This window comes from Lycium barbarum, chromosome 4, assembly GCF_019175385.1.
Source record: "Lycium barbarum isolate Lr01 chromosome 4, ASM1917538v2, whole genome shotgun sequence".
Taxonomy (NCBI): domain Eukaryota; kingdom Viridiplantae; phylum Streptophyta; class Magnoliopsida; order Solanales; family Solanaceae; genus Lycium; species Lycium barbarum.
In genome coordinates this window covers 8,025,840-8,088,779 of record NC_083340.1, presented here as the reverse complement: position 1 = coordinate 8,088,779, position 62,940 = coordinate 8,025,840, and the positions used below count along the sequence as shown (strand labels likewise).

The 62,940-nt window shown below is 33.7% G+C and overlaps 5 protein-coding genes and 1 long non-coding RNA gene across 6 annotated transcripts in view; 2 read left to right on the top strand and 4 right to left on the bottom strand.

Moving 5' to 3' along the window:
• Window positions 1–17,530: 17,530 nt before the first annotated feature.
• LOC132635077 (uncharacterized) lies at window positions 17,531–25,335 on the bottom strand. The gene is made up of 2 exons (XR_009580414.1): window positions 24,926–25,335; window positions 17,531–24,838 (listed from the first exon to the last, which is right to left on the bottom strand). It is a non-coding gene; the product is annotated as an uncharacterized LOC132635077 (long non-coding RNA).
• A 1,127-nt stretch (window positions 25,336–26,462) lies between these two features.
• On the top strand, window positions 26,463–30,916 carry LOC132635076 (monocopper oxidase-like protein SKU5). Its single transcript, XM_060351295.1, has 9 exons — window positions 26,463–26,952; window positions 27,131–27,240; window positions 27,339–27,609; window positions 27,693–27,831; window positions 28,424–28,790; window positions 29,036–29,401; window positions 29,501–29,579; window positions 30,216–30,415; window positions 30,500–30,916. Exons 1-9 carry the CDS (start codon window positions 26,809–26,811, stop codon window positions 30,600–30,602), a joined length of 1,779 nt encoding a protein of 592 aa, XP_060207278.1. The 5' UTR covers window positions 26,463–26,808; the 3' UTR covers window positions 30,603–30,916.
• An 8,420-nt stretch (window positions 30,917–39,336) lies between these two features.
• Window positions 39,337–42,621, bottom strand: LOC132635075 (protein YABBY 4-like). Its single transcript, XM_060351294.1, has 7 exons — window positions 42,187–42,621; window positions 41,370–41,525; window positions 41,155–41,272; window positions 40,280–40,328; window positions 40,021–40,096; window positions 39,720–39,794; window positions 39,337–39,620 (listed from the first exon to the last, which is right to left on the bottom strand). Exons 1-7 carry the CDS (start codon window positions 42,280–42,282, stop codon window positions 39,564–39,566), a joined length of 627 nt encoding a protein of 208 aa, XP_060207277.1. The 5' UTR covers window positions 42,283–42,621; the 3' UTR covers window positions 39,337–39,563.
• A 7,599-nt stretch (window positions 42,622–50,220) lies between these two features.
• LOC132635074 (thylakoid lumenal protein TL20.3, chloroplastic) lies at window positions 50,221–56,724 on the top strand. The gene is made up of 6 exons (XM_060351293.1): window positions 50,221–50,619; window positions 50,702–50,731; window positions 51,159–51,265; window positions 54,790–54,824; window positions 54,957–55,085; window positions 56,142–56,724. Exons 1-6 carry the CDS (start codon window positions 50,324–50,326, stop codon window positions 56,331–56,333), a joined length of 789 nt encoding a protein of 262 aa, XP_060207276.1. The 5' UTR covers window positions 50,221–50,323; the 3' UTR covers window positions 56,334–56,724.
• On the bottom strand, window positions 51,260–53,490 carry LOC132635073 (uncharacterized). Its single transcript, XM_060351292.1, has 2 exons — window positions 53,064–53,490; window positions 51,260–52,909 (listed from the first exon to the last, which is right to left on the bottom strand). The coding sequence occupies exon 2, from the start codon at window positions 52,867–52,869 to the stop codon at window positions 51,724–51,726; it is 1,146 nt and encodes a 381-aa protein (XP_060207275.1). The 5' UTR covers window positions 52,870–52,909; window positions 53,064–53,490; the 3' UTR covers window positions 51,260–51,723.
• Window positions 56,725–61,635: 4,911 nt separating the features above from the next.
• LOC132635072 (NAC domain-containing protein 7-like) overlaps window positions 61,636–62,940 on the bottom strand; it is a 4,569-nt gene continuing 3,264 nt past the window's right edge. The window contains exon 4 of the mRNA XM_060351290.1: window positions 61,636–62,405. Coding sequence (XP_060207273.1) covers window positions 61,824–62,405 — 582 coding nt within the window. The 3' untranslated portion in view covers window positions 61,636–61,823. The remainder of the gene's footprint in view (window positions 62,406–62,940) is intronic.

Sequence of the window (62,940 nt, the reverse complement as noted above, 5' to 3'; positions counted from 1 at the left end):
TAGGGTAGTTTGGTATATATTCTGTTAGCATAACCATTTTAGAGCTTATCAATGAAATAATTTTGCTTTCTTTAGTATAATTATAGCTTAGCTTAGTTCTTAGCTAGATTTCTTCTCAATTTCATTCTTGCATCAGTTAGGATTAAGGGAGGCTTCTGTTCAGCTGGAAAATTTTTTATGGACTAATAAAAGCTAATTGAAGTGTGCAAATTATGCCAATATGTGACAAATATTAATTTCACAACAACATAACTTCAATACCAATCATATTGTAAGTAATTTTTTTAAAAAAATAAAAATAAAATAAGCACGGAGTGCAATAGGTACTTTAAAACAATTTTTTTTTGCCGCATAAATGTCCAACCATTTATCTTTCAACCCACCAGGGATGAAGTTTTTGCACGGATTGTCCTTCAAACCCACCGGTCTTTTAACTTTTACTCCTCATATCTGTGATCTTTACTTTTTACGTCAGCTGTTCAAATAAATATCCAAATTTGCTTCGCTCTGTATAAGTTTTGTAACATATTTAGCTTCGGAAACTAAACTTGGCCTCACTCGACACAAGTTCTGTAGAAATTAAGTTATGCTACATAAGTTGTGTAGGAATTTTTAGATTATTGAGTGCTAAAAGCTTTAATGTGTTCGGCATAACTTGGGAGATGTTATGATACATATGCCGAGCTAGTAAAAATTTTGCCGAGCGAAAATTAAACTTATGTCGTTTTTTAAATTATGTTGAGCATTGAAAGTTTATCATGTCCAACATAACTTATGGGATGTTATAATATATATGCCGAGCTAAATATAAACTTTTTCGAGCGAAATCTAAACTTATGTCACGCCAAAAATGTTGAAGGGCAAAACTTAAAGACCAGAAATTTGATGTACAAAATTAAAAAAGGGATATTTGTGCGAATGACCCACCAGAGATCCGTATATAGTACGAGTGGTTGGATTATAGTCCATTTTCAACTAAGGCCCAAAAACTTATCAATCAGGGCAATTTGCAGGATTGCCATTCGCTGAGGTGGTCTTTAATTTTTACCCCTCAAAATGGTGGTCTTTAAATTTTACTCTTCAGGCAGAATTTTTGCCCGTGCAAATTCTGCCTTAAGGCAAAAATTCTCCCTTCATGTAGAATTTGCATGAGCAGAAATTCTGCCTGTGTAAGGCAGAATTTTGCTGGGCAAATTTGCAAAATTCTGCCGTGCGATTTTTATTTTTTTTAAACTGAGCTGGGGTTCGAACCTACAACCTTGGAGTGTTAGACGAGGGGTAAAATTTAAAGACCACCAATTTGAAGGGAAAAAATTAAAGACCACCCCAAATAAAGGAGCCCAGAACTTTTTTAACCTAAAAAAAAAAAAATTGGAACCAAACTAACTCTTAAAAAAAAAAAAATCAAACTAGGCTTCACGCACAGAATTTGTGCGTGAAAGGACGAAACTGTAACTTTTTGAGTTTGGTCCTTTCACGCACAAACTTTTTTTTTTCTTATTTTTAAGCTATCAAAATTACGTTTTTTTCATACTTTGGGCAAAGGTTATTCATGTTTCAAAACCCCGAAATATCAATATTTTATATAGAACTTAATATACTTTTTTGCGTACAATAACGTCGGCTCATTACATCAAGTATACCTAAACGTTTGGACCGTCGTTTTAGGGGTTGTAGAGTGCCCCGAAGTAAGTTTTGTTTGCTTGGAAACTTGTCATCTTTGTTCTTTGGAAATCAAACTCAAAATTAAGCTTTTTTCAATACTTTGACCGAAGATTAGTCACGTTTCAAAACACCGGAATATAAATATTTTATATAGAACTTCATATTTTTTTTAGCGTAAAATAATATCGGCTCATTACATCAAGTATACATATATGTGTGGATCGTCGTTTTAAGGGTTGTAAAGTGTCTCGAAGTAAGTTTGGAAACTTGTTATCTTTAAGTCTTTTTTCGTACTTTGACCGAAGTTAGTCACGTTTCAAAACGTCGGAATATAAATATTTTGTATAGAACTTAATATTTTTTTAGCGTACAATAATATCGGCTCATTACATCAAGTATACATACGCCTCTCACTCACGTAAATAAAAAATAAGGACGGAAGCATAGGTAGAAAACTAGTTGTAAATTGTCGAAACTTTAAATGTCATAACTTTGCGCTCGGATGTCCGATTTACGCGATTTTTTTTTTGATCTGGCGTATTTTTTCAAGATCTACGCGGATAAGCTGCCGCAAGGCGGTTTGACCGAGCTGATTTTCCAAAAATCGCCTGTTATCTCATTCAATTTGAATTTTGCCCCAAATTTGTGCAAAAATTTCATTCTTCTTTAGTAAAAATCTAATGATAAAAAATCTATTTCGAGATGCTAATCCCATGGTAATGATGTTTTGAATGTCAATTTCGAGGTTCAAAATTCAATTTATGAAAACGAGGTAGATAGCATTAGTGAATATTATAAAAAATAAAAAGTGTCTACTTTGTTGCTTTCACCAATTTGGCTTGGTGGTTTAACCTCTCTTTTTTACTTACTTCTTTTTTATGTCAACCACATGGGATCAAACCTTGGTGGGAGCATTGAATGGGATATATTATACCTTGATTGAACCTCTTGTATTTGATGAATTATTTTTTAATATAATATTTTTATTTCAAAACACTTAAATCAAAACCCTATAAAATATGACACTTACATCTAAAGATGACAAGTTTCCAAGCAAACAAAACTTACCTCGGAGCACTCTACAACCCCTAAAACGACGATCCAAACGTTTAGGTATACTTGATGTAATGAGCCGACGTTATTGTACGCAAAAAAATATATTGATTTCTATATAAAATATTGATATTTCGAGGTTTAAAACATGAATAATCTTTGCCCAAAGTATGAAAAAAATGTGATTTTGATAACTTAAAAAAAGGAAAGAAAAAAAAAAGTACTCTCCCTCTTTCACGCACAGATTCTGCGCGTGAAGCCTAGTTTGATTTTTTTTATTATTTTAAGGGTTAGTTTAGTTTCAAAAGTTATTTTTTGGGTTAAAAAAGTATCAATCAGCCCATTTGTTACAACGAGGTGTGACAAGGCGATTTGTACAAGTCGACAATTCAGCTACTACCTACTGCTCCTAAAACAATCATATGAAATTTTATATACTAATAATACACTTTAGCAGGTAATTACTCATCTTCTTCTTTAACTAGTGGTGTCATTTGCAGTAGCCAGCTTCTAATATGATCAGATGACCATATCGAAATGCAATTTCTATCTCTTCCACAATCCAAAAGCCATAAACCATTCAAACATAGAAATGTATTTTTTTCAAAACAGATTAAAAAAAAAAAAAATGGTGCTACATACAATAGGACACGATATAAAGTAAGTATTGCCCCCTCCCCAAAAAAGAAAGACCCTGTTGCGTCTTGCGTGACTATAAAATATTAACTAAATCAAAATCTCAAGGTTAAAAGTAGGACCACTCGAATATGCATCATCGTCTAAATTTTATCCGTTGGCTTCATGTATGGTCATATTCTACACTGCTGGTTGCATTAGAAAACAGTGTTTTAAATCCTAATATTATCTTTTATTTTTTATACTGTATTCCTTATTGCTTTTTCTATTTTTGAGGTTGGGTGGGGTGAGCAGAAATGTGTAAAACATAAACCAATGTTTTCCTATATGTTTTTGTCAGACTAGGGGCATCTCGAGGATGAAACTGTTTGAACCATGCTTCCACAAAACCATTGACTTTGACTGTTATCTGCTGCCCTTAACCACACATGAGCTCATCACTCCGCACAAATCGCTATTGGTAAATGTCAAGGTAATGTGCGCTATTACTGTAATTTTATCGACTATAGTTATTGATACACGCATATTTTTCCATAAGTGATGTTGATATTTACTTTTACTACTATTAAGAAGAGGGAGTGGGAATCACTTTTTCATCGTCCGTTGTGGGCCCATAAAAAAAGTAATTCTCACTCCTCTTCTTAATAGTAGTAAAACAATTAATATTAAAAAAACAAAAAAATTGGCCCCATATTAAACAGGCTCATAAAAAAAGTGCACCTCGTATTAAAAAATTAAACAATATTCATGTAATTTTCAAAGTATCTCATTAAGTCAATAATGATAGATTCATTGTCACGTGTGTATTCGTAGCAAACACTAATATAATAAAGTTTTAAATACGGAGCACAAACTACAATATTATATTAATCGTGTTTTGAACATAGTATCCCATATTGACAAAATCAAGCAATATATAAAAAAAAAAAAAAAAAAAGTGAATCTCATATTAAAAAAATAAACAATGTCAAAAAAGCAAAGTGCAGACTTTGTATTAGTAACAAACACTAATATAATAAAGTTTTAGATACGGAGCACAAATTACAATGTTATATCAATCGTGTTTTGACCATATATATATATATATTATATGCATAAAAATAGTGCAAACTAATAATGTAAAAAAAGTGAATCCCATATTAAAAAAATAAACAATGTAAAAAAAAAAGTGCAGACTTTGTATTCGTAGCAAACACTAATATAATAAAGTTTTAGATACGGAGCACAAATTACAATGTTATATCAATCGTGTTTTGAACATAGTCTATATATATATATATATATATATATATATATATATATATATATATATATATATATTATATGCATAAAAATAGTGCAAACTAATAATGTCCAAAAAGGTGGGCTCCATACTAAACAACACTAAGCAATATAAAAAATAAAAATAAAAAAAGAAGAAATTATATAAAGCATGGGTTTAGACCCATGCTTCGTCGTCCGTTGTCCCTTAAAAAAAAGGGTGAGCCCCATACTAAATAACACCGAGCAATAAAAAAAAGGAAGAAAAAAAGTGAAACTCACCATCTCCAAACTCATGAGAAAAAAAAGTGGACCCTATATTATCAAAATCAAGCAATATAAAAAAAAAAGTGAACCCCATATTAAAAAAAATATAATGTTAAAAAAAATGCTGGCTTTGTATTCATAGCAAACACTAATATAATAAAGTTTTAGATACGAAGCACAAACTACAATGTTATATTAATCGTGTTTTGAACATAATATATGTATATATATTATATGCATAAAAATAGTACAAACTAATTATGTCCAAAAAAAAAAGTGTACCCCATAAAGGGTGAACCTCATACTAAACAACATCAAGCAATATAAAATAATAAAATAAATGAAACCGACCGTCAAAAAAAAAGTGGACCCCATGTTAACAAAATCAAGCAATATAAAAAAAAATAAAAAAAAAGTGAACCCTATATTAAAAAAAAAATAATGTCAAAAAAAGTGCAAACTTTGTATTAGTAGTAAACGCTAATATACTAAAGTTTTAAATACGGAGTACAAACTACAATGTTATATTAATCGTGTTTTGAACATAGTATATATATGCATAAAAATAGTGCAAATTAATAATGTCAAAAAAAAAAGTGCACTCCATATTAAAAAATCAAACAATATTCATGTAATTTCCAAAGTATCTCATTAAGTCAATAATGATGGATTAATTGCCACGTGCGTATCAATCCATTAGTGGGAGCAATTGAAATTGCTTTTCTTCAAAAAGTTAAGTAGTCAAACGATACAGTTTTTTTTTTTATATTAGTCTGAGATCTAATCTAGGTATTAAACTGTTGTATTTGCTATTCCGCCATGTCATTTATTTGTTATGTTCACTAAAATAAATATACTTAAAATATTTATATTTTAAAATAAGATAGAATTTAATTACTTTTTTATTTTTATTCTTACTCTAATAAATGTGAAAAGAGATTAATGTCGTAAAAAAAATATATCAAATGGAGATCAAATAATGAATAAGGTAAATTAGTCAAATTGTAATTCCAATCGACGTTTTCTTAAAAAACCATGCAAAAGACAACATGACAAGTAAAATGAGCTAAACCGAGAATATTTACCAAAAATTAAAAAATAGTATTTCTTCGTTTAAATAGAAAATCAATTTCTACTTTGTTTCGTTTTAAACATGTAAAATTAATTTAATTATTTGAATTAGAATTATCCAAATCAAAATTTGATAAAAAATAATAAGTATTTTACACCTCTAAATTAATCGAATTAAAATTGAAAGTATCGACTGATGCTTAAATATTGCTATTGTTTTATCTCAAAGAGAGGAAAATAGTTTCCTTTTAAACAAGTCTTCTCTTTTAAAAAATATTAATAAATTTGCCGATTTTGTATTCGTAGCAAACATTAATATAATAAAATTTTAGATACGGAGCACAAACTACAATGTAATTCAAAAATAACTACATACACATAGATGCACTATAATCTAAACTGTTGGGCCCGTGCACAGCACGGCCATAGGCCGTCTAGTTTGAGTAGAATAAATGACCAAATCATATTATAATACTAAGGGATGAAGTGAGAGAAATCATATTCTTCTCCTTGTAATCGATGCTATGAATTCAAGCCGTGACTGTGAGAATGGATAAGTTCATGGTAAGAGATGTCTCTCTTCAATGGACCCTAAATGCTGTGAAATTGAATTAGTCTAACAGTTATGGTTAAATTATTTGATTTGGTGTAAGGTACATATATTTATTTACCCCGAAGATTAACAATACAGGATTACAAGCCATTACATTATGAAAAATTAATCTGAAGTTAAAATGAGGAAGAATGGTTAATTTGGACACTACACGTAAGAGACCGAAATTTTAAATTCATAGCAAATTTAGCTCTAGCTTCTGAAAATTAAATACTTGGAATTAGTTAAATTGTAGAAGAATGGTTAATTTTGGGAACTGCATATAACAGAATGAAAATTATTCTAATATTTAGCAAATTTAGCTGCTCTAGCTTCTGAAAACTTTTAAAAAAAACTCCTGGTATTGGTAATTCCTTTTTAGGTGTACCTAAAACAGAACTTACAGGCACAATTACCGTAACTGGCCATTATGGATCTGTTTAGAAACTTATTTATTTATTAATTGATCAGTTCCACTTTTTATTTTTCTGCTTTCTTTAATTAAAATGTCCCTCAACCTTAATTCACCAGAAGTTTTTGCGTCCACGTAAAATCAATTTCCTAATAGATAATTACTTATGAAAAAGATACTAACAACTTTGGAATCCTAGTTTTCAGCAAAAGTCATGTTGGCAAATTTGGCATCAGATCAATTAATCATTTCTTATACTTATATAATAACCAGTTCCATTCATGATTAGTGGCATAGTCACATACAATGAATGGTCTTCAATTGAGCATACTTCGTTAAGAATTTATATATGTATATAGAAAAACATATTATGTGTATAGGCTAAACATAACTTTTTTTTCACATATATGTCAAAATTTTAAAATTCTAAACGAAAATACTAACTCTGCTACTGTATCATAATGATACGTTCAAGTTTGAATTACCTCTTCCTCATGTTTTTTTTCAGTCGTATGAGCAATTGTGTATCTTTAATTTTTAAATCATAATTTCAGGAAAAAAGAAAAAGGAACTTTTCCAAATAAGAAAGAAATCATTAGGTGGGAGGAATGGACAATGATTTTTTTTAAGCAAAAGATCACATGGGGATGAATAAGAGCTGATGATTATATTCTTGAAACATTGGATAGTCTAAGACGACATTAAAGTTTATGCTCCCTCCGTCTCAATTCAAATGTGTTACTATATTTTTATCAGTCCCAAAAAAAAAAACTATATTTAGTAAGTTTTTCAACTCCAACATCCGTCAAATTTAAGGTCATGAGATTTAAAAGACTACATACATCACCACAAGATTTAAAAATCTCTCTTTATCTTTTAAAATTTCGTATCTAATCGAAATAAGACACTTAAATTAAAACGGAGAGAGTATTATATACTATATTTTTTCCTGGAATACCGTTGAGAAAGAAGAAAATAGAAACAGCCGCAAATAGGACCCAGTTAATGGGTGAGTCCACCGAAATAAGGCCCCACACGGTGCCTGGATACCTTGCTGGCAATCATGTGGAGCTTTCATGTTGATTTTATATTTTAATTTTATTTTATTCTGACAGAAAGTTTCTTCTTCGACGCCCTTTCTATTTTAAAATTATTTTATATTTATATTTATATTTGAAATGTACTAGTTGGTTTAAATTAAATTCGCGGACAGAGTACAGAAATAACCATATTATTAGGAACCTTATTTGAAAAATAGTCGAGGTTTACAAAATTCTTAAAGTTTTGTTGCTTTAAGATTAAACTTCAGATAGGAAACATTTTAAATATTTCTTATTTTGATTCTTTTGTTTATGAGTATAAGACACTAATGAAAGGTTTTCAATTAGTGTTTGTTTCTGTAGTTAGAAAATCAGTGAATCAAGTTATTCACACTTTAGCTAGGACGACTTTTTCTATATTTTGTTCGATAGAATGAGGGTCTGTCTCCCATCTTTTATTTCTCTGATATACTCACTTTGATTGAGTAATAATTGAAAATACTCCTTTTTAAAAAAAGGATTATACTTCAAACATACGGTCAGTAATTTAAATCGCATGAAAGTCAGATTTCTACTAAATTCGTATTACGTAACATTCATTAAAAGAATAAGCGTTCCTTACTAAAAGTTTCTTCATTCTCAAAATGCAAACTCAAAACATTTAATTTAAGGTGAAAGAATCTCATCTATCTTACCATAACCCTTTATGGTTATACAATGCTCCATAAATAGTGCTTCTCTACAACTTTTTAGTTATATTGTTATATAACCCTCCATATTGGTGTATATAATTAATTTTTTCGATTGAATACAAAGTTGAAAATGATAAATTTTATTTATACTGAATTATACAATTTGATATCTAAAACATCACATAAAAGTTTTAAAATAAAATAATTAACGAAAATTTGAAAGTAATAAAAGTTGTGTAGAATATTTAACGAGGCTAAGCATCACGAATCGAAAAGGATATCATACTAATTAAAGCAGAAAGAGTATACTTTACGATTGTTCTTAAGATTTTGTTTTTAGTGAAATTTAGTAATGTTTTGTTGTTCAGGAGAAGGGGCAAAGCATTAATTAATATAATTAAAGACGCAATCTATGTAGAGAAGAATAAGGAAAAGGGTTACTAGCTCATAATAAAGTAGGGATTAGTGGACATACTATAATTAATTGTTCACATTTTTAGTCTAATATATTTTCAAAAACCAAAACTTTCTCTTTATTAGGGATAATTTTTTTTGACAATTTACTTAAGCAAGTCATCATTATTTACCGACTTTCGGAACGAAGACGGATTTGATCATTTATTTATTTCGAAAAGAAAACGTTATATTTCAGAATATTAATGAAAAATGCAAGTAGTCACTAGTAATTCTTTTACTTGATATTGAAGGGATACGGGGGCAGAGCACTATGGCAGTTACAGGTTCGATATAATTCTGTAATTTTGACTCAAATCATATATAGTCCATAGTTCCATTTAATATGTACAAATGATTTATTCAGAATTTAATAAATAAAAATATTGTGATCCAGAACTTAAAAACTAAAAATCATGGCTTCGCCCAAGCATGATGTAAAACATACGTGTGTACGTATTTATATTATTGCTACTAGACTAAGCGAAATGAACAAATGGAGTATAATTATTTGAGATATGATAATTTTTAAAGTTAAAGCTAGAGCTGTTACAACCGGCATATAAGTAGATGCAACCAATTAAGAGCTGTTATATTAGATCCACTTTTAGTGAGAAGAGAATGAACAACAAAACAACTGTGTTAAGAAAAAGATTGACCATAAATGTAGCAACTAATACTCTCTGGAAGGATCTATTATTTACTAGGAATAAAAATAATACAAGACATGAAGAGAATAATGGAAGTTGGTGGAGGACAAAATTTGGTTCTCAATTAAAGAAGTACGCGTGGGGGTAATTACTCTATGCCTCACTCTGAACTGTCCATTGGCTGTCATCCTCACCCCACTTACCCCACCTCATCCAAAAATACCATAACCGAGTATATGTTTTTCGCAAAATTACTCAATAGTGTGATGACCCGCCACGTCATCATACTATCTAGGTGCGAGAAAACGATCAAAATCATCCATAATGTTTGTGTTTGGATCAAAATCATACATATTTTTTCACATGGAGCACTAATGATACATTATGTTTGCATAAGTGGTGCACTTTTAGTCAAACACCCAAATAAATTTAACGGAAAAGAACAAAAATGCCCCTGAACTTTTAGAAAAGGTATAAAAATACCTTTTATTCATCTATTTTGCTAAAATTACCCCTCAATTCAACTTTTTGGCTCATTTATTCCCCTTGACTAACGGACAACACTATTTTTTAAAAAAATAAAAATTGCACATGACATTTTATTATTGAAAAATTGATTTATTCTTTTAAAAAGAAATCTGAAAAATCGTTATTTGTAGAATAAGGAAAAATAATTTTTCAACATCCGTTTCTTTAAAAAATAAATGTAGTAAGCCTTTTATATATATATATATATATATATAATAGAATTGGATTTTCATTAAAACATGTGAAATTTTTTTAAGTTTAGAAAACTTTTTTTAACGGGTGGAAACTCCATTTTTTTTTTTAGAAAATTCAATTTTTAAATCTAAAAAACTGATTGTTTTTTTAAGTAAAATGTGCAAAACTAATACTCCATAATTTTCTTCTAGATTTTAAAAAAATATAGTTTTATGGTTTTTTTTTAAACACAGACTTTCCATAAAAAAAATTAATTTTTTCAGATTTTTATAAAAATCCAATTTTTCACATTTTGAAAAGAAAAAAAATTAGTGTTGTCCGTTAGTCAAGGTTTTACTCGTTAAAAAAAAGTTTTCCAAATTTTAAAAAAATTCCAAGGTTTCAAATTTCTTTTTAAAAGAATAAATCAATTTTTCAGTAATAAAATGTCATGTGCAATTTATTTATTTTTTAAAAAAAATTAGTGTTGTCCGTTAGTCAAGGGGAATAAATGAGTCAAAAAAGTTGAATTGAGGGATAGTTTTAGCAAAATAGATGAATAAAGGGTATTTTTATACCTTTTCTAAAAGTTCAGGGGCATTTTTGTTCTTTTCCGTTAAATTTATTTGGGAGTTTGACTAAAAGTGCACCACTTATGCAAACATAATGTACTATTAGTGCTCCATGTAAAAGAATATGTATGATTTTGATCCAAATCCAAACATTATGGATGATTTTGGTCCTTTTCTCATCTAGGTGCCATTTGGAGCTATTTTTGCCATGTGGATGCTTACATGGAAAAAAGAAATGTAGTATGTGTTGGATGATTCTAGAACTATGGAGATTCTTGTGGAGATGCTCGAGATATTCGTGAACTTCCTAGAAGATTTCTTAGGAAAACCTTAGAACATTCTAGCCTAGTGGATAATTCTAGAGTAGGGACTTCTTTGTAAATAAGTAGGGACTTATACATTAATAATTATTTGCATACTAGTCCCTAGGTGAGTAGTATAAATAGAGGGGCATCCATTTGCAAAAACCATCAAGCAAAAATCCAACAAGTCTTCTATAATAAAAAGTTTCATTCTAGTAAATTTCTCGTCTTTCTCAATTACTATTCCCTTAGCGATCTTGAGTGTAGTAATCTCGGCTGACTTGACAAAGCAAGATGGTGAGCAAGTTGTGCAAGAACGTGAGCGAGTTGTCGAGTGCCGCACGTGCGCTTAGTTGAAGACTAAGGACGTGACAACGTGGTATTAGAGGGAAGGTTACGACTAAAGGAATGGCAAACGACGGAGAAATCAACGCTACTAAAACCCAAGCCAACGTCATCCAGGATGCTGCTGGCAAGAAGGGCCATAACAAAAAGAGGAATGACGCTAACAAGAGCCAGGAGGTGCCGCCAGAGGTTGTGCCAAATGAAGGGCTTACATCCCAAGAACCATCTACCACTAAAGAGAGCGAGGATGACGTGGAGGTCCTGTCCGAAGACGTCTCGCTCGGTAAAGAGTGGGTTATGAAGGTTAACGTGGGGATGGACGCTATCCACATATTTGGCCAACGTTTAGGCAAGGTGGAGGGCACTTTTAGCGTTCTTGAGGGGCATACTCTTGAAGAGATTGAAAGCATCCGAAATGACTTGGAAGGGCACATGCAGGCTGAGATTGAGGTAAAGCAAACCATCACTGCCTTAGAGTGCAGACTCATGGAGGCGTTAAGTACTATCGGTGCCATGAAGGCAAAGATAGTGACACTCAAAGAGCAGGTTGATGTTGGTGTGACCGAGGTAGCCAACAATGTTGTCGTGACGAGGGAGGCTAAGATCGCTCCCAAGCCACCAGTGTTCAAAGGGGTTCGTGATGCACAAAAGGTGGAAAACTTTCTTTGGCACTTGGAGGATTATTTCAGGCATGGAAAAGTGAGGGACGATGAGGCCAAGATCAACCTCGCTGTGTTGTACCTAATAGAGACTACCATGTTATGGTGAAGAAGAAAGGTCGCCGATGCTGACAGAGGTCTATGCACAATCAACACGTGGGATCAGTTCAAGCATGAGTTCAAGCGACAGTTCTTCCCAAATAATGTCTTGTATAAGGCAAGACGCAAACTTAGAGAGTTGAAGCAGACAGGGAGCATTCGCGACTATGTCAAGGAGTTCACCACCCTTATGTTTCAAATTCCCAACCTCACTAGCGATGACTTGTTATTTCACTTCATGGACGGGTTATAGAACTAGGCTAAGCAAAAGTTGCAACACCGACAAGTCAGTGATATAGACCAAGTCATAGTGGAGGCCGAGTCTTTGATGGATTTCAAGCATGAAAAACGCGACAAAGGCAAAGGTCATGAGTCAAGGGGTGGCAATGCCAAAGGTGGGGGAGACCGTGGTAAGAACAAGGAGTCTCAATAATACTACTCCAGGACTCAAAATGCCAACAAGTTCGATGGCAAAAAGCCAAATGGTCGTCAGGGCTATGCTGAGAAGAAGGCGCAGATCGAGAAAAAAAGATGCTACATATGTGAAGGACCACATGGCTTCAGAAATTGCCCCGACTTGAAGATCCTTAATGCAATGGTTCGTGAACGAAAGGAGCAGACGCAAGGAGAGAGTTCAGGCACCGCACAGTTAGGTATGATAAGCATATGTGGCGTTGTCAAGGAGTAACCCATCCAACCCGACGAGAATAAAAATCAATACGCGGATCTCACTATAAACAACAAGCTCGCTCGGGCATTGGTGGACACTGGAGCGACTCACAATTTTGTGCCCGAGGCTGCAGCGAAGATACTAGAGTTGAAGCTCGCTCCAATTAACACCCTCGTTAAGACGGTGAATGCTAAGCCAGAAAATGCTCGTGGTGTAGCTAATGGCGTTGGTGTCAAATTGGGCGATTGGAAAGGTACGACAAATTTTACAGCCACTACTATGGATATCTTTGACATTGTTCTGGGAAAAGAGTCTTTAGGCATTGCCACACGATGATCGACCCCTACCTCAAACGTCTCTTGGTCTTGGAGCAAGAAGGAGCTTGCATGGTGCCTACAGTGACTATGCCGCATGCAAAGAGACAAACACAACTTTCAGCTATGCAGCTAATTAAAGGTCTTAAGAAAGGAGAGCTGACATTCATGGCAACCATTGCAAGTTTGGAAGAATACAAGGGTCCCCAGTACATACTGCCTCATTGCATGGAGAAGTTGCTCGAGGAGAACAAAGATGTCATGCCCGATGAGCTACCTAAGCACTTGGCTCCTATACGTGAGGTGGATCATAAGATTGAGTTGGAGCTAGGGGCTAAGCCACCCGTATTTTCTCCTTATCGCATGGCATCGCCTGAGTTGGAGCAGCTTAGGAAACAACTAAAGGAGTTACTAGATGCTGGCCACATTCGCCCATCGAAGGCACCCTTTGGTGCACCAGTGTTGTTTCAAAAGAAGAAGGATGGATCATTGCGCCTGTGTATAGACTATCGGGCACTTAATGAGGTCATAGTAAATAACAAGTACCATCCCGCTCATTGCCGACTTATTTGATAGACTTGGATAAGCCAAGTACTTTACCAAGGTGGATCTTCGCAAATGTTACTACCAGGTTCGGATTGCAGAAGGGGACGAACCAAAGACATCCTGTGTGATAAGGTACGGAGCCTTCGAGTGGTTGGTGATGCCCTTCGGGTTAACCAACGCCCCCGTTACATTTTGCACTCTCATGAATAAGATCTTTCATCCCTACCTAGATCAGTTCGTGGTAGTCTACTTGGATGATATAGTCATCTACAGCAACACCTTGGGGGAGCACGTGAAATACTTACGAAAGGTTTTCCAAGTCTTGCGAGAGAAGGATCTATACATCAAGAGGGAAAAGTGCGAGTTTGCACAATCAAAGGTGCACTTCTTGGGCCATGTCATTAGCAATGGCGAGCTACGCATGGATGAGGCTAAGGTACGGGCTATCCAAGAGTGGGAGGCACCTACAAAGGTAACCGAGTTGAGATCCTTCATTGGCCTTGTTAACTACTACCGGCATTTTATCAATGGCTATTCAGGTAAGGCAGCACCCTTGACCGAGTTGTTAAAGAAGAACAAATCATGGGGATGGACGGAGAACTGCCAAAAGGCGTTTGAAGACCTTAAGGCAGCCGTGACAGAGGAGCCAGTTCTAGCGATGCCCGACTTTAGCATAATGTTCAAGGTGCATACAGATGCTTCTAAATTTGCCATTGGGGGTGTCTTGATGCAAGATAGGAATCCCATAGCGTTCGACAGTCGCAAGTTGAACGATACGGAGTGGCGTTACACGGTGCAAGAGAAGAAGATGACTGCCATAGTGCATTTTCTTCGCACATGGAGACATTATTTGCTGGGGTCAAAGTTCGTGGTCAAGACTGACAATGTGGCCACTAGCTACTTTCAGACACAGAAGAAGCTCACACCAAAACAGGCTAGGTGGCAAGATTTCTTGGCTGAGTTCGACTATGTGTTGGAGTATAAGCCGGGCAAGGGTAACGTTGTAGCCGATGCCTTAAGTAGAAAGGCCGAGCTTGCTGCCATTACTTCAGCAAGTTGGGATATCCGAGAGGCTATAAAGGAAGGCATGCAACATGATCCCACAGCTAAGCAGCTTATGGAGTTAGCCACCCAGGGGAAGACGAGGCGCTTTTGGGTGGAAGACGGTATATTGCTCACCGCAGGCCGGAGAGTCTACGTGCCGAAATTTGGAGCTATTAGGCAGCGTATTATGAAGGAGAGCCACGACACCTTGTGGGCCGGTCACCCAGGTCAACGCCGTACTAGAGCCTTGGTTGAGTCGGTCTACTATTGGTCGTGCATGCGTGAGGATATAGAGTGTTATGTGCAGACTTGTCTTGTATGCAACAAGACAAGGTTGAGCAAAGGCAGTCCGGAGGAATTTTGGCGCCACTACCAATAGCGGAGCGTCCATGGGAGAGCGTGACTATGGACTTTATCACTTGTCTACCGAAGTCCGACGGTTACGGCACTATCATGGTGGTCGTGAATAATTTTCAAAGTATGCCACTTTCATGCCCGCTTCACCAGGATGTACAGCTAAGGAAGCCGCCAAACTATTCTTCAAGAACGTGGTGAAATATTGGGGCTTACCAAGGCATATCATGAGTGATTGAGACCCTCGCTTCACTGGGAACTTTTGGAGGGAGCTGTTCGACATACTTGGCACGGAGCTGCACTTTTCCACTAGTTTCCACCCGCAAACGGATGGACAAACAGAATGGGTCAATGCCTTATTGGAGTGCTATTTAAGGCATTATGTGAGTGCACATCAGAAGGATTGGGCAAGGCTCTTAGACCTAGCCCAGTTCTCCTATAACCTGCAACAGAGTGAGTCTACGGGTCGAACGCCATTTGAGCTAGCCACAGGCCAACAACCACAAACTTCACATTCACTACTGGCAGCATTCGAGGGGAAGAGTTTGGGGGCTTACCATATGGCTAAGGGGTTCGAGGAGCAGCTTGACACTGCTAAGTCCTTTTTGGACAAGGCAGCAAAGAAGATGAAGAAGTTTGCCGACCGCAAGCGTCGTCCCATAGATTATAAGGTGGGGCACATGGTTTTAATGAAGTTTAATCCAAGGCAGTTTAAGACACTATGGGCCGTGCACCAGAACTTGATATGGAAGTATGAGGGGCCGTTTAGGATCATTGCCAAGGTGGGCAAGATCTCATATAAGCTAGAGTTACCGCCTCATCTTAAGATTCATCCCGTTTTCCATGCTAGCGTGCTCAAGCCATACCATGAAGACAAGGATGATCCCAGCCGAGGGCAGTCGAGTCGACCGCTGATTACCATTACCGTCTCTCATAATAAAGAAATTGAGGCTATCATTGATTATTAGGCCAGGCAAAAACAAGGACAGAAAGCCACCGCCATGTTCCTCGTCCACTGGAAGGGACAATCACCGGAGGAGGCCACATGGGAGCGTTATGAAGACTTATGGCAATTTAAAGACAAGATTCGAGAGTTTATGTTGCAACAATGCGCCACGGTCGTCGCAACATCAGGTGGGGGAGAGTGTGATGACCTGCCACATCATCATACCACCTAGGTGCCATTTGGAGCTATTTTTGCCATGTGGATGCTTACATGGAAAAAAAAGTCTAGCATGTGTTGGATGATTCTAGAGCTATGGAGATTCTTGTGGAGATGCTCTAGATATTTATGGACTTCCTAGAAGATTTCTTAGGAAGACCTTAGAACATTCTAGCCTAGTGGATAATTCTAGAGTAGGTACTTCTTTGTAAATAAGTAAGGACTTATCATTAATTATTATTTGCATACTAGTTCCTAGGTGAGTAGTATAAATAGAGGGGCATCCATTTGTAAAAACCATCAAGCAAAAATCCAATAAGTCTTCTATAATAGAAAGCTTCATTCTAGTAAATTTCTCTTGTCTTTCTCAATTACTATTCCCTTAGCGATCTTGAGTGTAGTAATCTAGGCTGACTTGACAAAGCAAGATCGTGAGCAAGTTGTGCAAGAACGTGAGCGAGTTGTCAAGTGCCGCACGTGCACTTAGTTGAAGACTAAGGATGTGACAATAGGGTGCAAAATATTGCAATAAAACATGTTGGGACACGTATATAAACAACACGTAAATTACAACAAAAAGCTTACAAGTTCTTTATGTAGCGAAGATTGAAACTGATTAATCTGTGATTGAAATTATTGGTTCACAATGACCTCCATGGTATATCGTATGAATCTCTTAATCATGATCAAGACCTTAATATGATGTGGTTGAGAAGAAATAGTGAAAATTATTGAGGATTTTGTCTCTCTTATATCTCTAAATTGTATCCTATACATATACTTATGTAATATATGGTAAATTAGGGTTAACAATAATTAGTGTATTTATCCTACTAGCTTATAAAACACCCTTTATGGGAGGATTCTCATTTCCAATAGAACATTCCTGACATTAAAGTATTAACTATTTTGAAAATATTAAACAAACTGTTGGATGTCTCTGAACATACATTTAGCGATCAAGAGATCATTTCTTTGAAATCGAACGACCTTGTGATTATTATTGATTAGTTTATTGGAATACAAATACAGAAGAATTCATGTTCTTTTACAGAAAAGAAAAATGGTGATCGAAATAAAGAAAGAAAGAAGAAGAAGACAGTTCAGACAAAATGATTGAGGCTTCGATGAAGCCTAGGTACACAAAGTATTTGTCCTTTGTCTACGTGGACAAATCACAGCCCCTGATAAAAATGATGGGATGGAATCTCAGCCGTCTGATCAAGGGCAGCTGGAGATAAAGGAAGGAGCTAAGAAGCTTCCTTCATGTGCCTGTAATGCATGTGAGGGAATCAAAATTAGTTACATAATGTACAAATCATAGAATGACAAGTGTATAGGCAGATTTTCTTTTATTATTTATTTATTGCACAAATTACATATACATATAGAAGGTGATGAAATCAATACAAGTATCAGAAAATTTCCCAAAAATGTCTTTGTTTTCTTTCATGGTATCAGAGTAGTAGCTCGATCCAATTTTCTGGTCATCAAATCAACCTTTTACATTATCAAATTCCTAATTTTAACATCAGTCACAATATAGAATGAGTACAAACAATACAAGCACTGAAAGCATTGTAGCTACTACAGTGAATGCTACTAAATTTGATCACTCTCATCCTTACTATCTCAATTCTTCAAATTCACCTGGAATGAATCTCATCAATACCATTTTTTATGGAAGAGGATTTCCAGGGTGGATAAGATATGTTTTAATTGCTTTGTCAACCAAGAAAAAACATGGTTTCATCAATGGAGGTTGTAAACCACCAGATCTGAATCATGTAGACTATGAATAATGGGCCAGTTGCAATGACATGGTCACTGCATGACTGATAAACTCTTTAACAAATGACATTGCAGATAGTGTGATGTACTCTAAAATAGCCAAAGGACTATGGGATAGTTCAGAAAGCAGATTTGGAAAAAACTAATGGTGCACAGTTGTATCATCTTCAAAAGGAACTTTCAGGATTAATCCAAGCAAACAGTGATGTAGCAGGTTACTTCACTAAATTAAAAAGACTGTGGGATGAATTAGACTCAATCAACCCAATTATATGTTGCACTTGTGTGTGTACTTGTGAGGGTAAAACTATGTCAATAAAATCATTAGAGGATCAAAGACTTATACAGTTTCTTATGGGCCTAAATGATGTGTATTCAAAGGCAAGGGGAAACATATTGATGATGAACCCCTTGCCTAGCATGGACACTGCTTATTCTCTATTACTACAAGATGAAAATCATAGAGAAGTGTATGTGAGTGCCAACTACACAAATGATTTTGGATCTGGATCCTTCATGGTAACATCACAAGGAAAATCATATCAAAGAAATGGGCATCAAGGAATGAGAGGACATGGTCAAACACAGCAAAAATTTATTGTCAACACACAAAGACCAGTTAGAGATTTCAAAGGAACAAACCAAGAATATCAAAGTATAATCCAAATGTGAGCTATACATATTGTGGAAAAATAGGACATGTCCAAGACGATTGTCACAGACTTCATGGGTATCCAGCTGATTTTGAGTTTACAAAGTCTAAGGAGTATCATGGAAAGACAAATGGGGTTATGGCTAAAGAAGAAATAGAAACTCCACTCATTACACAAGGGGATGCATCAAGCAGTAGTTGCAGTCAAGGCATGAGTAAGGATCAGTATGCTGAACTAGTTCAAAAGGTTCTTATGGAAGTAAAGATGGGACAAGCAGGAGCTCCAAATGGTGGATTTAATGTAGGAGCAATAGCTGGTGCAATCCTAAAGTACTCAAGAACTTGTCTTTCAGTTTTTAACGCCTTCACCTAGATCATTGATTCAGGTGGATCAGAACATATGCGCTTTGATTCTAAGTCTTTTATTTATTTAAACCCCCTTCTTATGCCTATAAGTATCACTTTACCTAATTCTTTCAGGATTATTGTGACTCATGCATGAAGTATTTCCATTCTGCATAAAATAACTCTTAAAAATGTCCTTTATATTCCAGATTTCAAGTATAACTTATTATCTGTTCACAAGTTGCGCTATTTATATAAGTGTGATATGTTATTCACTTCTAGTGGTTGTATCTTACATGGTCCTTTAATGAGGAACACTCAAGCTTTTGGTCAAGCGAGGGAAGTCTCTACCTATTTCAGCCTGCTAGTCTTAGGTCTAAGCATGTTTCAAATGAAAATGTAGTTTCATTTCCATGTCAAATTTAGTTCCATTTCCAATTTCAGCAAATGTGGTTCCTAGTATAGCATTATGGCATGTAAGTTCGGGACATGTTCCTTACTCAGTAATGATTTTTTTTATTTCATTTATTTCCCTTCTAAATTTCAACATGTTTGTGATGTGTGCCCTAAGGCAAGACAGACTAGACTGCCTTTTCCTCTAAGTCAGATTCATACTAAAAAGCCTTTTGATCTAATTCATATAGACACTGGGGTCCATATAAATGTTGCACTTACAATAGATACAAATACTTTCTCACCATAGTGGATGACTATAGTAGAGACACTGAACATTTTTACTAACTGCTATGAGCAATGCTTTCATATGCTAAACGATTCTCTAGTCATGCTTAAGAAACAGTTCAATGTAAAAGTGAAGATGATCAGGTCTTACAGTGCTATGGAATTAGGCAAAGAAACACAAGAGAGCTTGTTCCTCAAGTCTCAAGGTATAATACATCAAACTTCTTGTGTAGGTACACCCCAACAGAATGAGATAGTGAGAGGAAACATAGACATCTCTTACAAATTACAAGAGGACTGATGTTTCAATCTCATTTACCCAACTCACACTGGGGAGACTTTTTGACAGCAACACACTTAATCAATAGATTTCCGTCAAGGGTTCTTAAATGGAAGACTCCCTATGAGGTTCTATTTGGTAACAAGCACAAATATGACAATTTAAGGAGTTTTGGTTGTTTATGCTATGCATCTGCTTTGTCTAACAACAAGACTAAATTTGATCCTAGGGCAGTTGCTTGTGTGTTTTTAAGATATCCCCAAGGACAGAAGGGGTACAAGTTAATGGAATTGGTTTTCAAGAAAGTTTTTGTCTCAAGAGATGTTCAATTCTTTGAACATCAGTTCCCTTTTGCATTCTATTCGAACTCTAATTCAACAGTCTTTCCTACAATTCATTATAGTTCCACATATTCAGACCCTTTCTTACTCACTCAATCTCATTCTACACTTGTTTCAGATCCCTCTCAATTTATTTCTACTTCTTTTCCTTCATCTTCTACTGTCAATTCTCCCGTTATACATCCACTTTCTCCTTTCTCTACACCAAATAATCTTCATTCTATCCCTAGACTGGATGAATCTCCAGCAATAACTACCACATATTCTTCTATTCCTCATGATATTTCCTTTGTCAACCCTTCTTCTGAACCTCCTACTCAAACAAGAACTTCTGGTAGAATAAATCATAGACCAGGTTATCTAGATGACTACATATGCAACAATATTCACTTAACAGACCTTACTAATGCTTGTTTCATCCATCCTACACAACCTACATCCTTTTCCTTCAGTTCACTATTACTAAATAACCAACAAGTGTTACTTTATATTTCTACCATTCCTGAACCTAAATCTTTTGCTCAAGCTTCCACTTATGAAGGATGGAAACAAGCTACGCAAGAAGAACTTGATGCACTTGCACTAAACCATACTTGGGACATTGTGGAATTGCCACCAGGAAAGAAAGCATTACCTTGTAAATGGGTTTACAACGTAAAGCATAAGACAAATGGGACAATTGAAAGACTAAAATTAGTAGTCGGGGAAGGGAGGGGGGGGGGGGGGGGGGGGCATTCAAGAGGAAGGAGTGGACTATACTAGGACCTTTTCACCAGTGGTCAAGATGACCACCATCAGATGTCTCCTCACTGTTGCTATTAAAAAGGGATGGCAAATGCACCAATTAGATGTGGGTAATGCTTTTCTACATGGTGATCTACAAGAAGAAGTTTATATGGAGTTTCCTGTAGGTAGGCATTGTTCTAATCCTAAGCAGGTCTGCTTATTGAGGAAATCTCTATATGGATTAAAACATGCATGCAGACAATGGTAGAATAAGCATCCAGACAATGGTATGCCAAACTAGGTGGGGTACACTAGTTCTTTGAATGATTATTCATTGTTTTTCAAGGGTACTCAGGATTCAGTTTCTATAATAGCAGTGTATGTAGATGACATTTTGATCACAGGAAATGATCATCCTGAAATCTCTCAGATCACTACTTTTCTCAACAATGAATTCAGAGTCAAACATTTAGGGGATATTAATTATTTCCTAAGTGTTATACCCAATTTTAAACCGGGTTAAATTAGAGCATAACATATTGGAGATTCCTATTTCGCTTTATTTAAGGGAGTCGCCACCTAATTGATTTTAAGGTGAATTAGGGCACCTAATTATTAACTAAGGTAAAGCTAACTAAACCTCTGTTAATAGTCTGCTTAATCAGTGTGATTCTAGGTAAGGGTTCTATATTATCCTAAAGGGAAGGGGTTAGGCATCCTTCAGAATCCGTTAACTACGGTTATCCGGCAAAACTTAGGTTAATTAATTAATGCTAAATAAGGTGCTTTGAATTTTAAGAAAAAAAAAGGGCTAAGAAAGGTTGTTAAGGTTTTAAGGAAAATATAAGAATGTTGCTTAAAATAAGATTTAGAGAAAATATAATAATTTGCATAAGAGAAGACTTTAAATAATTTTAACATAAAAACTGAAACCTAGGGAATTAACTATTGGCTTCTCCTTTAAATTTAACTACCCGTTATTATTAACATCATCCCCACTAATCCGTTAGGATTCATCTAATGTTAAGAAAACGAAACAAGGAAAAGCGTTAGTCATTCAATACCAAAGCAAAATGCACAACAGAGCATAAAATAGAGGAGGAAAGGAATTAAATGGATCGGCCCATTTCAGGCCAATTGCTGTGCACTGTTGCTGCTGTTATGGGTCTCGGCCCCGAATCATTTTACACAGCTGATGGGGCTGACTCGATAGAATGTTTCATTGGGCTTTGGCCCAACATCGAATGCGGAAGAAGACGAGTTCCTCGGACTCGCACGCGGTGGTCATGCATAAAAACGAAAGGAAAAAGATTAGTATGTAATCGATAAATATGGCGAACGATAGACACAGAACATGCTACAGAGATCTACTTCCTAACAGATTAATACTTCAAAAAAATAACAGATTAATAGTTCAAGCTGCTCTGAACTACACTACTATACTTGAATCATAGACATAATGGGATAAAGACTAGCAGCTAAATATACATGAAACTAACACTTCAAACTACCTTAAAACATTAACACGAAACATGGAGGCAAACCATTTAAGCAGCTAACATGAGATCATACTGTTGAATACTAACCAACTATATTAAGCGAGAAATCGAAACAAACGAGCAAGAATTAAAACGCACATAAGAAAATAATAAAACTAAAAGGAGATGAAGATTACCAACTAAACAATACAATACGTCTGCACCCGAAACAATGTTAAAAAGCTAATGCGCCTAAACATGCTTGCAACCATTAACGAACATAACTAAACAAGAATGACAACCAACACACATAAGCAGATATTGAACTAGTAATTAAAAGCCACCACCATACCATCCTAGAACACAGCTAAGCGGGGAAACAACTATAAATTCAAGATAACTAAAAAGAGAAGATTCACTGACCTTCTTCGGGTGCAGCGAAGTGGGTGCGGAGGGTTTCCAATCTACTCGAACACTATCAAATCCAAGCTTGCGATGTTCGGATTTTTTACTCGATTCAGAAACTGCCACCACTACTGAGCATTAAAACTTTTTGGGATTTTGTGCGGCTAAAACAAAAAGCTTCTAAATTCTATGTAGTTTTCAGGCGGCTAAAAGAAGAGAGAATTTCTATTATAGAGAACCAAGATTTATAGGTTTTTCGTTTGTGAAGAAGAGAGAGAGGAGCGGGGGGACAAAGAGAAGTGGGGGACAGAGGGCAGTGGGAGAGACAGGCGTGGGGAACAGGGAGAAGTGGGGGGGGGGGGGGGGAAGAGGACGATGAAAGAGGGAGAGAAGAGAGCTAGGAGCAAGGGGGGTGTGCGGCTGAGAGGAGAAAAAGATGAAACCCTTAGGGGTTTTATTTTTGTTAAAATGAGAATTGGGCCGGGTCGTGGGTTAATGGACTGGGTCAATTTTCTTTTGGGCTGAATTGGCTGAAAATGTGGGCTCGGCGGATGAAAATAATGGGTTAACTGATTTGGGCTGGATATTTTAAAATATTGGGCTGGATGAAAATAGTTTGGCTTCTAGATTTAAATAAGAGACCCATTTCAATTAATCATATACTGAGTGTGCTAAAATATCCCCTAATATAAAGTATGTATTTGTTAGTACTCAGATGAAAATAACATGATATGACATCGCAATAGTTGTGCAATAATATTTTGAAATTCAACAGTAAGTAAACGCTATTATTAAATTATGCGAAGATAAATGCGATGCGTGTGCATAAGCTGGTAAAAGTGCTGAAATGATAAAAAATGTGAATTATAATAATACTGGTAATAAAATAATAATAATAATAATAATAATAATAACAATAACAATAAAATAATAATGGTAGTAGTAACGGTAATAAAAGATAATAACAGTAGTGACTACAACAGGATAATGAAATGCCGGTATTAATAAAAGCTAATAATTATAGTAAAAAATGCAAATAATTATTTTTTAAAGTTGCCAAAATATTGGAAGTGAAAAATAGGTATTTCGGAAGAAAGGTGGGACAAAATTAGATGTCAACACTAAGTATGGAGATTCTAAGGGAAAAACAAAGTTTCATTATCAAGTAGAGAAAATTTACTTTAGACCTTCTATAAGATTTTGATTGCTCAGGTGCTAAAGTCTCCTCTCCTATTAATCCATATTCTCAACTAAATGGCAGTGATGGACCTCTTATATCTAATCTTACCATTTATAGACATTTGATAGGAAAGCTTAACTACTTGACACGTACTAGACTTGACTTATGTTTTGCAGTCTTTACACTTAGTCAGTATGTGTAACAACCTCGTGAAGCACATTTTTCAGTATCTTTAAGAGTTTTGAGATACCTGAAAAATGATCCAGGACAGGGCATCCTTTTATTTTCCGACCTCTCTTTTGATTTGTTGGCTTTTTGCCATACTGATTGGGCATCTTGTAACGATTCTCGTCGTTCAATGAGTGGATATTTTATGACACTCGGTGGTGCTCCTATTTCCTGGAAATCAAAGAAATAAGCTTTAGTTTCTTTATCATCTGCCGGACCGGAATATAGATCCATGAGAAGAGTGACAATAGAGATTACCTGGTTGGTACGAGTTCTTCAGGATCTTTTAGTTCCTCATAATTTTCCCATTACTGTACACTCCGACAGCCAGGTGGCGATTCACATCGCTAAAAATCCAGTTTTCCACGAAAGGACGAAGCACGTGGAGTTGGATTGTCATTTTGTACATCAACAGTTCATTTCTGGCTGGATTACTCTTTTTTTCGTCCCTTCGGAGCATCAAATTGCGGATATTTTCTCCAAACCCTTATCTGGGGTTTCTCATCGATCATTGCTTAACAATTTGGGGGTAATTTCACCACCCTCCAATTTGAGGGGGATATTGGAATACAAATACAGAAGAATTCATGTTCTTCTACAGAAAAGAAAAATAGTGATCGAAGTAAAGAAATAAAGAAAGAAGAAGAAGATGGTTCAGACAAAATGATTGAGGCTTCGATGAAGCCTATGTACACAAAGTATTTGTCCCATGTCTATGTGGACAAATCACAGCCTCTGATAAAAAATATGGGATTGTATCTTAGCCGTACGATCAAGGCCAGCTGGAGATAAAGAAAGGAACTGAGAAGCTTCCTTCACGTGCCTGTCATGTGAGGGAATCAAAATTAGTTACGTAGTGTACAAATCATAGAATGATAAGTGTATAGGCGTATTTTCTTTTATTATTTAGTTATTGCACAAATTACATGTATATATGGAAGGTGATGAAATCAATACAAGTATCAGAAAATTTCACAAAATTATCTTTGTTTTCTTTCACAGTTAGACCCTTTTATTTTATTTTATGAATTTGTGAAAAATATATAAGTTGTTATTATTATTATTATTATTATTGTTGTTGTTGTTGTTGTACAAAAGTGATGATATTATTACGGAAAAGCCATCATGCATGCTTGAACAATTTGTGCTCCATCCATGTTGTAAATTGTGGGTACTTGTACTATTAATCCATATTGTACATTGAGGGCTATAATTTCATGCTCTTCTAAAGACAACTTTTCACAGTGCTTTAATATTTTCATTTACAAATCTATAGAAAAAAGTAAAAATCATAAGGTATCGGTCACAGTATTTGTGTTATTGCTTTGGTACGTATGCTTTAATTGTTGAGGTATTCCTAACAATTAATAATGGCGCATTCCACGTATGAATCAAACAAGGTAAATAAAATTTCTTCACTTCTTCAAATTTAATTTACGAATTATGTAATATGAGGAAAAAGTTCAAATGTATTCTTGTACTTTGTGAAAGTTTGACTCATCCATATCTTTGACATCAGTACCATTTTGGCTTGAAATTGCCTCAGTAATATCATACCCATATTTTCACTTTAGTAATTTCATTCCCTAGTGAAATAAATATTTCTTATTTTGATATTTTTCTCCTACATATCTTATCTGTCATTGGCTCATTTCTTGTCAATCTCTCTCACACACATTACACGCAAAGACACGCATTCCTTTTCTTGATTACACACTTTCCATCAATCCATGCATTGCTCTTATTCATGTGCACCCTTATAATTATGCTCATTTTTAATACTACTTATTTTTAGCCATTTGGAACCGACAAAAAAACTTTCAGCTAAGCCCTTCTAAATTCCAAGCTAGCACCACCATTACTTTTTATTTTTCCACTCTCTGTAGTCTGTACCCATAAAAAAGTAAATTGAACCGTTGCTACTTTCCTATTACTATTAATATAACAAACAAAACTTACCACTACTACCACTTGCACTTTCTCTCAGCTGCTTTCCTAGCTCTCTTTTCAGCTCATTTTTTTTCTTTGTTCTCCATCCTTATAATTATGTAACTGCACAAAAAAAGGGTACATTTTCTTGAATCTTTATTGTAAAAACACCTTGAGAAAAGTATTGATCTTTACTTATTTTGTTGAACACAATGGCTTCCTCAACTTGGTCTTTCCAAATTACCTTTATTTGCATTTTCTTGTTTATGGGGTTAAGTTTTGCTGGAGATCCATTTAAGTTTTTTAACTTTGAAGTCTCATACATTGAAGCTTCACCACTTGGTGTGCCCCAACAGGTAAGTTTGTTTTTTTTGTCCAGATCTCTTGTTTTTTTGTTGCTTCCAAGGTAACATGTCAAGTGTTAAATGTTTTGTATAGTGTTTGGTTTCAGATCTATGGGATATGTGATGTCAAAGTTTTCAACTTTGTGTTTAGTGTTAGTGTTAGTTACATTTAGCTGCTTAATATTTTCAGGTTATTGCTATTAATGGAAAATTTCCTGGACCAACAATGAATGTGACAACTAATGACAATGTTGTTGTTAATGTGAGGAACAAATTAGAGGAAGACCTCCTCTTTCATTGGTAAGAGTACACTCTTTTGAATATTAATGGTTTTTTTTTTTTTTTTTTTTTTGTTTAAATTTTTTTGTGTATTTAAGTTAATTTTTGTGGTAATATAGGTCTGGGGTTCAGCAAAAGAGGAGTTCTTGGCAAGATGGATTACTAGGAACAAACTGTCCAATCCCTTCAAAGTGGAACTGGACTTACCAATTTCAAGTGAAGGACCAAATTGGAAGTTTTTTTTACTTCCCTTCACTAAATTTTCAGAGAGCATCAGGTGGTTTTGGTGGATTAACAATTAACAACAGGGGTGAAATTCCAATCCCTTTTGATTTTCCATATGATGATATGACTATTATGATTGGTGATTGGTACACCAGAAATCACACGGTTAGTGTCTACGCGATGAGTTTGTTGTTTAATAAAGCTTTTGTTGAAGTTAAATGTGTGCCTTTGCTTGTTGTTGGATGTAGTCTTTGAGGAACACTCTTCTTGCTGGGAAAGATCTGGGGAAGCCAGATGGTGTTTTAATTAATGGGAAAGGTCCTTATAGATACAATGATACTATTGTGCCTGATGGCATTGACTATGAAACAATCACTGTCCATCCAGGTAAGCTACATGGAGTAATTCATGTTATTTGTTACACAACAAAAATCTTGAAAATTCTTAGTATTGCTATTTAGACAACTACATGACTTTTATCTGCTTAAAAAAAATTCTTTGGTACTTTCGCGATAAAACTATCTCTAGAAACTTTAGAGTTTGATTACACGTTCTTTGCAAATATTTATGCTTTTGTGTTTCTTTAGTATAGAGAAGGGAAAAGGTTCTCTGAAATAATGCATCCATATGTAGAACTTAATTGGTTATCTGTGACTCTAAGTAGGCATTTGGCCATAGATTCCAAATATTTTTCACTTTATGTGAAATTTATGAAGTTGGTATTGTGTTTGGTTATATTTTTTGCAAAGGAAGAGAGCACTTTATTTGGACTTTATAAAGTTGGAGTAGGAAAACAGGTTTACCAAATTTGGCCAAATGATTTTGAAATAAAGTGAATTATTCCGGAAAAGTGAATAATTCTCATGGCCAAATGGCTCCTTAAGTTCTCATTTAGTGCAACTTTGTCTTGTTAATTATCTAAAATGTGATACGCTTCTCTTCTTGGTTATTTTACAATGCTAATATTATGATTCTGCAGGCAAAACCTATAGAATTCGTGTAAGCAATGTTGGAATATCAACGAGCTTGAACTTCAGAATTCAGAATCATAACTTACTTTTGGCAGAAGCAGAGGGATCATATACTGTGCAGCAAAACTATACTAGCTTAGACATTCATGTTGGGCAATCATACTCCTTTTTGATAACCATGGATCAGAATGCAAGTTCTGATTACTATATTGTCGCCAGTGCCAGATTTGTCAACCAATCACAATGGCAAAGAGTCACTGGTGTAGGCATTTTGAAATATACAAACTCCAAAGGAAAGGCACACGGCCCTCTTCCTGAACCACCACAAGATGAATTCGACAAAACTTTCTCCATGAACCAGGCTAGATCTATCAGGTTTGTTTTGGGCTTTTTTCATTTTTGGCCAGTCGGCCGAAATTAATTATGGGCGCTATCGAGAATACAAAATCTATGCACTGATTATGTATATTATATGTATTTATTGTGTATACAATATGTATATTATATATATACATAATCTATACATCTGCTGGTTATTATTCCTTTGAGCGGTCCAAAATTAATTATTCCTAAATATTTTCTGCCACTTACTGTTTGGTGTTACCTTGTACTCTATATAGATGGAATGTATCTGCCAGCGGAGCTCGCCCAAATCCTCAAGGTTCTTTCAGATATGGCTCGATTAATGTCACAGAGATATACGTGATCCAAAATTTGCCGCCAAGGATGGTAGACGGAAAAAGGAGAACAACACTTAATGGAATTTCATTTGTTAATCCCAAAACACCAATCAGACTTGCTGACAAGTACAAATTGAAGGGTGTATATAAGCTAGATTTCCCTACAGCACCACTATCCGGACCTCCTAAAATGGAAACCTCTGTTATTAATGGAACCTACAGGGGATTTATGGAAATAATATTACAAAACAATGATACCAAAGTTCACACATACCATATGAGTGGATATGCCTTTTTTGTGGTCGGGTATGATCTTGCCTCCTCTGTTGTTCATTGTACTCAAACCTGAAACTGAAAATACTCATTTCTCTAAACCTGACTTTTTCCACTAATGCAAACTTGCAGGATGGATTATGGTGTGTGGTCAAATAATAGTAGGGGCACTTATAACAAATGGGATGGAATAGCTCGCACCACAACACAGGTAATCATTGATATATCTTGAGAATCTCTCTGAATTCGTGGCTAGTACAGGCTTACAATCCTTAGCCATCACTCTGCTGTAGCATGTTGAACTATGGATGTATATGTGCCTTGGCCAAACTCACTATATTTTTGTTGCTGTCTCAATGGAACTGCTTACAACTCAATGAGTTCAATTCTTTTCTTATCTGTATATGCCAGTGATAAGATTATTTTGTACTACAATATGACTGCTAATCTTAAACATCGAATCAAAACTCAGTTTACTTGATGTTGTCACGATAATTGTGCTGTAGAGTATTGAATGTGCCAAGCTTCTGCGACATGTTATATGCCAGTCAAAGAATCTTTTTACCAACTTTCTTCACAATGATTGAGAAACATTTTCTATTGCCTATATCACCCATGTCTCTGTCCTTCCATTAGAAAACTTCTTCCGTCAACTGGCACAACTATTATTGCTCCACGTTAGGAGTAGGCAATGCCATTTAAATGGCATAACCTTAAGGGAGCGAATCTGTTATCGTTGTCTGTTACTTGTGATATTTTGTGCTTCGATGTAGTTCCAAATTTCATTTTATGTCTTAAAAGTCTCTATCTTGTGACAATTCTCTCACCTTTCCTATGGTGCTCGCAGGTTTTCCCAGGGGCATGGACAGCAATCTTGGTTTCCCTTGACAATGTTGGAATTTGGAACCTGAGGACAGAAAACCTTGATTCATGGTTTCTAGGCCAAGAAACATACATAAGGGTCGTTAACTCCGAGGCCTCTAACAAAACAGAGTTGCCAATGCCAGACAATGCACTCTTCTGTGGCAAACTTAGCAAACTGCAAAAGTAAGTAAACAACAACTAATCTTCACCTAAATTGCTTAAGCATATTAACTTAGAATTGTCTAATATGGCTTCATTAATCTTCAGGCCTCAAGATACATCATCTGCAAAATCCATTAGAGGCAACGGGTCGAAATTCTCTTTCATGATGATGCTGCTGGTATCTGCAATATTTGCTGTGTTCCAGTAGGAAACTTTTTCCAGTGGATGCTTTGTTTTGTGGTTAAAAAGAATACGGGAGCCTGGCTTTGCCTTTGTGAGGTCTGTGATTTGTAGTAAGATTGTAGTTGTCTAGTTGTAGTTATGTTGATATCAAGAAGAGGCCATTATTATTAATTGTTTTGACTTGTAATTTGTCATTATTAATTTCCGGTTGTGTTAAAATGCTCCCCCGGATGGTTGTTTAATTTATTGGTATTCCACACACATTCTTTTTAATTGCCTATAATATATGTAATGGCTACTATTCATTAATTTTATTAGCACATTCCCCTTTGTCGCTCACCTTAAGTATATCACATTTGTTATTGTTAACTAGCTCTTTTGTTTTTCTCTCCTAAGTACTCCCTTTATTCACTTTTACTTGTTCACTTTTGCTTGTCCACTTTGCACTTTTCATGCTATTTAAGAAATAATAAATGTAGTATGTAATTTACTAATTTTCCTATATTAATTTATGCATGTTTTTATTGGATTTAAAAAATGATTTGAAGTGAGTAATTAATACTATGGGTAAAATAGGAATTTTTTTTTATCTTATCTTAATATGTGAAAAATGACAAGTAAAAATGAAAACTTATTTTAGAAATAGTGGGCAAGTAAAAGTGAACGGAAGGAGTAATCATCTGATGTCCGAATGTACCTGCTTGAGTGGTCCAGATTTGTGTCGCATATGGTCATTCATTAAAGAGAAAAACATTGCCTACTAAGATTTCTATTCCCAGGGCTCGAACTTGAGCAATTAATCTTGAGCTTACAGTTAGACAATAACTGTATTGATGATCTACTAGCATCACTCTACTCATAATTTTAAGAAAATTCAAATTCAATACCTTTTTTATTCTGTGTGATATATCCCTTTCACCTCATGATTTTCTTTAGCTCTTCACTATACATAATTTTTTTTAACATTCGACACTTTTTATCCATACTATGCAGGGTCGGATTTAACACATATATTTTGCTTTAAAGATTAGTCTTTACCATCTATACACTCAAAATGAAGTTTGAACATCATCCAAATTACATTCACAAGAAAAGAAACAGGAACCAGCCAATACTTCACAAAATTTGTCTCGACTCTTTTGCTTCTCTGGAAATCAAATCAGGAAGCATAAGTGGTCCAATATTCAGAATATTTGATTGGCAAAGTACCAGCCGGGACTTGTTTGCACTCCAAGAATCAAAATCCAATTTGCCTTTGATTCTTTACAGATGATTAAGCAATAGAAAATGTATCCTGTTGATGTAATTTTTACTTACAATTACTCTGCTTTGGGAAAAAGAGTTAATTATTATATTGTATTGTGTTGTTAGTTTAAATACAATATTGTTTTGGTTGTTATTTAAATTTTATTATATCCTATCGTTAGATCCATCATTATGTAATGCCGAAAAGTTTCATTTTATGTAACGACCGATTTAGTGTTATTACGTCGTGATCTTATCTATTTATTCTCATTTTGTCTTTACTTATTATCTAATAATCATATCTTTTTTCCTTTATTCTACCTTTTTATGATAGCTCTACATTGTATTCAACCTTTCATGTAGGTTTATGACTCAAACTGTTGATGTCTAACATTATTTAATGACTGAAAACGATACGATCTTTTCAAATGTTGTATTCATCTAAATAATACAATACAACAAAATATGATATTATACGTACATTATGAAACAATAAGTAACAACCATCCAACCAAAGTGTGAATGCACATTTAGCCTAGAATCCTTGTTTCCTCAAACCACAGCCTTCATATATTCAAGTTTTTCCCAAAAAGAAATAGAAATATAAAAGAAAAAAAATTGTTCTTTGTCTAATCGGAGTCAAACTTGGGGCCAAAACCGTCACATGAATTCACGTGAGGTCCCTAGATTGTCATAACTCATAAATGCAACACACAAAAAGGACTAGTCGAAATAAAAGACTACTAATGTATTTACTGGTTACTCCCTTCGGTTCATTAAGGATTTTGTACTCCCAATGAGAATGATACTCCATCTATCCAATTTTACTTGTCCATGTGGCTTGACACACCTTTAAGAAACAATAAATAAAAAGATAATTTATCATATCACTCCTAATTATCATAAGTCATCTCACTCATTAAAAAATGAATTGAAAATAATTAGTACTTAATAATAAGAGTAAAATATGTATAAAATGGTAAATTTTGTCTTTTTCTTTTCAAATTGGACAAGTAAAAGTGGACGGAGATAGTATGTAATAGTTTTATTTAACATATTCATCTAAATTATCTTCTTCGTTTCCGAAGGTTTAATCATTTCACATAATTATTAATTAATACTCATTCTAATTGGAGCAATAAGGGTAAACTTGAAAGGAAAAAAAAAACAAATAAATATCATCTTATTTTTTCAAAATTCAAAACGTCAAATATTTAAAACAAATATAATTTGTCAAAGGGAATAAAATAACATACTAGAGGGCCATCCTTATTCAAGCAGTTGTACATTACTTTATCGTGGTATTTCTGTCATATCAGCTCCTTCCTTTCATTTTCTAGGATCTGTAAGGCAACTACCAACAGCATCATGTGTGTAGCATGACCAGACACTTCAATGATACAAAGAAAAGATCAAATGTAAACACCAGACAGAATAACAAATAATGACTCTCGAACATCATATCATATTAGTTGTTGAAATGTAACACATTGACAATCATATAAGCTGTCCACATTTCTTTTCTTCTTCACGTCTTTTGAATGCCATTATGAAGCTAACTACCAAAGGAAGATGTAAAAGGGGCACACGTAATTCGATTATGGTCACTTAAGTAGCTAGTTCTAATTTTATTTTACTTTTTTACTTTTGGCAGATGAAAATCTTATCCTAAAAACAACCTTTTAACTTTTTTTGGGTAGAAAGGGGTTCAAATGACGTTATAATTGTGAGGCCCCAAGTAATCATTACCAATTTTTACTGTATAGATGATATCGATTCCGTATTCTGTTTCTAGGAGTAAACAGGCTTTGGGCCCAAGGATTTGGTCCTATCCAAAAATGACTTGGGCTAGTCGGTTTCTGGGCCGATATTTTATTTATAGTCACCAATCGATATATGGTTAAAAAATAGACACCTTTCACATCACATTAATATAAGTGTGAAAGGACTTTTTTGGCCCTTTGCTATTGATATATTTTTTCTTTTTCTACATGGACGAACTGCACGAATCACTTTCTCAATTTTTAAGCAGTATAGAGATACAGTGTTTCTAATCTTAAAAATAAAATGAAGTGATAAATTAAAGTAAATAATACAAAAGTATCATTCATAAATTTAAACAAGGGAAAAGGGTCAAATATACCCCTCTATTTTATTTTATTAGTCAATTTTATCCTCCGTTAATGAAAAAGAATAAATATACCCCTGCCGTTAACAAAGTTTACACTTGTACCCCTATTTGGATGGAAAACTAAAATCAAATTAAATTATCCGATTTTAAAAAAATTACTCAATTCCTAAGACCTATTTATGAATAGTAACTACCTTTTATTTTATTTATTGTTCATAACTAAAATATTTTTTTAAATTACACATCATAACTAGTGTCCTGTATTTCACAAGTTTCTCTTTTAAATTAGTTTTCTCTCACCTCTCAAATCTATTTCTCCCTTACCCTTCTTTTTCTCTCTCTCCGTTCCCTCTCCTGCCCCCAGATCTGTGGGATCTACTTCCCTTGGACAAGCCATCTTGCTAAAAGATTGTACGTGCAGAAATAATGGTCACCAGTTTCTTAAGCCAACTGGACATGACCACTTTTATATATGAGAGCGTTCATAAGAAGAGGGAAATCTGAAGAGACAAATTCTTTAACTATACTCATAATGGCTAAACTGGCAAATTGCTTCAACCAAACCAGTTAGATTTGATAAGCTTCTTAAATTCAAACTTCTATTTTTCCCTGCAATTCTTGGCTTTAGTCAAAATTTGAGGTGTTAATTCAAAGTTTCTGGATCTATAATTGGATTTTAATGCCCACAGGTCTGGTGATTGTTTGATGTCAAAGAAATGTGTGTTTAAATGTTTCTTAAAGATCTTCTTCAATCTAAAAAGGTTGAAATTCGCTGAAACAATTCTAAGTGGAACAATTCCAAATTCATCAGTATCCATAGCCCCACAAGTTATCAAATTTCTGAAAATACTTGAAGCCCCATTTGAATAGCTTCTACTCTTGTTCAATTTCGGGTTTTTTGACGTTTTGGTTTGTTCCTTACTTTTCCGACACTGCCACTTCTTCTCCGCGGCGGCAGCGGTGGTTCACCAATGGTTCAACGCATACTCCACCTCCGATGAGAGTTGTGGAGCTTCATGCTCACCAAGTGTTTGATAAAACGTTTCAGTATATTTCAGTGTACTGTTTCAGTATATTTCGTTGTATTTCTAATTTATAAAACAGTTTCTGATATATTTCATTGTATTCCATTGCATATACGCATACTATAATTTTATATTTCTTAAACAATCAACCATATTTCATTGTATTCCAGTGTATGTTTTTCTGTATTTGGAAGTATTTCTAAAAGTTTGTAATTGAGTAATTTGGAGAGAGAAACGTGGGTTGTTATGGAACTTCAACAGTTATGCGTGATACATGGTTGATTTAATTTGACTTACCATTTAAAATGAAAGAAGAGAATCTGTTCCATAAATACAGCCTATTTTGACTCTGCCAGATTTTGTATTTCAGTGTATTTCAAAAATGCGAACTCTGCTGGATTTTGTATTTCCCTGTATTTCAAAAACGCGAAATACAACAAAAACTAGCTACAATTTGTAAATATAGAAAAAGTAGCTATAAATTGCTAGAAGCTATTAAAAGGTAGCTGTTTATGTAAGTTTACAATTTTTTTACTCCCTCCTTCCCAAAAAGATTATCTTTCTTTTCTTTTTACTCTATCCCAAAAAGATTGACACCTTTCTATATTTAGAAATAATTTAACTTTATTCGATGATTTACAGCCACACAAATGTCTAAGGTTTGTTTTGGACCACACATTTCAAAAGTCTTCCTTTGTTACTTAAACTTTATGCCAAGTCAAACTAAGAAATTTTTTTTAAAACGGAGGGAGTAGTATTTTTGTAACAGATCTCCTGTGGCTGCGCAAGAAGTGTTCATGCCAATTCTACTACTGCGAAATGCACCTAGGTCATATTTTCATAGTTTCTTCCAGAAATGAGGAATACAATGTATATTATTTTGTGTTTATTAGTATATCTGGATCTATTTTTACAACGAAAATTTATGGGTTAGAAAAAGTATTTTGTTTTTAAATGCCATTATATGATTTTCCCCCACCAAAATGCAATGTTAAGTTTGGCAGCAAAATACAGGGATTTTTGTTTGCCTTTGTGTTTTTATGTCTGTCAAATACTCTAGTAAAAGTCCATAGAATTTCACTTATAGACGTTTGAACTCTAGGACACTTGTAAAAGCCCTTAGAATTTCGCTTGCATAAGTTTGATTTGAAATATACTTAAAAATTGATGAGCTTTTTTTATATACTAATTTTTTGACACGTGCGTTGCACGTGTAATCCGATTAAACATTACAAGCTGTTTAAAAATTACATGAATATTATTATAACATACATGTGCGTGAAGTGTTGCCCAGAATTTGAAGGAAGAATGGAAGTTAAACTGATAAATGTTGCAAACAATAAAACAATATTGAGCTCAAAATGATTGATTAGTACATGTTTGAACTTGCGAAGGTAAATAATACTATTAAGTTCTGTTGGTAATTTTCCTTAATTACATTAATTTCTATCATGTTATGAGGTGCAAAAATGTGATATGAGAATATCTCACGTAGTCTTTGTATTTTTATTTTTTATAATCAATGTTCTTATAGAAAGTTTCATTTTGATACTTTGGTTGCTCTATAATGACCGAAACTATTGTTGTCGGTATTAATATTTTGTTGAAACTGAAATACGACTTTCCATATGAGAAAATATGTAGCAAAAGACGTTAGAACTCGCAAACAGAATTAATAATATATATAAAAGTTAAACCTTATACACGACATACCTCAAGTAATATATAGAAAAATATTGCTGAATGTATTACTAAAAGCTAATCAAAGTAAAGTTTAGCTACACTTTGTTATAATTCTAATAACATTCTCTATATGATTATTTGATTTATTGAATAGTTTAGAGTAATAAAGAATAGTCGAAAGGAATCCACAGAGAAAAGCCAAAATGCCTAAAATCAAAATTGTCACCACTATTAGAAATTAACCGTGAATAAAGTATATACTCATCTTTACAAAAATCGTTAGGTATAATGTCGCACAAATATGAACGGAAAAATACACTTTCGTTGTCTATTTGAAATTAAGTTGTTGCTCTCATATCATACAAATCATAGAAAAAGAAAAAATGGAACAAAAAGGGTGAAAATGAGCAACATCGGTGAATTAATGTTTGCAACACTACGTTCGATACTTTCATTCAAAGTAATGATCTTTAAGCAATAATCTATGTAAATTAACTCGTATTCAGACAATTGGCAATATGAATATTGGTGGCATACTGCATAAAATTACTAAAGTATTATCAAACTCACCCGATACTAATAAAGGTTTGGTCAATTAAGTACCACTTGCAAGAATGAAAACACAACAAAAAGAAACAAAACAATCTCCAACAACAATACAAAATGACTAAAACATTACATACAAATATGGGTTGTGTACCTAATTTCGTTGGACGATCATAACTTGACTTCAAAATGGAAAAGAAAAATCAATATTGTGAGCTGACAATAAGCTTTTCTCGAGGAATGGGTCGTCCATTCTACTTCAAACTTCTAATTATAAAGAAGAAATAAGCGAAATAAATTATGGAAAGTAACATGATTGGACTGTCACAGATTAATAGCCTGTTTGGCCAAGCTTATTTTCCCCCCAAAAGTACTTATTTTTTCAATAAGTGCTTATTTTAAAAAAAGTGAGGTGTTTGGCCAAGCTTTTGGGAGAAAATAAGTACTTTTGGGGAGTAGTAGAAGCAGTTTTTCAGAAGCTAAAAAAATAACTTTTGCCCCAAAAGTACTTTTGAGAAAAATACACATAGAAGCACCTTTTAAAAGCTTGGCCAAACACTAATTGCTGCTCAAAAGTACTTTTTAAATTAATTGGCCAAACACAAACTGCTTTTAGCCAAAAGTATTTTTTAAAATAAGCTATCTTTAGAAGTTTGGCCAAACAGGCTATAACTCTCCCACTGCAAGAGATTTTTTCTTCTTAACTTCAAAATGACGCCATCTCTGCTTCTTCTAAATTGTCTTCTTGTCGATATGTTCTAAGCCATTATAACCATGAATATTCCTGAGAGAAGATTTACAAAAACAAAATATGTTAGTGAAGCGGAAAATGCTAATTTTGATACTACTTTATCAGCTCTTTTATAGAGTGCAATAAAATATTTGAAAAGTCTATACATAAATGACATTAACGGTGGAATCTCAAGGGACCAAAAATAGATAAAGGGGCTGAGCTGTAAAAAAATTGCAACACAATGAGCCTGCATTAAGAACTGAAAGAGCAAACAATCCTAAAATTTAATGGTGCTTAAGAGTCATATTTTTGCCTTTTCACATACCTAACGGATTAATTTGGCATATTGAATAATGATACATGAATTTGTTTTTGGTATCTAATTGATCTTCAAAATTCAAAGACTCACTGATGAGTTATTTCTAATATATCCTTCTGTTTTTAAATTGATGAATTAATTAACCCATTAGATTATATTAAATACGATGATATGATTCATGTAATTATGATATTTTATTATATGATTTATGTCTTATTACATTTTAATTTATAGTAAGGGCAAAGTGGTAATTTAACTTTGAAAATAGGAGCTTCTCACTTTTAATATAATATGATATCCTGGAGTTCTAAACTTCTCCAACTGAAACTCCAGTACATAGTCTTGGAGTGCAAATTCCTACAAGTGAAACTTCAGGATAGTGTCCTTGAGTTAGAACTTTAATTTACAAGTGAAACTTCATCGTGGAATTCGAACTTCTACAAATAAAACTCCATGAATTTGTCCTCAAATTCATGCTAGGATTTCAAAAATCTATAGGAAATCCATGGTTTTACTAATAAGAACTTAAAAATCGATCCAGTAAGGTTCTGTTTGATCAATTTAATCCTTAATTAGATTTATCATATGAAAGAAGGATAAAGAGTAATATAATATCCTAAGTCCAAGGTTTTTTATTAGCTCTGAAACAAAAAACAAAAAGACAAAATATTTGAAATTGAATTTGTTAAAATGCATAAGTCTACGTACTGCATCTAAAGCTTTCCGCTGCTGGACCATCTCTCTATAATTCCAAGGAATTCAAACAGAATTCATGTGCATAAGGAGATCTCTAATTAGAAGCTATCCTATTTACTAAACTTATCTTGTAAATAATCACAGGTTTTTTTAATATAAATATCACACTGTATTATATGATAAATGAATTCAAGGGTTTCCAATATCTTTCTTCATGCAATCGCGTGTCAAGAATTGATCATATCCGGAACTGTCACATATTCTGATCCTAACTTAGATTAACGTCACTAGTATATTCCTCTTTTTTGTTTCATTTGTGATTATCTTTATAGGCATAGTACTACGTATATATGGAGCATTAATTTCTAGGCCTTGAAAATGTAGTGCTAAAGCAAAAAGTGATTATTAAGATGGAAGCAAAAGGCACTGTTCAAGCAAAAGTTTGAAGCCATAAGTACACTTCAACACAAGGATAAAGAAAGAAAGTCTAAAAAAAAAAAAAATACACATTCCACACGCTACGAGAGTCACATTAATTGGTTATACTTGGCTACTATAGCTTCTGCATCGATCTCAAAACCTGTTCCTTTCTTTGATTCTCTGATCCATCAGTAAGGGGAGACACTAACGTTGGCTGAAGTACTAAACAAACCATCTTCTCCATCCTAAATATCAACAAAATTAAAACAAAAGTAAGCAAACAAAGAAGAAGTAAAAATGTGCATTTCATGGAATATACAATGAAGATGCATGTTATAAAGTACCTGTTGGCGCACATGAGCCCTCTTAACAGTCTGATCAGGCATGAGGCCAAATTGAATGTGTGGAAAGTGGGCCCACTGCGTCATCAACAACAAAAAATCGTGTACAAAACTTAGCTATAAATAAAATCACCATGATGGAAACCCTAGTTCTTAATTGTCAAGATTTATTGTTGAACACGGAATTTGTTTCGACCCTAAATGCCTTGAATCAAAGTGATAAGATCCATTTGTAATTTTATGTATAATTAAACAAAAATAAAAAGAAGAGGAGGAACCCTAGTCTAGATAAAAGGGTGAATACATTTTTTGCAGCGGCGCTAAATGCTTCTCTGTGGCTAATGTCAGGATTCCCTGCTTTTATGCGTTGGATCTCTTCCCTGCACAAAATTGAGATGACCCAATTTCCAGTTTCATATGACAATATAGATAAGTACTAGTATATGAATACTTTTTTTTTAATATCTATAATTGCCTTTAATTAAAAAGATAGATAAGTACTACTATATGTATACTTTTTTTATACTATATCTAAAATTGCATTTAATTAAAAAGATTCTTACTTGATGAATCTGTTGTAAGCAGAGGGCACCCGTTGTCTCTTCTCAGGAGCTGTACATAAAGAGAGCCGTCAACCGTATGCATAAATCATCTTATGATAATTACATGTATTTTTCTTCTACATAATTCTTCATCATTTCAGTGCAGAAAGAGAAGCAAAGTGACTAAGTTTTTTTTGTTACAGAATTAAAAGGATTTAAGTTATATATAAACCAACGGTATAAACTATGTTTACACTACATAAGTGAATTATAATTAATTTGTGACAGTAGGTTAGTTACCATTTCTATGCAATTACAAACTAGTGCTTGTGAAGAAATTTAATTGTAATTGCTTAAAAAGTGACATGATTATGTGTTTATTATGTACAAGGATGAGCTCTTTATCCTTAGAACTTCCATCATAGGTAAGGATAAACCCCCTCTTGTAACTCTACCCTTTTGATGATATATCCAGGAAAGGGGATGGCCTAACCCCCCACCAATCTGGTGGTTATTGGCCAAAAAATACATAGAAATTAGAACATAAACTCAAGTTAAAATACTTGTCATGTTTTAGTTCCATCTATCTTCACAAAGGCAAGTCGGGGAATTAAGCAAAACTCAGAACAAAAGCATTAACATCAAGGCTTGAGGGACCATCCATCTTGAGTGGTCTCAATTAGCTTATGAGGGAAGGACTGTCCAAGTTTATATAAGGAGACCACCCATCTTATTAACTATCAATGAGGTATTTTTTTTAATTCTTCAACAAAAGCATCTCAAAAGAATCAGTATTTCCTTGAGTTTTAGGGTAAACTTTTCATATTTTATCATATAAGTGCATATAGCTTAAGCTCTTAATGTAAGATAAGAAATATGTCTTTTTTTCTCCTCACGTCTGTTAATAACGGGTGGCCTAGGAAGATCATCAAATCCAGGCCGAGCAGGCAGGACAAAATCAGCGGAGTTACTCTGGTTCATCAAGAAATTTGGGGTTGCGTTGGTTATTTCTTCCTGCAACGCAAGTCATTTATCAAATTTTGACAACAAATTAAAAAAGATTAGACCTTTAATAATAATGCTTCGTCAAGAGTAATATATATACACATACCAGAAGATTGTGGGAAGGAGAGAAATAAGTGTGACCAAATTGATGAAGCTGATGATGATGATTAGTGGAAGGCAAAAGCAATCCTGGCAAGAGATTAGTGCAGTGGCCACATCGAACCGTCACAGTCTTGAACAAACTTGTGCACGGAACACTTACCTAAGGAAATCAATCATCCAAAAAAAAAAAAAAAACAAGAACCAAATTATCAAAAACCTCACCATGGTAGAACCACAGAATCATTTATTTGCTTTGAGATCTTCCCTCTTTTCGTTGAATCCCAAAAAATATTGTTAGAAATTGTAACAAATTAATTTGGTTATTTGAAGACTAGATAATCAGTGGCGGAATCAGGATTTTCACCGAGGGGTTCAAAATATAAAAAAAATTAAACATACGAAGAAGTCTAAGGAGATTCAACATCTACTATAAATACATAAAAAATAATTTTAATCTTATAAAAATAGTGTTTTTTTCCGCCGAGGGGGTTTGGATGAACACCCTCGGCATAGTGTGGCTCCGCCACTGTAGATAATGGGGTAAATGCCAAACACTCTAGGAAATTAAAGGACTAAGGGCTCGTGTGGTTATTCGTATTAGAAAGAACCCGAATAAAATTTTCCATCCCATATACAGGATGAGATTATCTATTCTGATAATAATCCTGGAATAACCTCGTTTTGAACCAAACTCGCTAAAAGAAAGACTTAAATGGCCAAAAAGTTGGAAACCACAAGAAACCCTATAAAGAAAACCTAATTTGTGATTCTTGATTCACAAAGTAGGGAGAAAAGAGAACAATGTTATGTTGAGAATATACCGCGAGGACAGTGTCACAGACGTTGCAATGGGCATAGCAGAGCTGCTCGGAAGTAGGAGGGAGGTGGTCCAATGACAAGCTATTTGAAGATGACATATTACTCTCTATTTCCTATTTTTCTAAACTGATAATTGGCTGCTGCTTTTGTGATTGATTTGATTTGATTTGATTGATGGCTTGACAGTTTCTTGGATCTATTTTTTTTTTCTTGATGATGTGAGTTATAAAATTTGAGGAAAGAAGAGAGAGGCCAAAACCCTTTTTTCTCCCTCACTAAGCTTGCACTTGCAGTACTCTACTTAATTTCTTGGTCCTGTTTATAGCCTGGTGATGGATGCTCTCAATACATGTTATGCATAGAGTGGACAATGCACATGCATGGATGATGATGTATATGTGTGTTATCTATATATTTATGGAAGTAGTAATTGATCTACTTTTTGCAATATGAATAAGAAAGAAAAGATATAACATGTGTGGTTGGCATTCCCAATGTATATATATGAAAAGCAGAAGGCGGCAGATGTGGGGGAGAGGAGCTAGAAAAGGACGTTTGCATGGTGCCTTATAAAGCTCCCAATTCACTCATTCACTTGTTATTTTCATAGTTCGTGGTTTTAGATTTGTATGGTTTCACTTTTTCATTGCAATTAAATTTTTTTATACGTTTAAAGATAATTGAATAAATAAAAGTTTGCTATGTCTAATAACAACTTACACTATTCGCTAAGATGATCACACTTTTCAACATTGCATTAGATCATTCAAAGGTTCTAAACATTCAACCATAAAAAGCTTAAATTCTATGCAAATTTCTTTTACACAATCAAGTTACCTAATATAAAGCTACAAGTAATTGTTCATATTATTTATAATTAGACTTAGTAACCTGAAAGCAGTGACAACGCTACCCTTGTCCACCAATTGATATCCTTTTGTTGAAAATCACACTGTGTAGATAGATAAATCTTTTATATTTATGAATTCTATATTAAATCCTTTGGCTTCTACTTTTTTTTTTTTTATGTTTTGACTCTCCTTAATAAATTTTTTAATTTCACCATTATCTTGAAATTATGTTAAGCAACCTGTTAAGACATGTTAAAATGCATTGATATCATAAATATTCTTTACCATCAGTAATTCAGTATACATAAATTGAATGTTTATACAAGTAAAAGTTTTCCTAAGATTTAAATAGAACACAAAACCCTAGAAAAAGCCTTTTGAAGAACTTTCTTGGGACCTCCGGACAATAAGCCACATCCACATTAATTCCAAATTCCAAATAACAATATATCCAAGATAGAACCCTACCACCCTATTTCGTCTCCGTCTACGTCTCCGCCTCCCTAGGGTTCCTTCCACACACTTTAAAAATATTAATTGAATGATGATGGTTTTTTTTTTTAATTTTTTTAAATTTTATATATGCATGATAATATTGCCATGATTATGTGATAATATGTAACAGTACAGGACTAGCTAAAAGCTTACTTTTGATGATTTGACCACTCATTCTGTTGTCTTTTGCATTTGCAGAAAAATGAATTCAAGTCAGTGAAAAAAAACATCTCAGTTGTGTCAACACAGATCCAACAATACTTTTACCGTCCTATTTTGTCCTTTCCTAGATTTTTTTTCTTTCTTTTGGGCTTACTTTGTTAGATCCATTCACTTCTTTTGCACGAATTCCCACACAGAATTCTTACAAAAAAAATTTTAAAAAAATTATTTTCTGACTTATTAGAACCCTAACGTTGCTTTGAAAAGATAGTTGCTATTTCCTGTTCATTGATTGTGTAGCTGTTTTTCCATTTAAGGACCATCCATTTCCATCACCGTTATTTTAAGTTTTTCAACAAGTTCCTTTCAATTCATGATGTGCTTCTTCAATCATTGTGATTGTGGCATTGTGCTAGTTTGCGTCACTATATATTTTTGGGGTCTAAATGGGTTTAAGTGAAAAATAAAAGAAGTAGAAATACGAATTTCTTACGAAATCAAATTATATTAGGTGATTTATTTTGTCTATCTAAATTTTGATGGACAAAATTATTTGGTAATTTTTTTTGTCGGTCTCTTTTGAAATAACTGCTCAATAAATGATCTTCTTTTTATTTTTCTTGGTCTCTTGCTTATGGACCTATTAAGCCACAAACTAAAGAACTCTTTTGAAAAATTGAAAATCTTATAAGTACAGTTTAAAATTGTAGATATTAGACGACAATATAATATTTTGTCAATCCCAAGAGCTATATAGTTGAATAATTTTAAAAATATGGACAAAATCTAATTAATAATCCAAGAAGGGACATTCGTATAAATCAGTCGTACTAGCGGGGAATAGCCAGCAAGTACAAATCAACTGGTTAATTAGGATATAGTATGTTTTAACCATTTGATGATTAATAATGGATTTCTATTGCTGGGACTTTTATCTTTTGATGAATGAGTACTTAAAATCATCTAAGTGATAAAAAACGAAGAGTGTGAACGCAAATTAGCTAATATTCTCTCCAGAGTGGTTGAAGTTTTTACATGTGTCTTATCTCTGATTTACTACAGAGTAGTAGTAGGATTTAAGCAGTAGTAATAAATCTTTTACATCATCAATGTAATTTGGCCGTTAAAATGTTACTTGCTCTTTGTGTCAATTTATATAATTCATAAAGAGAACTATAAAATGAAATTTTTCTCATGTCAATATAATGAAAAAATACATGTTATTGATTAAAATTCACATAGTTTGAACTTCAAAAGCGAAAAAACGTACATAAATTTGGAGTGGATTAATTAAAGTTATGGGATTAACTTTTAAGTGAACTGATTATATATCTTCATTGTCAATATATATATATATAACTTAGAATTTAATTACTAGTGTGAATGAGCATTTTCTTCACTAACTTAAAAAAGTGTGTACTACAATTTCGGAGCAAATATAGCAGCCATTTATCCACATAGATACAGCAACGTTATGAAATCTACATATATATTTTTCCTTTGAGTGAAATATAATCTTTGATTGAAGTGGAAAATCATAGGAGTGGTTATATGTGCTAGAATGCAAAATGAGTTGGTCATTCAATTGATCAAATAACCCAAAAGAAAACATTTTACTGATATCACACGTCTAAGTTCCTCCACTCAACACCTCTTACTCTATATATATCCCTAGCTCCCAAGTGCTGTCAAATCATCCCTCACACACTGTAATCTAACAAAAGCACCTACTGCTAGCTACATACACATTATTTTTAATATTATATAAGTGCAGTTTAATTATTTATAATACTCTTACTCTATTTTTCAGGTTATCATATAAGAATTTATATGAAGAAACTCATTATTGTAAGCTGATTTAATCTAGGGACCCTTTTATCTAATGGTATAAAATATTATACGTTGATATCATAATTTTTGAGACATTTTGGATAAATAATTTAAGGGCATGAAAATAAGAGAGGTAAAAGCGGATAATTATTTTATTTTTCAGGGGCAACAACGTTCTTTCCCCTTATAAATTTTTGTAGACTATATGGTCCAGGACTATGAATGCGCTGAGCGTCGGACACTTTTGGGCCACTTGAAGTGATCGACTCGGTGGCCTTTTCCCTCAACGAACTAGAAGAAATTGCAGGATCGTTTGCGCTTTTGTCCCTATTTTCTTCTGGTCTTTAATTTTTGGCTCTTAAGACAAACAATTTTTTAGCGGTGCATAAGTTTATATTTTTGTACAATAATATCTCATAAGTTATGCTGGATACCTTAAAGAACTTATGGCCCGCTAGACGTAAGTTCGATTTCGAACGGTAAAAATTAAATGAGGAGTTTGATGGAGTTTAGTTGACTGAATGCATAAACCTAGAAAGTCGCGGTCACTGGTACTTTTTTATTGGAATTTGACTGTATAGGTAGGTATTGGCGGGGCTTGCGTAATGTAGTTGTAGTTAAGACTGAAGTAGCACTTTTTATTTGTGAAGATCTACTGAAGTACCAAAGCCAAACGGGGTTCCCAGGCGGCGCCCTGAATCAATCAAAAAGCTGATTGATTTCATTTTAGGTAACTAAGACGATTAGCTTAGCTAGCGATCCGGGAGAATATAGCCATTTAAGAACTTCGTTGCCACTAATAAATTAGACCATCCCCCAAAAAGAACTCGGAGCCTAAAAGAGAAGACAGTTCATCCAACCCATTAACTTATGTTTAGCGGGCATAAGTTCTTTAAGAGTGCAGGATATAACTTGTGGGATATTATGATCCTAAAATATAAACTTATGCTCCGCGAAAAAATTATTTATTATGAGGGGGTAAAAACTAAAGACCAATACAAGATAGGGACATAAGTGCCAATGACCCCAACTAGTAGTACGATTTTTCATGTATGTATTATTAAGTTCTGAAGAAAACGTGAGGCTTCTCTTCCCATTTGTTTCCGATTTCCACATCCAGTAGTATATATCTCTCTCTTTATTGTTGGGTGGATTATTGAGGTGATAGATTGTGTTTAACAAATTTGAATAGTGAAAAAAGAGCAAACCCCCCAAGGATATCCATTGAGTTGTATTTGTGTGGACAAATACAAAGAGACATGCATGGGAGAGCCCCACAAAAGGTATGGGGGGTTTTGAAAGATGGCACTCGTTGAGGTATGCTTTAAAATCATAAGCTATAAATTGACCTCCAAATTGGATATTTAAACCATGAATGAGACAAAGGACACAAATTAAAGGTTAGGCTGGTCAGACTACTAAGGTATGGTGGTGGTGTACTAGCTAGGTTTTTTTTTTTTTTTTTTTTTTAACATAGATAGGGTCCATTACTCTTTTCATTGATTCGTCCTCTTTAAACAGTAAAACACTTCTCTTTATGTTTCAGAATCTTTATGTATAAGTTACTGTGGGCTATTAGTCAAGGATGACTGCTTTTTTCTTCCTAAAGACTATTGCAAGAATACTTTAGATGGACAGTATATTCTATAGGAGGTACTTGTATTTCATCACGCGTATCTTTGGACGATAAAACAGGCTGCCCGTGAAATTTTTCCTACAATTATGGTCACTAAGGCAACCTTTGGAAGCTACTTTCAAACTGATTGATGTTGAATCTGGGCTGTGTTGCAAGAAATATTAATGGAAGAAATTCATGAATGATTCAAAATTTGAAGAAGATAGAGAAATTTAACAAATACATATATGCGCTTATGTATTAGTCGATGTAGTTCGCGTTTTTCTGTTCTAACATCAAACCAAATCAAATAATATCGGATTTTTAAAATTTATGATCAAACCTAAATTAAAAAAAAATCCAGTTTGGCTTAATTTATTGATTTGATTCAGTAAAATGATTTCGTTGAACGCCCCTAGTTGGATCCAGGAAGTAACAAAAATGGCTTTTTAGGTCTAGGAAGCAAGTTCAACAGATCCCTTAATGAAGACTATTTGCCTGCATAAATATGCAGCAGCAGAATATAATATATATGGGCCTGCTTGTATTAGGATTGGCATCTAGAACCTATTATGTTGTCCAACATCGGCCTGATCTAATTGAAAAATGTGAAGAGCAGGCCCAATCTTTTTTGGGTATTACCTCAGAGCTTGTATAATCTTTTGGGTCATTTGCACCTCTGTACCTATTTTCTGCCCGTCTTTAATTTTTGTCCCTCAAGTCAAACAATTTTTTTGCGGGGTATAAAATTTATATTTTCGCACCATAATATCATACAAGTTATGTCTTTTTCCTTAAAATTAAACTTATTCCCCGATGGACATAATTTTAATTTTGAAGGACAAAAATTAAAGACCAGCCCATTTGAAGGACTAACAAACCGTGCAATTTGTTCTAATCTTTTCCTGCAAGGCTGCAGCCATGTTTTTATGTTTGTTCAAAAAATAAAATAAAATAGTTTAATTTTACATGTACGTCCTCCTCATAATTTTGGTATTTAAATTAAATTTAGAATCACACTAGCCAGCTTGCGCGCGACATTTCACCTATTTGTTAAAACTTTGTGAAGTAGTAAAGGTTCTTTTGATAATTTAGGATGCAGTGTTTTAAAAGACGTGGGCGTAAAGCGAGACGTTTTACATATTTCACGGCGAGGCGTAAGCCTCGAGGCACAGGGCATAAGCCCCATGCATATTTAATTTTTAGTATTTTATAAATTAATAAAATAAACATATACATTAAAATTATAAAAAAAACTATAAAATTAGTAGAAAAATATATGTATCTATTATTAACATGCTAACATGTGCACGAACCATTAAAAAAAATCTTTAAAAAGTGAATAACATAAAGATGCATTACACCAATAACATGACTATGATGAAACATAATTAGAGTCGTAAAAATGATACTATCTTAATAATTCAAAGATAAAAATGACAATAATATAAAGCTATTGTTTTAAAACCTAAAACTAGATAACAAACTAATACTCATAATAATACAAATAGCTAGAATAGATTCTTCAAAATATTATCTAAACTGGAGCGATACCAAAAGAAGTTCTAAAACTAAAAACTATCTTAAAAAAATATATTGAAGAAAATAAAATATAAAGAAGGAAAATGCAAGCATGAAAGCATAGTAAGAATGGGAGAACAAAACTCTTTGCTTTGAAGTTTGCACTATGCATACATCGGTCTAAAGTGTATCTATTATATTTCGTAAACAACAAGAAAAAAAGATTATGAAATTAGGATAAACAATTAGAAAAAACTTTTGATTTTTTAGAATTTTTAGCCTGAGAATTTATTATGAGTTAACTTTTGAATATTTATCTTCTAAAAACGATTTATTAAAGCAGTTTTGCCTCAAATCCCTTTAGATCTTATGACTTGAAAAATATCAGAATAATAAATCAATTTTCTTCCCGAGGAAAAATCTATTAGACAATCTTAAAGTATTTAATGCCAAAAAAATGGGTGTAACAAGAATCACCACTTTCCACTGGATTCAAAGCAACTAACTATTTGTCACTAGGGGTGTACATAGACTGGGTTGATTTAATTTTTTTAAACATCAAATCAAACTAATTGCGTCAGATTTTTAAATTTATACACTAAACCAAACCAATAAAATTCGGGTTTTTCAACCTCAGGTTTTCTCGGGTTATTCAGTTTTCTTGGGTTTTTCGGGTTTTTTTTTTCCGGAATAGTCTTGATACAAAACATATAACTTTTACTTCAAATATTTCTTTAATCCTAATAAGATACAACTATATAATTAAGGTGTTTCATAAGAAAATAACACAAAATGTGAGAAGAGTGATGACATTGTATTAAAATATTCAACAAAAGATAATAAAATGGGTTAAAATAAATATTGCTAATTAATAAAGAAAATGACTATAATCTAAAAATACTAAGTCATGCTAAAATAAGTACGGATAATAATTATTAATTACATGACAAGAAAAAAAAACTTAAATTATGTATTTTCACTCTCTAAACCAATTATGCAAAACTAAAGAATAGATATCCAACATTATTGTCATTCCTAGTGGTAAATTGGATTTCTTTTGTTAGTATTAGTGTTGAGTTGATTTTGGTTTGGACTTTATATGAGTTACTAACATACATAGGATATAAAACTTATTGACATTCAAAATTCTAAGTTCAAGCTTGAATAATATGATAATAGATTAAAACCTACGAAAAATTTAAGAAATATTTATAAATTACATTACAAATAAATATTTTTATGTATAAAATATTTTTAAAATTGAATACATGTAATGTTGAATTGGTTTGATTCGGTTTGATTATTTTTAGCTAAAACCAAACAAAACCAATTATGATCGGATTTTTTTTTTCAACATCAAACCAAGTCAAATCAAACAACTAGTCAAATTTTTTTTCGATTTGACTCGATTTATCGATTTGGTGCGGTTTGTCGATTTACTTTGTAAACACCTGTTTGTCACAAAATGCAAATGTAAAAACAAAATAGGAGAGAGTACACGTGTACACTTTACAAAGCCTATCCAGTTTGTCCAAAGAGTTGTGGTTGAAAGCTGTGGGAAAAAAAGAAAAAAAAATCCATCCAGTGACTTCACTCACTTTCCCACTGTTAATCTCTTTGTTCTTGACAGAAACTAATCACAGAATACAAAAAAAAAATAAAAAAATGGCACTCAATTCCATCTCATTACTACACATAAAATCCATTAATATCTCCTCCAGTTCTCCTTATGGAGTTGTAATTCCTCAAAAATCCTCCAAGATTGTTTGTCAAGTGGAAAGTTCAAATTCAAATACAGAAGTAAAGAAGTGGAAAGCCATAGTTTCAACTGCACTAGCAGCTGCAGTGATCACATTTGGCTCAAACATGACTGCTATAGCAGACTTGAATAAGTTTGAGGCAGAAACTAGGGGTGAATTTGGTATTGGTTCTGCTGCTCAATTTGGTTCTGCAGACCTCAAGTTAGTTTTCCTCAAGATTTTTTCTTTCTTGCAAGCTTTAATTTTATGGGTCTGAAATAGTTTTGTTTTCTTCAATTTGCAGGAAAACAGTTCATACAAATGAAAACTTCAGGTAACCTTTCCTCTGCCCTAGGATGTGTAGATAAGATGTTTCACTTATATACATTATATAATATAAGTAATAATGGCTTAAATAATAAAGCAAGGTTGAATTATCCTGATAAAGTAAATGATGAGAGAGTTTAAAATTTCAATTCTAATGACTTTTGTATCCTCAAATTGTCATGGTGAAAGCTATATACAATAACTTTATTTATTAAAATTGTGCCAAATATCTTTGAATGTCTCATAAAGAGAAGACTGACCTATAAGTTGGAAGGGAGGGAGCATTATTTTTTTTCCCCATTTTCTTGTAGTAGGTAGGCTTGAAATCTTGAAGCCAGAAAACGTAATTGTAATGTCATTCAACAAGAACTGTAGAACAAGAAGTTTTCTCAGTGCAGACTAGTATTCATGTTCCATTGGACTTGCTGATACAGAAGAGCCAATTTCACATCTGCTGATATGAGGGAATCAGATTTCAGTGGTTCAACATTCAATGGTGCATATCTAGAGAAAGCAGTCGCGTATAAAGCAAACTTCTCAGGTACTTTTTCCATAGCAAAAACATCGCAAATTCACAATATACAAAGATAGAACTAGATATTATTTAAATAATCATGTCTTATTTGTTGGTGGACAAAGGTTTTATACTTTGTCAAAGTATGTCATGTATGATACTGATGATCTCCCTTTAGCTGTTTTACCACTTCTGTTCCATCAGAAAGCTGTGCCAAGATTAAACATTATTTGCTGTAGCTTTTGCTGTAGAATTACTCTGCTTAGGTCAGCGTGGACGTTTAGTAGGAGCCATCAATGCCAGAACAACAGTTATTGGCGCTGATCCTTCATTCTGTTTTCTCTTTAGAACTTCGCCTTTGCCTTTGCCTTTGCCTTTGTCTTGATTAGTTTTAGTGTCTGATTGGTAACACTGGCTTGGCATGTTGGGACATCTTGGTGTAGCCATTGAATCGTCGACAATACTTTTGTTTATGCATTTTAATCCTACTTCCTTTCCTCCAATCCGCTTATTAGAGTTAGTAACTTCTGTAGAATTAGCTCCACAATTTGCACTTCTTGTTCATCAAAATTTATGGTGTCTTCCTTAGGAGGAGTGAGTAATGTCCTTGAATTGCGAGATAAGCTTTTTTCAGTAGGAGCTGAACTTTCATGAGAATCACATGTTGTTTCGTTTTTCCCAGCCAATTTGTGAGCTGCTCTCTGATTCAGGTTTTTCTCTGATGCCTCATTATGTGCTTTCAAGATCTTTAATGCATCTGGAAAATCACGAACCGCGGACACTTTACGCCTTTTTGGAAACCGAAAAGGGTACACCACCGAAGTACATAGCTCGTTCAGCAACTGAACATTTTCAGCGTCTTCTGATGCAGTCTCTACAAGTGAAACATTTTCATTATCATGCTCTCCACATTCAAACTTGCTAATGGTTTCTTCATCCTTGCGAGCTTCACCATGCAACGCCAAATCTACATCAGATTGTAATACTGCCTCGAGATCGACAGTCTCCACAGCCTCTTGTTTCTCAAATTCATCTTCACGTGACAATGCATCTACCACGGGATCCACTAAATCTCCTCGAGACATAGAATCAACCTTCAGAAGTTCGTCAGATACATCATTTGTTTCCTTAACACAATCCTCTTTAGATTTTTGATCAACAGGGACATCATAACTCTTAAGATCCTTTGGAAAATCACGAAGTGAGGAAACCTTACGCCTCTTGGGCTTAATCATATCACGTTCTCTCATTTTTAACTCATATAACACGTCAAGACAATCTCCACTATCCACCTGAGCTTTCCGTTTAAGCGTATCCACAACGTTCATCATGTCTATATGCTCAGTGTTTCCCAACTCATCAATAGTTTCTATCTGTGCAATTTGTTCACCATCCTTTTGTTCAAAGGCAACAACTGCCTCAACCTTCATAGCTCGATCACCACGCGATATATCATTCTTTTCACCATATACTAACTTTTCTCCTTGTGTTTTTCGTAAGGTACTTGTATCAAATTGAATAAGACCCTCTGGAAAGCTGCGTATTGGGGCTATCTTTGTTTTTTTAAACTTTGGCATTAAGCAATTAGGGGAAATTTTAGCATCTGTTACTCCTGATTTCAAATTCTCCATCCACAACTGCTTATTTCAAAACTCAATTCAAGAATTACTCCTGTAACAAGAAAAAAAAATCATCTGTTTAATACAGGAGGACTAGAGGAGAACAATATTCAATTAAGGGAATTCTAGAAAACAATCAGAAAAATAGTAAATAGAAGGGGAATTTTTTTTTTAATTATTAGTCCAAAACAAAATCGGAGCGTTACCTGTTCTTAGAAGGTTATGTGGAAATTATTATTAGGGAATTTGTAGCATCATAGTGTGAGGATTGATTTTGCCGAGTTTTTAAGAGGCGCGACTTTATGTTGATAAAACCCTTGGATTTAAATGTTTAAAACTATTTGCACAGTTTGTTAGGAAAACTTCAATTAATTGCACCAACATCTTTTTACCAGTAACTTCAACTTTAGTGTTTTCGCATATTTTATTTTGATTGCACATAATTTAGTTACGTACTATTGGTGTAACGTTTTAGTAATATTCATATTATAGAGTCCATTGAAAAAGTAGATATGCTAGAATCTTAACCCCCGCCCCCACAAAAAAAAAAGAACTTGAAATTTCTCTTGAAAAATAGATTAAGAAATTAAGGAAAAATAATAATTAATAAAAAGGAAAAACTCTTCCTCTTCTGCCAATAAATTTCGGGGAGAAAATCATTTTCACCCCCCCCCCCCCCCCTCCCAAATTTTGCTTTGAAAATCAAACTCCCCCCTCAATTATGAACAATAGACATTTTCCCCCTTTTATCCTATGCAATATCTATTTTACCCTTGACATTTTCAATCCTCCATCTATGTAATACCATTTTATATTATATAAAATTTATATTTTTTAACTTAGGTATTTATAAATTTTTATTTAAGTTCATATATAAGTAGAATACTCCTTTTATGAATTTATCACAAAATCTAATGTTACTATGATTGATATTTGAATATACATGCATGTACACACACACGTACATACATATTACCTGTTATTTTGACATATATATGTATATGCAGATTATAAGTTTCACTCCTCTCTTATTCTCTATTGTCAATATATAAACGAGTATTGGTTGTTATTGGAATGTTTTTAAATAATATACCTCTATTTTTATTAATTAGTTTGTGTTACTTGCATTGAAATATATTTATAAAGTTATTATTACTTGTTATTTTTATTTGTATTAATACAAATATTAGAGTTTTGGTTATTATTAATAAAAAAAAATCTTATTCTTCTCGTTTATTTTATAATAGAACGACATTAAGTTATATACTCGATTAGAATTTCTTACTTTTCTTTTTCCGTCTCGAAAATAATATTTATTTTCTTATAGAAAATTAGTTACATAGATTAAGATGATAAAAAATATCATGAAGAAATAAAAGAAAAATGACAAGTTGATAATATAAGGGTAAAATAGGTTAAAGGGGGGAGAATGACTATTGTTCAAAGTTGAGGGGGGAGTTTGATTTTTAAAGCAAGGTTAGGGGGCGAAAATGATTTTCACCCATAAATTTCGTCATAAACAACTGAATAACAGCAACTCTTTATTTTCCTTGTGATTTTCTTGTTAAGTGAGACAAGCAAATGCGTCAATGCTAAATGAACCACTTTTGAGAAAGTAAATAAAATAAAATAAAATAAGTGGAAGATGATTTCTGAAAAACTAATGGTATATTTATTCACACCCTAATGTATTCTGGTTGGGCAAGTTTCTTAAGCTTTTACTCATGAGTGATTTATGAAATAATTAGGCTGTAAAGTCCCCAGTACTTTCATGCCATTAGATTCAGTTGTTCGATTCAACATTTTAGGATTTTTTTTTAATATATTAAATTACCTGTCTTGATGATTGAGTGCTGAATTCGATTCAATTGATGCAAATCTATTAATACTACTTATAACATTTGCTAATTCCTGTTTGCTTTGTTACTACAGGGGCAGATTTGAGCGACACGTTGATGGATCGGATGGTATGCACATTGTAGTTTATGATTTTAAGTCCAAGTCGACCTTTAGTCATGACAATTACACTGGCTAAACATCCTTGTGAAGTGAATTCACTTTCAGAATGTGAAGATAACTTTGTTCTTTCCTTAATGCAGGTACTTAATGATGCTAATCTCACTAATGCTGTTCTTGTTCGATCTGTTCTGACTCGGAGTGACCTTGGGGGTGCCATCATTGAAGGTGCTGATTTCAGTGATGCAGTTATAGACCTCCTGCAGAAACAGGTAATCGTGGTAGCCGCTTCAGATGTAACTGCTATCAGAAAAATATGTCTTAATTGGTGCTTATTCATGACCCCTGACCCACCTATTTCCCCTTCTTTATCGACCAAATATTCTCAGATCGATTTTCAGCCACTCAGTACTAATCGAAAGATAAGATTTAGCTGAAAGATCAGGCCGAGGAAAATCCCTGGTTAAAAGTTGTCCGTTGAAAGCTTGTCGATTGTTGGGGCATTGGCAAATATCTAAGAGTTTTTCAAGTTCCTGGACAGTGGAAACCACAATTTTTGAGCTAAATTCTCGAATAAGCACACCGACCATGTTTCAGGATTGTCTAATATTATGTAGGATAATCCTGAAATGAACTAAACTTCTTTTTCACAGTTAGTTCCACGAATGTAGTTTCTAGGATGTTGGAATTGCACTATCTTTCTGCTCGGCTATGGTGCTCATTAGTTTCTAGTATCTCGTAGGAAGACGTGATTATCTAAAGTTCAAGGTGATAGATACCGGTTTAATTACTGCTATTCTTGATGTTAAATATATCTAACAATGGATGTTCAAAAGAATGTATTCATTCCAAATACTAGCAATTCCATCTGAAATAAGAAGGTGATTAGGCTTAGGCCAGGAGCAAGGGCATTAGAGGCTGAATTACATCAGCTATATACTTTGAAATGTGATCATGTTTTAGTGTGGCTATGAAGTGCAAGTTTTAGCGAATCTATTAAGTGTAAGTATCCCTCTATATGTATAATTGTGTAAAAGATAACCAACGTATTCTTGGCTTCTCTCCAAAGAAATATGCCAGAGAAAACTCACTTCAGAACAACTTTCTGATTTCTCCTGTTGCTATCAATGTATCGGAGAGAGAAAATTTTCAACAAGGCACAAAATGCTACTTGTGCTTCTGTTTAATGTGATCACATTAGTGTCCAACTCTTGTGTTTTCTTGTTATCTAAGCAGGAGTTTGTTTTGTTATTTGCTTCACATCGTCTCGCTGTTAGTTATTATTGCTTCTGTCCCACATGTGCTGAATATGTCATGCATATTTTCAGGCACTATGCAAGTATGCTAGTGGGACTAACCCGGTGACAGGGGTTAGCACCAGAAAAAGTCTAGGCTGTGGAAACAGCAGACGAAATGCGTATGGAAGTCCATCTTCTCCTCTGCTTAGCGCTCCACCTCAGAAGTTGCTCGATCGAGATGGATTTTGTGATCCAGCTACTGGTCTCTGCGATGCAAACTGAAAATATGTTCATGTACATAAATTATTTGCTGAAAGTAAAGAGTTCTCTGGAGGTTTAAATTTCCTTCATGTTATGCGAGCATAGTTTGATTCAGCCGGAAAACATAGGCTACATCTTGGATACAAATACTTGAAACATCAAAAATGTTGATGACATATTTGTATTTAACAACCTTAGTTTTTCTGGCAGACATAAGATACAGCAAAAACAGATGTTCTGTTTGTTATTTTGATATCCTGTGTTAGGGCAGAGGAATTGGAAGAATATTGAGCATGTTACCTTAATTAAGTGGATGTGGTCCCAATTGTATGGATGAAAATGAACATGAAATCCTACAAAAGAATGTGACATACATAATATCATTCCGGAAGTAATGATTGTTCAGCTTGCACTCTTGTCTTCAGGCTTCAGATTATTCCTCCTTATCTTCTCCACTAGGAAATATTTTCATGAACTATTCACTTTGACCAATAGTCATTACTTGTCATAGAAGGTTACGTTGTTCGGACTCTTCAAAAATGTCGAAAGACATAGCTCGGATTCTTCTAATTTGTCGACGGGCATAGGTTAGACTCTTCAAATATGTCGCCAGGTGCGTGTTGAATATTTCAAAAGTACGCACATTTTGGAAGATCCGATACGGGTGTGGTGGTATTTATGGAAGGTCCTAGCAAGATAGATAGAGGGTGGTCTTTTATTCTCAGGTTGTTGGTCAAGTGTTGATCAATGATTGAAAAAAAGATCAAATGAATTGCTTGTCCTTTACTTAATTCTTTGCTGGCTTAGTACATTAGCATGCCTATTGTCAAATTAAAGGAATGTTAAAGTGGAGCAACAATCACCATGTGGAAAATTGATGTTCCCTTGCCATCACTTGCTCATCATTTTGACTGCCTCTATTTTTTGTCTTCACGAGGCAAAATGAATGGTCCATTCGGCTCAATCAAGGTTGAATGAATACAAAAGGCTTAGAACAAAGGCAACAATACCTATGAATAGTATAAGATGGATGAACTGTAATTAAGTTTGATATTAAGAACAACACTACGATTGTGTAAACAGTCATGGCAAGATGAAGTTCTGTTTTACAATGTCACGCCCTGAACTCCGAGAAAATTTGTCATTGGATGTGCTAATCTTTGGTCATGTTGATTATTACATTCAGACTAAGGAGGTTAAATGTGTGGATTGAACCGAATTTCGATAAATTAAAATGGACTGAATTAATAAATAGGTGGACGATTAACCTGCTCAAAAGTTACTTAAGCTAAAAATAGACTGGGTTAAGATTGACAAAATAATGGGTCATAGCTTGACCCCCAACCTGTCGTCCACTCTTACCACGGCCATATACAAACTTTATAAAGAGATCAAACTCCTCTCTCGCTAACTATAATTCTTTCTCTTTTTTCAGAAACATTGAAAAAATTGAATCAGATTTTATCTTAACTTAGAAAATGTCTAAAAATAGGAAATTTTGAGAACTTTATGTTCTAGGATAGGACATGATTTAAATTTACGGGATTATAGAAAAGAAATGCGAGCCAAAGAAAGTGTTACAAGATCCTATGAATGCATCAAATAAGCACATGATAAGCACTAATTGTATGTTATATTATAATTGTAATTAACAGAAAGAAACCAGTTGCATTCCTTTAGAGAGTACATAGATATTAGAATGAGGGACAAATTTCTTCTTTTGGGACAGTGATGGTCTGGTATTTAGGGTGGGAAAAGATGAAGACCAATGATGGGCCATCACATGGGTTTTAAATAATTGGGTCAATGCTAATCTTATTATATTCCTTAGCCCTCAAAACAACACAAGTAGAGTGATATCTCCAAAAAAAAAAAAACACACACACAATTAGAGTGCAAAAACTAAATGATAATAAACCCTAATGATAGACTCACACATGACCTGCAATTACTTCTAATTTCCATTAGGTTTTAGTCTATTCTTCAGTCTCTCCCAAACACAAGAAATGGTGGGAATTCAGTGCCAATGAAGCAAGGAAAATAGTGCTTATCTCCTGTTTAATTTGAAAACAGAAAGAAAGCCCCGTGGAAGCACAAACAAAAGTAAAGAGATGACTACTTTAAAAAATTACAATATCATGTCTTTTATAAATGATATACAAGGTACACTTAACCATCCAAAAGAAGTGAGATTGGTAGCCAGAAAAATAAGACAAATTACATGCTAAAGCAGGTTAATATATACTGATAGTGTAAAATTCTTTCTGCAACCAGTTTATATAAGTTAAATCCCTTTATGAAGGAGCTACCAAACCTACATCACACTCTAGAACTCCCTCCGTTCACTTTTACTTGTCCACTATTCCATAAATAGATTTTCATTTTTACTTGTCCACTTTCGCATATCAAGAGAAAAATAATTTTTGTCCTGTTTTGCCCTTAGCATTAATTACTTATTCCAAATTATTTTCCAAATCCAATGCAATTATACATCAATTAATATGGGTACCATGGTAAAATGTGCACTTCATTTATTATTTTTTAAGAAGTGTGTAAAGTCCATAGTGTACAAGTAAAAAGTGAACGGAGGGATTACTTCAGAAGTGAAAACAAAAGAAATTGAAGTGGTCATTATTTTTGTTAATATACTCCATTTCCTCCGATCCCAATACCCTCCTTCTCAATGTGAGTGCACTGGTAAATGGTTAATTATGAAACCAACAAAGCACGCTCAATAATGATGTCTGCTGTAAAATTCGCATTGCTTGAAAGGGACTGTCTTATTTGAGTTCAATTTCAACCAAATCAAAGTAAAAACCATGATTGTTAAGTTTAATAACTGGCTCAAAAAGTAAAACAAACACTCTTAAGTTTCTGCTTCTTATTGCATAATTATGTTATGAAATTCTGTGTTCTTCTTTAGTAGTACTATTCTTATTTCGTCTTCTTTAAGTATTTAACACCAACTGAAATTTGGATTGCACATATAAAACTCGTACACTTCTGCCCACATATATGACTTATTATAACGACCATCTTCTTCCACCTTATAACCTAGAGTATTACAAAACTGCTCTACGTCTATCTTGAGATATTCACCTAAAAAGCCATATTTTTAGCTCCTAGCTAGTTCGGAATATGCATTGAGCTTGTAGCAGCAAAATGGCTTCCAATATTCAAAGGGAAATTAAGGTGAGCTGAATTATGAATCTTGAAGTGATGACTTGCTGGGAATTTAAGCTTTAAGTTTAATTCTGTTAGCTTCATTCTTTTGTTTAATTTATTTATGATTTAGTTTAAATTATATACTCTGTCAATGTATGAATTCTTCTACACTTGGGTCATCCAAAAGATATCTAGTGGTAAGCGACCTCATTAAAATATGAGATTTGTAATCTAAAAAAAAGATAAATTACTTGTTGCAATAGATAAAGGTAAACCTGATGATGTAAATATTTCTTACACCAAATAAGATAGACTTGAACTTCAAGGCAGGGCAAACAGAAGGTTGAGTGTTTTTTGGTTCAATTCTTTTGAAGTAGGTATCTTTTGGATGACTTTCTCAAGTGTTAATGCTAAATATAGGACTAGACAAGGTTTCTTAGGGATTTTTTTTTATACTTAAGAAATCACAGCAGTAAATTGTTCATACACTTTAGTTTGGTAATAAGTTATGTATTTTGTTTTATCTGCTGCGTTTTAATTATGCTTGCGGTTGGAAACTTCGAGCATGCGGTAATCTTTTTCTTAGCATGGATTTTTATTTTTTTTAATAATGGGTGGCAATGAAGTCTGGACCTAAAAAAATTATTTCTTTGATAACATACTGAATTGCGTAATGACCTCATTTACAAAGAATGAGGTTTTTAGAGAGCACATTTGCAATTATTTAAAGTCTTTGTCGTAATTTGGAAGTATAAGCAGCTTTGCTTCTTATTAAAGTGGAATTAACCATGCATTTAGCTACTAACTTCCATGAGAAGGCTATTCTTTGCATAATTCATGACCTTACATTTACATCCCTTTACATTGATAATTTATTTGGTTTATTGCTCCCTTCGTTTCAATTTAAGGTTTAAGACTATATAGAGTTTAAGAAAAAATATTTTTTTTTTGAAATGTGTGGTCTTAAATATTTCATAATATTAAATTATGTGGCTATAAAATTTTTGAAATTTGTGATCTTAACATGTCATGCCATTTGTGTGTGGTTATAATAGCTTCTCATTAAGAGTACAAAAAAAAAAATGTAAAGACAATTGTTTCAAAATTTAGAAGTGCATCAGTATTTTTGGAACATACTAAAATGAATAGTGTATCATATAAAATAAAACTGGGAATGGAAGAAAATCATATTTGACTAGCACAGTGGTACTTTAAATTTGCTATGAGACTTCTTCGGTGGCTAGGAACTTTTCAATTTTTTTTTTTTTTTTGTACACTGGGAACTTTCTCACGCCAACGTTACTATACATTCTAGATAGGGCCATAGGGGAACACCAATTTTATCTAATAGACTTCCTATAATCTATGTTTGCGAATAGTACCACACAAAAGCACAGACACATACATTGTTATCTTTTACACGACGGACGATTCCATTAATCACTAAATGAATAAAAAAGCTGTCAAATTAAATGCTTCTCTTTAGTTGACACTAACAATAGTATTGCATTCTCCCAAGTTTATGGGATGTCCCCGATGGACACTTTTGAATTGTTAGATATTTCAAGTTAGGATCTAGAAATTCGATGAAATAATGAGAGCTGAGGTCATAAGCGAAATCAAGATTTAAGTCCAATCGGTTCTTACTAGTGAATCCATTACATTTTGAAACTATGCCTCAAAAACTTAAAATTTGTTGAAATTCAGTGATAATTTACACACACAAACACACAAAATGTTGGATTCAGTTGAACCCATAAACTACAGGCTTAGTCGGAAGGCTTTTTTGTTTGTTTAATTTGCATTCAGTTTAATAAATTTCAACCATCAGGTTACGAAAAATTATGAAAATCAAAGAATATTACATTAAATGATATTACAACCCCAAGTTTTACATCTGCTGGAAATATTCATCCAAATTGTTGAAATAATGGCGGAAAATAGTATCACCCTAATGTTTCTTTATACCGCTCAAGACCGGGTGATATCACAAGTAGAACAATGTGATCTTTCGGGGACATCCGATAAATTGGAAAAATACAAAGAAAATTATATGACATGCACAAATTGGGAAATATTCTAACTTGTTTTTAAAGAAAAAGCAGAACTCAGCAATGTGAGAGCTGCACTATTGGAAATCCAAATATATATGTGCGTATTAGAGGTTCTCTATAGTTTCTTTTGCCCATTAAATAAGTCTTATAGATCAGTACAGATTTTTAGACCAATAATACATCATCATTTGAGTTTTATTATTTACAAACTGATCAGCGCAAAGTATATCAAATCCCATCATCATATATTTTCATGATTACCATAGACATATATATATATATATATATAGCATTACTTCCATAGATCAACTTGTGAGCTCGAAGCAGATAATGAGCCAATATCTGATGAAGCCATTTCTGTCCCCTTGGTATCATTTTGATGAATCAGGCTCATTTGTTCAGAAGCTGGGGAACTGGAGCAAGCAGCATTGTCCATGTTGCTGCAACCATCTTGTTGACTAAGTTGAGATGCAACAAATTTATCGAGTACTCGCCAATCGGTCACTTGATCCACTGCTTGATCATAATTGTTATTGTAAATTGAGGAGTTGGGCTGTGCTATAATTTGGTTGATAATATTGTTTCCATAGGATTGAGGGATTTTTGGAGACTCTAGTTGAGGGAGTTGGAGAAATGCATCATTATGTGGCTGCTGCATAATATTGCTGGAATAATGAGGATTTGGATGTTGGTATACTGGAGGATTATATGGATTTGGAAAATTACGGCGTGGAGAGTCGAAATCAGGCATGAAATTAGACACTAATTGGTCATCGTTATACCAACATAGTGACTCGTGTTGATGATGTCCTTCTCCCCTCATTGTTGTCGCTAATTTTTTCTTGAATACTCTACACACTGCCCATCCTTCTTCCTGCAATTTGAATAATGTTAGGACATATAGAGAGTTTATGTTTGTGCATTCACAGTGTAAATAATTGTCTATATTGTTAGGCTAGTTCACCTATAACGACAACCTAAGTAACTTTCCACCGATTTCCATATCAAACATGATAGGATAACCTGGAAAACAACGTAATAGTTCGTCAAATTAAATTGTGAAAAAGTAAAATTATTTATTTTGTTACTGTATAAAAAAAAAAACATGGCAGCCCTGTCCTAGAATTTAAGTTATATTGTTACTGTATATAACTTAAATTCTAGGACAGGGCCAGCAGAGGTAGGGGCCGCCGAACTCGGCCCTTTGCCAGGATATTACAGTGTACATACAAGATCAAGTTTATTTGTTATGTATATATAGTAGATGATGAATCCTTAGCTTCTTCTTCCTTTACTTCATCTGAATTTGGCAAGAATTAAAACACTCCTTCGTTTTCTATAAGCATTGGTCGCAACACGTTTATGCAATTAATCTAGGAATACATAAGTCAAAGAATGATTTGAGATAG

Excerpts from the sequence above, each read along its gene's own strand:
- LOC132635075 (XM_060351294.1), bottom strand. The coding sequence starts at position 42,282 with ATGTCATCTTCAAATAGCTTGTCATTGGACCACCTCCCTCCTACTTCC. Across the intron at positions 41,526-42,186 it reads TCTGTGACACTGTCCTCGCG|GTAAGTGTTCCGTGCACAAG; the intron begins GTATATTCTCAA and ends TGATTTCCTTAG. Across the intron at positions 40,329-41,154 it reads GCCACCCGTTATTAACAGAC|CTCCTGAGAAGAGACAACGG; the intron begins GTGAGGAGAAAA and ends CTTTATGTACAG.
- LOC132635076 (XM_060351295.1), top strand. The coding sequence starts at position 26,809 with ATGGCTTCCTCAACTTGGTCTTTCCAAATTACCTTTATTTGCATTTTC. Across the intron at positions 26,953-27,130 it reads CACTTGGTGTGCCCCAACAG|GTTATTGCTATTAATGGAAA; the intron begins GTAAGTTTGTTT and ends TAATATTTTCAG. Across the intron at positions 29,580-30,215 it reads TAGCTCGCACCACAACACAG|GTTTTCCCAGGGGCATGGAC; the intron begins GTAATCATTGAT and ends TGGTGCTCGCAG.
- LOC132635073 (XM_060351292.1), bottom strand. The coding sequence starts at position 52,869 with ATGGAGAATTTGAAATCAGGAGTAACAGATGCTAAAATTTCCCCTAAT.
- LOC132635074 (XM_060351293.1), top strand. The coding sequence starts at position 50,324 with ATGGCACTCAATTCCATCTCATTACTACACATAAAATCCATTAATATC. Across the intron at positions 50,620-50,701 it reads TTTGGTTCTGCAGACCTCAA|GAAAACAGTTCATACAAATG; the intron begins GTTAGTTTTCCT and ends TTCAATTTGCAG. Across the intron at positions 55,086-56,141 it reads TAGACCTCCTGCAGAAACAG|GCACTATGCAAGTATGCTAG; the intron begins GTAATCGTGGTA and ends GCATATTTTCAG.